The 69942-nt window shown below is 33.0% G+C and overlaps 10 protein-coding genes across 14 annotated transcripts; 3 read left to right on the top strand and 7 right to left on the bottom strand.

Moving 5' to 3' along the window:
• Positions 1-22806: 22806 nt before the first annotated feature.
• LOC126674593 (transcription factor bHLH162-like) lies at positions 22807-23885 on the top strand. Its single transcript, XM_050369068.2, has 3 exons — positions 22807-23056; positions 23206-23553; positions 23665-23885. The coding sequence occupies exons 1-3, from the start codon at positions 22907-22909 to the stop codon at positions 23743-23745; spliced, it is 579 nt and encodes a 192-aa protein (XP_050225025.1). The 5' UTR covers positions 22807-22906; the 3' UTR covers positions 23746-23885.
• A 9801-nt stretch (positions 23886-33686) lies between these two features.
• LOC126673942 (serine/threonine-protein kinase STY13-like) lies at positions 33687-37699 on the top strand. The gene is made up of 6 exons (XM_050368277.2): positions 33687-34252; positions 34810-34931; positions 36078-36274; positions 36387-36561; positions 36784-36918; positions 37040-37699. The coding sequence occupies exons 1-6, from the start codon at positions 33898-33900 to the stop codon at positions 37244-37246; spliced, it is 1191 nt and encodes a 396-aa protein (XP_050224234.1). The 5' UTR covers positions 33687-33897; the 3' UTR covers positions 37247-37699.
• A 334-nt stretch (positions 37700-38033) lies between these two features.
• On the bottom strand, positions 38034-39720 carry LOC126674474 (bidirectional sugar transporter SWEET5). The gene is made up of 6 exons (XM_050368920.2): positions 39586-39720; positions 39451-39487; positions 38968-39184; positions 38722-38883; positions 38356-38475; positions 38034-38264 (listed from the first exon to the last, which is right to left on the bottom strand). The coding sequence occupies exons 1-6, from the start codon at positions 39629-39631 to the stop codon at positions 38130-38132; spliced, it is 717 nt and encodes a 238-aa protein (XP_050224877.1). The 5' UTR covers positions 39632-39720; the 3' UTR covers positions 38034-38129.
• Positions 39721-42180: 2460 nt separating this feature from the next.
• LOC126674044 (RING-H2 finger protein ATL57-like) lies at positions 42181-43038 on the top strand. The gene has a single exon (XM_050368412.2). It carries the CDS (start codon positions 42447-42449, stop codon positions 42900-42902), a length of 456 nt encoding a protein of 151 aa, XP_050224369.1. The 5' UTR covers positions 42181-42446; the 3' UTR covers positions 42903-43038.
• A 570-nt stretch (positions 43039-43608) lies between these two features.
• LOC126671446 (protein DELETION OF SUV3 SUPPRESSOR 1(I)-like) lies at positions 43609-44921 on the bottom strand. The gene is made up of 3 exons (XM_050365219.2): positions 44786-44921; positions 44550-44652; positions 43609-43965 (listed from the first exon to the last, which is right to left on the bottom strand). The coding sequence occupies exons 2-3, from the start codon at positions 44641-44643 to the stop codon at positions 43829-43831; spliced, it is 231 nt and encodes a 76-aa protein (XP_050221176.1). The 5' UTR covers positions 44644-44652; positions 44786-44921; the 3' UTR covers positions 43609-43828.
• An 899-nt stretch (positions 44922-45820) lies between these two features.
• On the bottom strand, positions 45821-48494 carry LOC126671643 (probable cyclic nucleotide-gated ion channel 16). Its single transcript, XM_050365428.2, has 6 exons — positions 48020-48494; positions 47730-47942; positions 47313-47623; positions 47119-47230; positions 46782-47018; positions 45821-46702 (listed from the first exon to the last, which is right to left on the bottom strand). Exons 1-6 carry the CDS (start codon positions 48455-48457, stop codon positions 45956-45958), a joined length of 2058 nt encoding a protein of 685 aa, XP_050221385.1. The 5' UTR covers positions 48458-48494; the 3' UTR covers positions 45821-45955.
• Positions 48495-49175: 681 nt separating this feature from the next.
• Positions 49176-51496, bottom strand: LOC126670999 (U-box domain-containing protein 19-like). Its single transcript, XM_050364688.2, has one exon. The coding sequence runs from the start codon at positions 51428-51430 to the stop codon at positions 49382-49384; it is 2049 nt and encodes a 682-aa protein (XP_050220645.1). The 5' UTR covers positions 51431-51496; the 3' UTR covers positions 49176-49381.
• Positions 51497-57961: 6465 nt separating this feature from the next.
• On the bottom strand, positions 57962-61453 carry LOC130014452 (aldehyde dehydrogenase family 2 member B4, mitochondrial-like). The gene is made up of 11 exons (XM_050366026.2): positions 61023-61453; positions 60808-60942; positions 60571-60713; positions 60348-60501; positions 59886-60115; positions 59697-59786; positions 59439-59612; positions 59206-59343; positions 58977-59114; positions 58839-58900; positions 57962-58522 (listed from the first exon to the last, which is right to left on the bottom strand). The coding sequence occupies exons 1-11, from the start codon at positions 61096-61098 to the stop codon at positions 58249-58251; spliced, it is 1614 nt and encodes a 537-aa protein (XP_050221983.1). The 5' UTR covers positions 61099-61453; the 3' UTR covers positions 57962-58248.
• A 99-nt stretch (positions 61454-61552) lies between these two features.
• Positions 61553-65218, bottom strand: LOC126672105 (aldehyde dehydrogenase family 2 member B4, mitochondrial-like). Of its 4 annotated transcripts, XM_050366028.2 has the most exons (12): positions 65200-65218; positions 64926-65002; positions 64491-64625; positions 64252-64394; positions 63990-64143; positions 63672-63901; positions 63476-63565; positions 63175-63348; positions 62950-63087; positions 62719-62856; positions 62406-62467; positions 61553-62090 (listed from the first exon to the last, which is right to left on the bottom strand). In XM_050366028.2, the coding sequence occupies exons 2-12, from the start codon at positions 64978-64980 to the stop codon at positions 61817-61819; spliced, it is 1593 nt and encodes a 530-aa protein (XP_050221985.1). In that variant the 5' UTR covers positions 64981-65002; positions 65200-65218; the 3' UTR covers positions 61553-61816. The 4 variants fall into 4 exon arrangements, with proteins under 4 accessions (XP_050221985.1, XP_050221984.1, XP_050221990.1 ...); XM_050366027.2 differs by lacking the exon at positions 65200-65218 and having other exon boundaries at positions 64926-65174; XM_050366031.2 differs by lacking the exon at positions 65200-65218 and having other exon boundaries at positions 62079-62169; positions 64926-65177.
• Positions 65219-66900: 1682 nt separating this feature from the next.
• Positions 66901-69308, bottom strand: LOC126672106 (uncharacterized). Of its 2 annotated transcripts, XM_050366035.2 has the most exons (4): positions 68903-69307; positions 68405-68485; positions 67469-67608; positions 66901-67350 (listed from the first exon to the last, which is right to left on the bottom strand). In XM_050366035.2, the coding sequence occupies exons 1-4, from the start codon at positions 69218-69220 to the stop codon at positions 67101-67103; spliced, it is 789 nt and encodes a 262-aa protein (XP_050221992.1). In that variant the 5' UTR covers positions 69221-69307; the 3' UTR covers positions 66901-67100. The 2 variants fall into 2 exon arrangements, with proteins under 2 accessions (XP_050221992.1, XP_050221993.1); XM_050366036.2 differs by lacking the exon at positions 68405-68485 and having other exon boundaries at positions 68903-69308.
• Positions 69309-69942: the final 634 nt, after the last annotated feature.

Here is a 69942-nt window from a genome sequence, read left to right on the forward strand (position 1 = left end):
TGAATCTGAGATAGCGGCACCTCGAAATAATTGCTTAAACGCTTGTATTGCTCCGAGATAGGGAAGCGGATCCCGGACTGGAGATGCTCCAGGGTCAGCATAATGGTGCCCTTCGGAGGCGCGTCATTCAGTTTTTTCCCCTCCGGGATCACGGACAGCTGGAACTCCACCGGGATACCAAAAGTGGCCCTCACGGCCTCCAAAAACTCAGTCGTGCACCGAGACACTTTGATATCACGATCATCAGGTCGGCCACTAGCATCCACGGTTGCGCTTTTCCCCTTTACTTTCTTCGGGACTTGAGGTTGGGAAGTCCCCACCTCCTCTGGTTCCGAGAAATTAGCTCGACCAGAGCGAATAACGTGAAATTCAACAGACGCCTCAGCTGTCCCTTGATCATTATCATCATAACCCACCCCTTCTTCGCGATCTGATGGGTCACCCGACATACCTAAAGACATAGAAACCAGCTCGGATGAGACAAGCTTCACTAACAAAAATAAACTAGCTAAGACTCAAAAGTACGAATCAAAAGACAATTTTAGAGGGTGACACCATCAGAAACACGAAGACAACGAACGTGAATTTCCAGATTTCTGGAAATCCACACCCCAAGCAAGAACATGAAAAACACGCATGAACCTCCAGATTTCTGGAAATCCATGTCTCATAACAAAATCACAGAGAAACAAAGGCATGAAACATGAAAATCCTAAACAGCGAACGACCAAAAATTAATTCAAAACAGAGCCAAACGCAAAACAAGTCAAACAAGGAATCATAAAACTCAGTAAAAACGCAAGAATACACATTCAAACCAGAAAAATAAAATCAATAGACAAAGTCAGGAACACTCACTTGTAAACAAGGCGAAGAAATCTCTTGAAGAAAATGGAAAAGATGATTCAGCAGGCGAAGAACAGCAGCAAAGTCCCAGCAACTCCCAAAACCAGAACCAGCGAAGCCTTCAATGATACACAGAGAAACAAGAGCTTCCAACGGCGAGAGGTATGGGCAGATCAGAGAGTGACAAAGGCAGAAAAGAAAGGAAAACTGGAGAAGACGAAGAACTCAGAGAAACAGAGAAACGAAAAAGTCTCTAAGTTTTTGAAAAATGCATTTTATAACTGAAAAGAGAGGGAAAATGAAAGGACACGCCTTTAATTTTTCTCTCTCTTTCCACTCATAACGTCTCCTAGAAAATTGCACTAGCAATAACTGTTAAACACGTGGCTGAGACGTGCGTTGAAGCACAACCGCCATTTAAGATACCCACCCAAACAGCTGTCAGGCACGCCAACTCGAAAGGACAGGTCTTTTCACATAGCCGTTTCAGCTCACCCATCTTCCTGACAAGCGGCTCGGTGTCAGAGATCACCCAAAAACAAAGTAAGCACGCCCAGAATCACGTGACCTAATAATCCGGATAAAATCACCATCTCGGACATAAATATCCGACGCACTGGGGGGGGACTAGTGATAACGTAGCACATCTAGTTGGGGCGAAGCAACCTCGCCAGGAACGAACATCGCTAAGTCAAGCATTTCACCGACCTGGTAACAATTTCCGACCTTCTTGAAACCATAGAACGCATGACTTGGGGGGTCACCGGATCGATGGGAATTCAAACATCATCCGAGACAATCATGCTTGATAAGGTCGGACCAAGAATCTTACCCGAGCTCTGAAGTATGTCCATTTCAGACCTAAGTCGAGCTCCGAGCTCCTGAGCCCGAAAGACTGGACCATCTGGTCCGAGATCTGAGCTGCTCCCAGATACAGGAACCATGATAACTTGACTCCCAAGTTATCCGGGCTCCGAGGTCCTGACCGAGAGCGCTCACCCGTGTACCAGATCCTGGGACCACAGAAGATCTTCTGACAGGTACGTGAGGAATGTTCCCTCTGACACACCTAACAACCCGTGCCACCCGCAGGGATATTCTACCACGTCAGCATAACTGATTCTTGGGACCACTGGGCTCACAGCCTGCCAGCAAGGCAGGTTTGTCCTTAAACCCTAACTATAAATAGAGGGTTTAAGGACAAACCCTAGGTAATTCTCTTTTTCTCAACTGAAAACTCACTCTTTTCTCTTCTTCTTCTTCCTCTACTTCAATACCTTACTTGAGCGTCGGAGTGAACGTCCGGTGACCCCCACCGGAGTTCCTTCTGACCTCTGTTTGCTTGTGGTGTGCAGGTCGGAAAAGCTTGGATCCTGTTTGGTGATTTATCACTAACAATTTATTTTTTACACATTTTTTTAATTTACATCTTGTTTAATTATTTATGTTGATGCTACTGGTGTATTTACACAAAAAAACTATAAATACAACCAATGAGATTTAACTCAAATGGTATAAGCGCTAAACAGAAAACTGTTAGGTTGTAGTTCGATTCCTCCCACAAACGCTCCCCCTTTCTAAATTATCTAAAAAAAACTATAAATACACCATAAATATATTATAAAAACAATTATAAGTACACTTTAAGAAAAAACTATAAAACATCAAAAAGAAATAGTAAAAAAAACTATACAAAATTTATAATGATACTAGAGATCATATGTGGACAAAAATGATAAAATTAATGAAAGAGATCAAATGCCGACTAAATTGTAAACAAATGTACTTTTGAAATTAAAAAACTTATACAGATCATTTCGAAAAATTAAAAAGAAATGAGATGAAAAAATGTTAAAAAAACTAGATATTGTGATAAATAAAGTCTGAAAGAAGAAAATTTTGAGAGATGTCCTCATTTTATTTGAATAATAGGTCAACAATTTAGATATACACTTTAATAATTGTTTTTATATTAATGTAGCACCGATGAAAGGACAATAATTTGAGAGAAATATGTTGATGACCACAATCAGAAAGCGAAAATAATTTTATGTAGAGTTAGCTGCCAATCACACTCATTTTCTCCTTAGTCAATATACCTTAATTACAAATTTCAACGGTAAATTGTGAGAGGGAGCCTTTAAACGAAGTCTTTCCAGAGATTAGAAGCTTTGATTATGAATCCAATTCACAAAAATGCTTCAATTTCAGCCAATAATATAACTGGTTTTCATCTACATAGTAAAGATTATGCCCAATTTATTATATCCCATGTTATTAATTAAAGCATCTTAATATTAATCCACTTCAAATTTCTTTCGTTTTTTCTTAAACATATCTGTGTGCATATTAATAATAGATGTATTAGCTATAAAACTAATATATGTTGAAAGGTTATTTAAATTAATTTTTAAATAATTAATCCGTCAAAAAATTTAAAGTGTTAATGAGCTCTCAAGAATAGCTTTATTATTTTTAACACACTCTCATGCAAATGTCTATTAGCTTTAAAGCATAAACATATACAACGTTATTTAAATTTGTATAATTAATTAATTACTAATTATCAAATTCTAAATATTTTTATTATAAATATTTTGATATTTATTTACATCGATCCAAAAAAGTTTCAATAGACCAACCTATTGTTTGAGGCAAAAAAATCTTTTATATTTTATATTTTGTTCATTTATGATTTATCTAATTTATTGTAGTGTATATTCAAATAAGAAATTGAACTTATGTTAGATTTTTTGCGATGATTTATTCCCTATAAATAATTAGCTTCAACCAATGGGGGTTGGTTCAAGTGGTAAACGGCTTGATATCGCTTAAGCAAGGTCTCGGGTTCGAATCTTGTGAATGCAGAAAATTCCCACTGGAAGACTCATTCACCATACCAGGTGCGCGACGCGGGTCGGATCCGGATTAGTCAGGGCGAAGCCTTGGAAACCGGATGGGCTTACCAAAAAAAAAAATAGCTTCACACATTAATTAATGAATAAAAACCAATTTCAATTTCAGGTTTTTTTTTATCTCATCAATCCATATAATTAGCTCATTTAGGACTATTTTTGTATTAATGTCACTTAAATTTCATAAGCTTCATATTAATTTAGTTTAAATTATATTAATTTATTATAATCAATCCGTGGTCATATACAGTTTTAAAGTATCATATTGTAATAAATTCATTATGAATTTAAAAATGTGCACATTTAAGATATTTTAACGCAACTAATACTATTATTGTTATATTCAAAAGTAAAATGAATAAAGAATCATTCGACTTCTCAACTTGACATTAATTTATGCACAAACTCGTGAAATAGGGTCACGCATTTGGCAAAATGGATTAAAAATATTCAAAAAGAGTGGGATATTATCCCCCTCTACTATGAAAAATAGGATCAATTTGCCGTCCATTCCGACTTTCGTCTCTAGTCTATTCCAACTTTCCGACCGCTGCACACCCTCCGAAAATCGACACTGATTCCGATACCCACCAAAAATGAAAAGGAAGAGCACAACTCCTTCTCGGACAATGGTGGCGGTAATCTGTAGGTGTCGGAGTCGGCGATGTTTAATAGGGGGAGGGATGAAAAAAGTACATTAAATTTTTTACTTTTTAAAAAAATTATTTAATATATGAATTTTTTAAATTGTAATTTTTCTAAAAAAAATCTACTAATTTGAAGAATTCAAAAAATATTAAGAATTGTTTTAGATATTTTTTTCATTTTTTTATGAAGAGTGTGTTTCAAACGCGGCGTGAGAGTGGATGTCGGTGGAGGAAGGGTATATTTAATCCGGTTTGGCATATTAGTGGATTTGTTTGATCCGATTTCGCGAACTTGGGCCTTTTTGATATTTTGTGCCAAGTTGAGGGGGTCGAATGATTCTTTATTCAAAGTAAATTATTGAATGAGAATTCAACCATATTTAGGTTTGTCTTTTCCTGAGAAGACGATGGGTTCGTCGGAGGACGACCCGGTTCGTCCTTCGACGAACAACTCCAAAACTAGACGAACAACTTGGTCTGAAGGTGGCGCCGTGGTTGGAGGATGGCGGCAGGTGAAATCTTAGGATGAATATGAAATTTCAAAATGAATATGACGGTTTTTATTATTTATTTTTTTAATCAAATTTAAATTAATTATATATCTATCAAATATATTATAAAATAAATTTATTAGATTAATTAGGTTTGATTAGAATATTAAGTTAGTTTTAATTAGTGTTAAATAAAAATCTTAAATATTTTTGATATATATGAATATTATAAAAAATATAATTGATTAAGTAATAATTCAAAAATTAGATTTGATTTTGGTTAGATTATCATGTGGTTTGATTGGGTTAAGGTGTTACCATTATCTATTCGCCGAGTTGGCGGTAACGTGCAAGACATGGTGACCGAAAAACCGTTTCGATTCAAATATGACTACAAAAGAAATTTAATTTGTCAAAATTGGTTAATTTTGCTGAGTAATAAATATTTATCTACGATTGACAAAACATGCAAATGTTTAGTATTTTATGCTGATAGACCTATAATTGACTATTTAAATTTTACATTAAAAATAATATTATTTGCACATACAATTATTTTTTTTCTAACATGGCAACAAAACTTCAATATTAATATAGTTTAGTTTTATCTTTTATTTCTTTCGGATAGTATTAGTCATTCTAAAAAAAAAATTGATCCATAAAATTTATTATCTTAGAATATTACTCCCTCCGTTCCAATAGAGTTGTCCACTTTACCTTTATCACACAGTTTAAGAAAAATAATTATTGTTTATGGATTTTGTAAAATTTTCCCTACTTTTCTTATCATACCCCTATTTAATATAGGGTCCACATTCATTAGTGGAATTTAAATAGGGGTAATATAGATGTCACGACCCAAATTATTGAGCCGAGACCGGCGCTAGGGAATGGGAGTGGTAGCTCCGAAACCCGTAGCAAGCCTAAAACCACTCTAACTTTTTCGCGGAAACGCAAACACAACTATCCTATAAACATGTAATAAGAAGACACGTTTACAATCATAACGTACATCATATATATCACACCATCGATACAACCATAGTGGGTATCTCACTTCCGTAACTTGTACGTACTAGCCCGTCTATCGATCAATACAAAACTGACAACCAAAAGACATCACATCAAACAAACATTAAATACGTACACAACCTATAAGACCTAACTATACTAGGCTAAGACTCGTCACACGTATACTACTGCAGCACCAAGGGGTCTTGTACCCAGCACACCAAAAATGGTCTGTCTGATCTGACTCTAAACACCTGAAAAACATCAATGTGAGGGGTCAGTATTTGGGGAAATACTGAGTGAGATAACACATTACTAAGGTATTATAGAAAATAACATCGCATTTAAAACAAAACACATATATACAAACATATTATACTTCGAGCATTTGATCCGATCGAAACCCTAATACCTTAGTATGCATAATGAACATTATCACAACATCTAACGATCGATCGATATGAGTCCGGGATAGTTCAACCAGCCGACTCGCAGATACAGGCCCCGGGATAGTTCAACCAGATAGGCTCTGTATCGCATGCACAAACAAGTATGATATACGACCCATGAAATCTCTATCTATGACTTACCCGGACGCTGGTGATCACACAGCCTATTGACACCCAATAGGTAGCTTGTTTCCCCCGGATCATATACTAGTTTTCACAATCTATATATATTCGATAATACGATGTACAAATTCATTTCTATCGATAAAATACTATAGCATGCGATGTAGTTTAATATTATATTTATAATATAAAAACTATCTATTGCGTAATAATACTCAAAGTAAAGTTTAACTCACAACGATCGCTATTCCTTATATCCAAACGTAAGCTCCACACGTCATTCACTCTTTTAACTATTCCAGCTCGTCGATCTCGTACCTCGTCGATGTATCCACTTCCTATTCAAATCATACGTACGTTTAATTCATAAACGTAGGCTTAATATCAAAACTCTAAGTTATAAACTTAGGTTAATATAATCGTAGTTCAAATACGACTTTTAACTTTAGTAATCTCTTAATCATATTTCTCTTTTAAACGTCCTAGTTTACGTTTTGATATTCAATCGAATCACGATTGATTACACGACTTGAAATTGTCTGAAATCGAGTTTCTGCGTCGCGTCAGGGCTCTGGAAGCCAAAATCGTCGATTCCCGCTAACGAGGGACTGCACGTTCGTGCAGCAGTGTACTGCACGTTCGTGCAGTACGCTGCACGATCGTGCAGTTGCTGTGCTGCACGATCGTGTAGCACTAGCTACACGTTCGTGCAGCAGTCTGCACGAACGTGCAGTCTGCTGCACGTTCGTGCAGCCTTTAGCTGCACGATGTGCAGCCCCGGGGTTCATTCCCCGGGCCATTTCCGACATGCTACGACATGCTAAATCGTTCCGTAACGCTTAATAACATCTAAAACTCAAGATTCAAGCTTAAAACGTCGAATTCAAACTCAAAATCATTAAAACGGTAAAACCGCTCGAAATCCTAAACCAAAACGTCAAGCTTACCTCGTTTTGAAGCTTAAAGATGATAGGGAATCGAATTCTGAACGAATCGATATAAAGAACTCGTGATTTGGGCGAGAAACGGCGAAACGGCGGCGGATCGACGATAATCGTCGTTTTCCTTTTCTCTGGATCATCTGATCCTTCTCCCCTTTCCTTATTCTTAAGGAAACATATATAGTTTGGAAAATTTGCCACTTTAATCCTTCATTTCTTTAACTTAAATCATTTCTCTTTTAAACTTTCAATTTTAACCGAACGATTAATTATTCACTTAAACTCGAATATCTACGTATTATTTATATCCAGATAAATAATACTACTCCAAATATAACTATTCTCGTCGATAATCTTCCGATTGCTATTCTCGAGGCTAAATTGGCTAATTTGCACTTTGGTCCTTGAACTCTTCAAAATTGACAATTTAGCCCAAAATGAATCCGCGTCCAAATTTTAAAAGGTCTCCGATTGACCTGAAACTTTTACCACCAATACTATAAAACATTTCGCGGACCTTGGCGAAATAATTCTATTTTCGGACTTAACTGGTTAAATTACCACTTTAGTCCCTGAACTCTAGTTTGTAACTTTTCTTGATATTTTTCCTTATTTTCTTATTCTAATCTTCAAACATATACGTCTTACTCCATATTATCCTTTTCTTTAATATCCCATATCTTTATCTTTGCAACTCCGGTCCTTTTCTGCCGGACACGTTGCACTAAACGGCACCTGAACTTACGGGGTATTACATTCTTCCCCCCTTATAAAAATTCGTCCTCGAATTTTCATACAACCTTTTTACTTATCTTAAACCCTTGACCCTTTTCATTTGTTCCTTGTTTAACATTCAATACTATGTACTTTGTATTCCATCACACGCTTTCTTGACTCGTCGCTCCTATCCTTGTACATCTATCGCCGATATCCTTATTAAATCCGACGTCTTTCTAATATCACACAATATCCACCTCATCTTATCATAAGGGCAATCTTCTATCTTCAAAGCATAAACTATAAATCGATTCCTATACTCAACTATCCTCTTTTCATACTCCTATCATACAATATGAACGTCCTAGTTCACCATCCAATCATTTTCATTCCGCTATTCACGTACATCTATCATTTACTTCTCTTATACAAACTTCATCCTTCATATCCACTTCTTCTCTTATATCCTTGTTTAAGATCTTTGACATCCCGTCAAAGAAATACTTACTTTCTAACACATCACTAATCAGGTACATATCACTGTCCAACGTATTCACGATCTTAACTATATACTAGCTCGTTAACTCGAAACTAAGTTCATATCCTAGAAGCATAACGTCTATATTTTCGCAACGATACGTATTCATTCGCTTCTTGGTCTTGATCGCAGCTGGCTCGCGAGCACTTCACTTCCGTCACAGAGTTCTGGTCTAGGTATACTTACATGAAAACAAAACTCTTTCAAAACTCTTTCGATAAAACGATTCATTTTGAACTTTAAATCAAATTTCATTTTCATTTTAACAAAATTGTGCACTAGGGTGATGACGTCTCTCATCCCCAAAGAGTTGCCACATCTCACCTTTTCGTCCGAACATAATGCATATGATGCATGTCCTATTGATGTATGTACAGATATATGTAGTGATGCACTTCTATCAATGTCGTGGCACTTATCGATGACTATCGCGGGTCTAGGCACAACTATGTTTTCAAAATCGTTTACACAAACAACTTTCAAAAAGTTTTAAACTTCGAGTTTTGTAAGTTCTCTAGACATTTAAACTCTGTACACGGTAGGTTCTTCCACTTCTGTAACTTCATACTTCTTCTTCATGCACATCTCGACATTTCGATAATTCAATTTCGATACCATCTATACATCGTATACGTATTTCGCAAAGAAACAAACAAAGGTTTCACAATCCATCGATCATACTTGTCATAATGAAACAAACAAGAATTTCACAATCCATCGATCATACTTATCATAATGAAACAAACAAGAATTCTCAATCAATCAAAAATTCACAATCAATCAGCTCGATCTTAAAACAAATAATACAAACAACTTGGATCAGACATGGCTCAATTCTATAGCTGCAGTAGTTCCTAGCTTAGTCTAATGACCTAATACCTAGGAACAAACAAACATCAATCACAGACTTGCAGTGGTATCATGGACCAACTGCACTCAAATCACATATTAGCAGAGGTAACTGGACCAACTGCTCTGATACCAACTTTGTCACGACCCAAATTATTGAGCCGAGACCGGCGCTAGGGAATGGGAGTGGTAGCTCCGAAACCCGTAGCAAGCCTAAAACCACTCTAACTTTTTCGCGGAAACGCAAACACAACTATCCTATAAACATGTAATAAGAAGACACGTTTACAATCATAACGTACATCATATATATCACACCATCGATACAACCATAGTGGGTATCTCACTTCCGTAACTTGTACGTACTAGCCCGTCTATCGATCAATACAAAACTGACAACCAAAAGACATCACATCAAACAAACATTAAATACGTACACAACCTATAAGACCTAACTATACTAGGCTAAGACTCGTCACACGTATACTACTGCAGCACCAAGGGGTCTTGTACCCAGCACACCAAAAATGGTCTGTCTGATCTGACTCTAAACACCTGAAAAACATCAATGTGAGGGGTCAGTATTTGGGGAAATACTGAGTGAGATAACACATTACTAAGGTATTATAGAAAATAACATCGCATTTAAAACAAAACACATATATACAAACATATTATACTTCGAGCATTTGATCCGATCGAAACCCTAATACCTTAGTATGCATAATGAACATTATCACAACATCTAACGATCGATCGATATGAGTCCGGGATAGTTCAACCAGCCGACTCGCAGATACAGGCCCCGGGATAGTTCAACCAGATAGGCTCTGTATCGCATGCACAAACAAGTATGATATACGACCCATGAAATCTCTATCTATGACTTACCCGGACGCTGGTGATCACACAGCCTATTGACACCCAATAGGTAGCTTGTTTCCCCCGGATCATATACTAGTTTTCACAATCTATATATATTCGATAATACGATGTACAAATTCATTTCTATCGATAAAATACTATAGCATGCGATGTAGTTTAATATTATATTTATAATATAAAAACTATCTATTGCGTAATAATACTCAAAGTAAAGTTTAACTCACAACGATCGCTATTCCTTATATCCAAACGTAAGCTCCACACGTCATTCACTCTTTTAACTATTCCAGCTCGTCGATCTCGTACCTCGTCGATGTATCCACTTCCTATTCAAATCATACGTACGTTTAATTCATAAACGTAGGCTTAATATCAAAACTCTAAGTTATAAACTTAGGTTAATATAATCGTAGTTCAAATACGACTTTTAACTTTAGTAATCTCTTAATCATATTTCTCTTTTAAACGTCCTAGTTTACGTTTTGATATTCAATCGAATCACGATTGATTACACGACTTGAAATTGTCTGAAATCGAGTTTCTGCGTCGCGTCAGGGCTCTGGAAGCCAAAATCGTCGATTCCCGCTAACGAGGGACTGCACGTTCGTGCAGCAGTGTACTGCACGTTCGTGCAGTACGCTGCACGATCGTGCAGTTGCTGTGCTGCACGATCGTGTAGCACTAGCTACACGTTCGTGCAGCAGTCTGCACGAACGTGCAGTCTGCTGCACGTTCGTGCAGCCTTTAGCTGCACGATGTGCAGCCCCGGGGTTCATTCCCCGGGCCATTTCCGACATGCTACGACATGCTAAATCGTTCCGTAACGCTTAATAACATCTAAAACTCAAGATTCAAGCTTAAAACGTCGAATTCAAACTCAAAATCATTAAAACGGTAAAACCGCTCGAAATCCTAAACCAAAACGTCAAGCTTACCTCGTTTTGAAGCTTAAAGATGATAGGGAATCGAATTCTGAACGAATCGATATAAAGAACTCGTGATTTGGGCGAGAAACGGCGAAACGGCGGCGGATCGACGATAATCGTCGTTTTCCTTTTCTCTGGATCATCTGATCCTTCTCCCCTTTCCTTATTCTTAAGGAAACATATATAGTTTGGAAAATTTGCCACTTTAATCCTTCATTTCTTTAACTTAAATCATTTCTCTTTTAAACTTTCAATTTTAACCGAACGATTAATTATTCACTTAAACTCGAATATCTACGTATTATTTATATCCAGATAAATAATACTACTCCAAATATAACTATTCTCGTCGATAATCTTCCGATTGCTATTCTCGAGGCTAAATTGGCTAATTTGCACTTTGGTCCTTGAACTCTTCAAAATTGACAATTTAGCCCAAAATGAATCCGCGTCCAAATTTTAAAAGGTCTCCGATTGACCTGAAACTTTTACCACCAATACTATAAAACATTTCGCGGACCTTGGCGAAATAATTCTATTTTCGGACTTAACTGGTTAAATTACCACTTTAGTCCCTGAACTCTAGTTTGTAACTTTTCTTGATATTTTTCCTTATTTTCTTATTCTAATCTTCAAACATATACGTCTTACTCCATATTATCCTTTTCTTTAATATCCCATATCTTTATCTTTGCAACTCCGGTCCTTTTCTGCCGGACACGTTGCACTAAACGGCACCTGAACTTACGGGGTATTACAATAGAAAAATGAGTGTAAAAATTAGTTACTTTTTGAAAGTAGACAAGAGTTTTGGGACAAAAAAAATTCTCAAAATAGACAACTCTAGGGAGGGAGTACTATAAAATATGTATTATTGTTTTTTAAAAATATTCTCTATCAATAAGTAATTAAATGAATATAAAAAGGTTAAATATAAAAATATTAATAAAAATATACACAAATTAGAATATTATTACTATATGCAAAAGTTTAAGGCCTAATCACTCAAAAACCCCTCACCTTTAAACTTTTTTTCAATTCCACCCCGACGCTGAAAATTTGTCAATTCTACCCACTTTTGAATTTTCCGTTTTCAATTGTACCCCAATATTTTAATTTTTGTTAATTTTTTTACTTAAATGATGAAATCATTCAATTAATTAAGTATAAACATAAAATTAAATTCTTTTTTATTCAAAAAAGTACAAATAAGTTCTTTATTTTTAAAAACTAACTAAAAACCATAATCAAATTAACACTAATTTAAATTCTTAATTAATTTAACTAAATTTAAATAAATTTTAAAAATATGCAATTAATATATGCGAGACATGGAGAATGTTTTAAACAAATTTCCAAACGCAAAAGACGTTAATTTAATTTTTCAGGGTACAATTAAAACACAAAAATGCAAAATAGGGTAAAATTGACAAATTTTCAACGTCAGAGTATGATTGAAAAGGGGCTAAAAGGTCGGGGGTTTTTAAGACATTATGTCAAAGTTTAAAGCGACATCTATTATAAAGAAGGGAGTAGTACATAGTATATTGTTTGGAGTTAGAATACGAAATTGGAAAATATAACACTTTGAAAGATTTTAATGCCACTTTGTAATGAGAGATTTTTAAGTAAATTCAGTACACCATGTTATCCGTGTAAGCCTACCACATAATGACACGTTATTAAAATAATGGCAATCTTATAAATTTGTTTATCACTTATTTACACATTTGAATAATAATATTACAAAATTGTCATCATTTTAATGACGTGTTATTATGTGATATGCTTAGTTTACGGATAACGTGGTGTACTGAATTTACCTAAAAATTTCTCCTTTTTATAATCCCATATTGCTGGCCGCTGGGGAAGTAAAGTAGAGATGGTCCAAATTTGTCCTACACATTGACTTTTTTTTCTCTTCATTTAATATTTAAATTATTTTAAAATAAATTACTTACGTGTACTTATAGGTATATTCCACAAGCTAAATTTCATTTTTCATCAAAATTCATTAAATAGCAGAATTCTATTATTATCAAATAATCATTATTACATTTTATCAATCACGTCGTCATCCATTTATAATATTAATAAAAGCATTTATTAAAAGATAATAATATTTTAATAAATAATTTATAATTTTATTGACGTCAGGATGGACGTGATGAGTATGATATATTTAAAAAATTAATCTTCAGAAATGTTGAGATCCAAAAATATTGTTGAGAGTTAATTAGATGTGGTATTGAATTGATGGTGAAGGTAGTGGCCGGTGGTGCAAGAATAGATCCTTTCACACGCACGCATGCTTCGTAAACAGTTTGACGTTACTAACATCAAAAAAGACTTTGGACCAGATGATTATATAGACAATTTATGTTTTATATCTAAATTAACACAACTAACGGAGACTTTTTTATTAACTTTTAGTAAGTAAAATTTCTCATTTAATTCTAACCAAATGGAGTATTCTCATGAATTTTTATTTTTTAAAATCACTTATTTAAATTATATTTATTTTAATGGGTATTTTAATCTATATTAACTTCTAGTTTCTACACTATATAGTGTTCAATATATATCAATATATATTAACTTTTAATTTCTACAAATTATTTATTTATTAAATATTATTTTTAAAAAAATAAAATAATCTAAAAATTTGACAAACTCACTTATTATAAAAATATTTTTTTATTTTTTTATTTTTTTAATATTATATTTTATTGATTTTTACCTAATATAAAATTATTATTAAAAAAGTATCAATATTAGATATTATCAGTATTTTCAAATAATTTATTATTAATATTAAAATAAATTTTTATTTTACTAGTCTGCATATTATAAATTTTTCTGACATCTTTTATATATATTATTATTAATTTGCTTCTGCGTAAATACGCGGGAGTTACGTCTAGTACTTATATAATTAAGAGGACCAACAAAACTCTCTCATTAATTCTTACTAAATAGAGTATTCTGATACTTTTCAATTTTGTTTAAATTATTTATTTTGTTTTAGTTGATTTAATTAGTTTTTAATTAAAAAAAAGTCTCCAGCTTTTTTGAAATTTAATATTTAATATTTAATATCCAATTTATTTAATAAATAATAAATTAGAGATTATATTCATCTCAAAAACTTAATTTTATATACGAACTCTTATTTCTACTTATACATGGATGTGTCTTAGGTTTTCGGCAACATATTTTGTAAACAATGAATTGGTATTGGAAGAAAAGATGAAAAGTGATGGATGTGCTAGGCAACAAATCATTTACTTTTCTCACGTTAATCATGTAATTTGCTAGGGTAAGAATTTGAAATTTGTAAAGGTGAACATTTCTTCACTTACAAATCCAATTTGAATTGGTTTGTATGATCGAATTCAATCTATATTTTTACTTTTAGTAACCATTTATTTTAAGTGTTCCATCGTGGATTGTTTATTCATTATTGAGTGAAATTGCTTTTAATTTTAAAAATCGACAAGTGAGATTACTATATGCTTTTTTATTTGTATTTTATTCATAATATTTATTTCCCACGTTGTTACTAATTTTCCCATCTCTATATATAACTTTAATTTCACCAAGAGATAACAAAAAAACTCAATCTTTCTTGAGTATTTGTTGTTATATTAGATTGATTGGTATTGGATATTTATTAATTGATTAAATTAGCCGATACTAATATTTACACAATAGAAATTAGCTTATATTTGGTTATGCAGTCTATTTCATTTAAATAATCAGAGGATTATATTTGATGATGTGTTTTCTAGCTAGGATTAATAATTATGTCGGTATTATATGTGTGAATATTAACATATCATAAATTCGATTAAAAATTATAACTTTCATTCTTATATTTTATTACAGGATATATTTTTATGATTTGGACTATTTTTTACTCGACATATTTTATGATGTCTATTTAAACAATGACATCTAATATATTTTTTCTCTTCAATGTTTATATTATGCTATAGATTATATTTTAGTTTTAGTTTTTTATTTGTTTCCAAGTTTTTTTTCAAATGGACTTTATATATTTAAATAGATATATAAATGACTTCCTATTAGGGGAAAAATATTCTATATAATACAGTTTTACTTATGTTAATATTTTTGAATCTTGCATTTTATTTTACTCTTTCTCATTGATAACTTTATTAGATATATATATTTCGGGTAAATAATATGATACTAATATTAGCCAAAAAAAAGTAGTACATTTAGGAAGAATAATGCACATTTTTAAGTGATGTGATGCATGATTGCATTTTTAATCTAATATCAAGTTGGGTATTTAGCCAAATTTCTAATTTAACAAAGTTTTTTTTATTAGAAATCAAGAAGAAAAACCAATAACAATTAAAAAACCAAACTTCTCCAAATGCATTGTATACAAGTATAAAAAATTGATATTAAAAATCTCCAAATGTTGTGATTGTTGCCTCACAATTATTCTACTACGTTTAATCAAACTAACTAATCAAAATCAGTTATTTATTTTCAATATGGCTTAATTATTTAAAAATCACCCACTTTAATTTTTTTTTTCGTTTATACCCTGATCTAGGAAAAATTCATTTTTACCCTGACGTATGTGTTTATGTTTCACCTTTATCCCGAGGCACTAAATTAACCTCTTTTTATTTAGAAAAAATTTTTAAATAATCCTTACTTTTGAACATTTTTAAGATGAAGTATTTTTTTGTATTTTTTTAATAGAAAAAAGTATAAAATAATCCTTATATTTAGCATTTTTCAATAAATCTTCTTTTTAAATTTGGGGTAGAGGTGAAACATAAACACATACGTCAGGGTATAAATGAACTTTTTTCTAGGTCAGGGTATAAACGAAAAAAAAATTCAAGGTGTGTGATTTTTAAGTAATTAAGCCTTTCAATAATGTGTAGCAACAAGGTTGGGCATCGGTTATAGAAACTAGGCCAGAAATTGCCTACGATCAATTATAAAAAAAATCAAAATTAGATTCTAAACCATAAAAAGATAATTAGAAGAAAATAAAATCAGGAAATTGCCTATATAATCAATTGATAGCTTTTATTAACAAGACAAATTAAATTCGTAATGAGTACAATTCATTTATAGAATGATGATATTTTGAGCTGCAATTTTACTCAATTTTCTTAAAAAAAAACATAGAAACGTACCTCGCAAATCAATTTGAACTATATTCCTTCGTTGGTGTAAAAATTAAGAAAATGAAAGAATGAGGAAGACAATGAACAATGAACGGCGGCTGTAAGTATCAGAGACGTGAAACAATGGAAATAATTTTCTTTCAAAAAGGAGTTTTAATTATGAATTACTTAAATGAAAATAATTAATGATTATTTAAATGATGTGGCATAATTTATTGGCTCGGTTCATGGATGATGTGTTAGACCGAGTGTACCTAAGAATTTCTCTTTTTTTTTTGAGAATAATGAAAATTTCATTAATAGAGAAATAAAAATACAACTTGATCAAATATTAAATAAATCAATACATTCAAGAAGTACAATAATAGAACATCAGTAAAATAACAGAAAATTATATCTAATTTCTTCAATCGCATTGACGGAGCTCTTTGAATATGCAATTCGGCGATCCGTCCGCTCCACTCGAAGGTTATTTTAAACCACAAATCGACTCTTTGGTCTTTGAATGTGTCCGATTGAGAGAATATTAAAAATAAGATTTTTACTGATAGCACTTCAGATCTACGCTCCGTAGATAATTCCATCAAGAAAATAGCAAAACTCATAAAGGGTAAGAGCCAGAACTCCACAAAGGAAGAGAAAACATCCATAAAGGAAGAAAAAAAATACCAACAGATCTCAGATCTGTGATTATTGACGCAAAATAAATTAAATACGAGATTTGAATAGAAAACGAGAAGGTAGGGAGGTGATTTTGAACCAAAAAATGGCCAAAATCACCTTCCTCTTGTTGCGGCTAGGATTTCTGAAAAAAAGAGAGAGTTTAGAGGATTTTTTGAAAACTCTTGACGCTAAGAATTTCTCTTCAAGTTGGGTATATAGCCATATTTCTAATTTAACAAAGTTTTTTTATTAGAAAGCAAGAAGAAAAACCAATAAAAATTAAAAAACCAAACTTTTCTCTCGCTTTCCGTCTCAAGAAAAAATCCTAACCGTCAATAATTTATTTTTTTATTTCTTTTCCGGCTGCCATTAATGATTTAATTTTACTATTGGCGATTACCATCTCTTTTTCTATTTTGCTTTAATTTAATAAAATTTAATAAATAGCCAACTTTTATTTTTATTTTTATTATTGATAGGTTAATATTTATTGTCGAAAAGCGAGTCAAAGATAAATTGAAGACCTTTCAACAATAAAAATGGAACCGTTTATGTGTTTTATTAGTTTTTTTATTATTTTTTTCTCCTTTCTATGGAAATTTTTTTGTCCTTTCTTTATGAAATGTTTGTTGTCTCTTTTTAAAGGGGTTTGGTCGGGTGGTGGTTGATCAGAAATTATAACTGTAGTTTCTGATATCGAAAATCAGTTAGTGGACGTTGAAGAAGTTTAATCGAGGACTGCACTTAATTAACAAAACAATAGTAATTTAGTTTTTGTTTTCATAAGTAGATCTGCGAATCAGACAACGCGTGTTAGCGTAAATAGTCTGTTTCATCTCAGTATATCTGACTCCGTTATTTTCCCCATTTTCAGGTTTATGATTTTTGAGCGTGTTGGTGACCTCCACTTTTATTGCTTTTCCTCCGAGGTTTACATTTTTGTTTTAAATGAAGATGTTGAACTTATTTAAAACTCTTAAACCACAGTAGTACTAGTATGTCTTTATCTTTTTAGATTGTTGTTGTTAGATCTGTCTGACTATTGTTATGCACGTTGGTATGTATTACTTTGGATATTGGAATTATATATATAAGCATGTTATTGGAGTCTCGGATTTGTGTCGAACATTTTGTTTATATGTTGTTATATAAACTGCTAGACTTAGGTTGAAGTCTCAGTTGCCCCGAGAGTTGGTTTCTTTACAGGTTTTGTATGTTTATCCGCGAGGCTAGCTACGGGCTGTGACACTTAGTATGCTTGTAGTGGTCTTGGCATGTATATCGGTCAGATATCTGTTTAGGAACTCATTTGACAAAGTAGTGTAATTTTTTGGGAACTTGTTGAACCATCTTTGGGCAGTTCCCATGAGTGCTTGGAAGACTCGACACATGATGGCGTGGGTCACGTTGAGCAATCTCATCATTATTCCGAGCTGCGTTTTTTCAAATTTCTAGAGTTCTTCCTTCTCCGTTATTTCCAGCTGTGTTTCCTTGATATTTTGGGTTTCTTCCTTCATTTCTTTCTTGGGTATACACGCTTTATGTCACGGTTGGAGGGAGGAGTCACGAACTCAATCCTTTGAAGATTGATACTTTTTATGTGCGCCTTTGTTGCGTTTCTTGTTTCCTCTACTATCTTATCTAGATGGACTAGAATTTTTCTAGCATCTTTGCCAACATCTAAGGCCGAGAAAGTAAAATAGTTTGATCCCTTTATCTATTAAGTTTGATATATAGGTGTTAGATTCAAGAGGGTTCAAGCCTGATCTGCCTATTGCCAAGGCAAGTCGTGTGATATTTGAGGTTTTTTCTCCGGTAGGTAGCGCATATGGGGTGATTTTTTGGATCCATTGATTGTTTATTTTTGAAGTCAGTCCCATTGGAATTCATCCTTCAATAAAAAATTATTTGTTTCAGAATAGCTTCTTTGATTTGAAGTTTGTCAAGCTTTTCCCACAAACAGTGCCAATTGACGGATTTTGTCTTCTAAACGGATTAAACCTATAAAATAAAGGTTAGACTACTGATCTGACGTTGGTTGTCCGATGAACACTCTAATACTTAAGTATTGTCACGACCCAATCTCAGAGCCGAGACCGGCGCTAGGGAATGTGAGTGGTTGCTCCGAAACCCGTAGCAAGCCTAAAAACGTAAAATAATTTTTCGCGAAACATAAACGTCATGCATGACATAAGCAAACACGTGTCATGCAGAAGCACACATGCCAGGCACACATATCCTTTGGCAGTCACAATATATATAACGCAGCAAGCGTAAAACGTTTAAAACTTTAAAACGTTAAAGTTATATTTACAGAAAACTACACATACAAGCTGACTTACAAAAACACTTATCTACTGCAGCTCTAAGAGTAAAGTACTGTTTCTTTACATACTAAAAAATACAGACTTCTGGAAGTAGGATAGAAGTCCGTTGCTTCAAAGCGTCTTTATCCTGAAAGGAAATCTGTGAGGGGTCTGTATACTGGGATATACTGAGTGAGTTCATATATTTACTAATAAGTATTCAAATAAAATCATAAACGATACTTAATCGTATGCAGCCAAGTACAGGATCCGAATGAAACCTTAATCCTCAAACATACTAATAATCAATCGATCAACCCAATCATAACATCAATTGCGAGTCCAACTCGCTGGTGGCCCAGCCACTAGATACGGGGACTCCAGACTACACCGTAGCCGAGTACTCTCTCGTATCAAAATCATAAACCCAATCGTAAATGTCATATTCATCATCAGCTCCCAGCTGAGTTATATCAAAAACTGGTGATCACACAGTCCTATTGTCGCTCAATAGGTAACACGTTCCATCGGATCAATACTGGTTTCAAATCAAGCATATGCGCAATTCATATAAAAGTTTCGCATATAAAAGATGCAGTTCAAATATAAAGCAATATAAAATATTTGCTTAAGTAAATACTTTAAAAGCAAATCGTATAAACTCACAGAAAACGCTTATCCAAAAATACGTCGGGGCTTTAGAACGTCAAGCTTCCCGAACTACTGGTCCAGCTGCTTCTTGCCTCGCCGGATCTAAAACAATTTTAAAACATTTGACTTGTATTAGAATCCTATTCTAAGATTGACTCTAGACTCAAGACTCGACACGTTTCACTTTCATTAGTCGTCGTGCTTCTCACGTATACTCCGATAAACGGTATCAACCTCGTTTATGGATCGCAAAATACTTCTAATTCAATCTTCTTATAACCTCATTAGGTTAACTACTATTCGATTTCCGATTCAATACGTGAATTCCATTAATTCAATCGAGGTACGAAGATTCAGGGTGCGAGAATCGGAGGGTGCACGTTCGTGCAGGGAGGTACACGTTCGTGTACCTTAGTACACGTTCGTGTACCATTGATGGTACACGTTCGTGTACCACAAGTACACGTTCGTGTACTGTCGTGCACGATCCCCCGGAATCGATTTCCGAGGTTTCCGACCTGCTATATACGTAAAAACGCTCCAAACTCAACCAAAACGCGTATTCTAAGCTCAAAACGCTATATATCAATCCTAAACTCGATAAAACGATAAAATCGTTTCGTGGCCTAAAATTTTGAATCGATATAACTCAAAATATATTTGTTTAAACGATAAAACGTCAAGCTTACCGTGATTACCCGTCGAAATACGATCGTTTGGAGTTATAGAACGTCAGAAACGGACGAAAAACGGAAACCGCGCGACGAACCGATCGGAAACGAGGCGAGAGAAAGAAAATGAGCTGATGAAGTTTTAAGGTTCTGGACCATTCCTTCATCATGAAGGTTTTATGTATATTCTGGCCAATTTGCACTTTGATCCTTGAAACTTTTCAAAAATTTCAATTTAATCCAAAACCTATTCAATTAATCTTTCTATTAATTCATATACGTATTATTTATATCCGAATAAATAATACTAACTTAAAATATAGATTTCCATCGAAAATCCTCAAATTTCTATTTTCGGGGCTTAATTGGCTAATTTGCACTTTAGCCCCTAAGCTTTTCAAAATTTACAATTTAGCCCCAAAATATCTCCACATCCAACTTTTCAAATTTAATTCCTTAAATCCCGCTAATTGACTCATTAAATTTTATCCTGAATTTCCGATATAATTAAATTAAATTCTCCTTAATTTAATTTATCGAAAATCTCGACACGTGGCACGACTTAATTACCTTAAAATATTTTGGGGTATTACAAGTATTGAGTTTAAGAAAGTATTATTTGTAATTGTAATTCATCTGTATATAAAAATACCTCAATTCCTTTTATAATGAGCAGGTAGGAATATCTTGTAAAATTCAAATAGGAAATGTATTCCTATTTAGCAGGCAAGTCCAAATAAGAAAGCAATTCTTATTTGGCATGAGCAATATTTAGGGATAAGTCTGCTAAATAGAATTATACTCTTGAATATAAATATGATTCTGAATAGGAAAATATCTTTCGTTTTTCTAGAAGATCTTAGTCTTCTAGAACTTCCTTTATTATCGGTATTGTAATTGAATCGTATCTTGATTTTAGATCTTCAAATATCCGTATTAGATCTGATTACCGAACCCTGTGGGATTCGTTCATTGCTCGTTAAGCAAATTCGAATGGATTCTATTCTAAGTGTTCGAGCCTTGTAGGACTTAGTCTTTCTTAGCCTAAACTTGGTTCTCTTCGAATTATCATTGTTCGGTGAGTTCTGAGGTCCGTCTCGGGAGCGAATGTCACAGAAATCAGTTCATAATGCTATTATGTGGAATTGAGTTTCCATCAGTAATATTCAATCAATCTTTGAAAATAACTATTAAAATATATCATCATTAACTAATATTTTTTATATTTCACATTATTAATAAGTTGAATTATACTAAATAAAATATATTTAAAACTATTTTATATAACATAAAAAAAATTAAATTTAAAAAATAAAAAGAATAATTTTTATTTTATGAATCAAATTTGTACCAAAAAACCATAAACGTGGCAAGATAAATACTCCACCATTTAAAGAGCTTACACACACTTACAACTACGACTCTGAATAAGGAGAATTACGTACAAACAATAGAAGAAAATACAATTAAGATTTCTGAAAGAAAAAAGAAACCAATATTCGGATAAGGAAAAGAAGAGCTATAACATTTAAAATTAATAAAATTATAACTAATTTAATAAAATAATTCTTTTTTTTAGACAGTATACAAATAATTAGATAAATTTGAATAATTAAAATAAGGTATACATTACAAAAACTTACGAAATTTTAGCATGTGTTGTTTTATCTAAATAATTAATAATATTAAATTAACCATTAGACTATGGAAAAGAATATTCAAATGGAAACTTTATTGTGTTAGCAGTTGCTGGAGACTTAAAAAAGCGAACATCTATTGACTAAAATAACAAAAAGTACACGTTAAATAGTTTTTTTTTTGTCAAAAAAGTACACGTTAAATAGTTACTGTGTTAAATAACAACAGTAGCACTTATCATACCCAAAATCTATGACCATCAATAACTCGTCAAGAAATTTAATGGTTCCAATTTTTTGCGTCTTTAAATTAGCAATGGACCACATATGTTTCCTCATTTAGTATCGTGACTGGACTGACTGCAATGGCATCCACACTTACAACCTGCATTTTCCTCCCTCTTTCCTTCTCTATTTATACTCTCCGCACCCTTTTCAAATTTTAACTCGCACTCTCATTATGACAAAAATAATGAAGAAAATAAACAAAACTGAATCAGCCAAACTTGACCGAAAAATAGTTGAGAGAAATCGAAGAATTCATATGAAGGGTTTATGTTTCAAGCTTGCTGCTCTTATTCCGGCTCATCACTTCAAACATTATTCTAAGGTAAAAAAACTGCTTTACATGCAGCGTTTGTGGAAGGAATTGAATATACGACCTTAGCAGAATGCTGACGTATACCATTCGAACTATAATTCATTGGTTCAGTATAATTTATATTTTTAATGTTTGATTGGTTTTAATTTTGCATGCAGGACATGTTATCACAGCATGATAAACTAGACCATGCTGCAGAATACATTAAGCAGTTGAAAAACAGAATAGAGAAGTTAAAGAAAATTAAGGAAGAAACAATGAGATCATTAAGGCCGACTGATACTAATAAAAATGATATAATTGATGAAATGATAATGGGTTTGATACTGCCGATGGTTGAGCTAAAAGAGTCGGGTTCGAGCATCGAAGTGATTTTGATTAGCGGGTTGGAGAAAAAATTCATGTTATATCAAGTTATTACCATTCTTGAAGAAGAAGGAGCTGAAGTTGTTAGTGCCAGTTTTTCCACTGTGGGTGATAAGGTTTTTCACACAGTTCATGCTCAGGTGCTTATATATTATTGCATAATAATTAACTCAATTCAATTCCTCCTCAATTACTTGGAATGATAATCAAACAATTTGCTGACTGGATTTTGTCTGATAATTTGTTTTTAGGTCAAGATTTTGAGAGTTGGTGTGGAGACTTCAAGAGTAAGCCAGAGACTGCAGGAACTTATTTACTGGGGTTGCATGTGAATTCAGCAGCTGTTGTTTAAAGATCGATGCAGCTTTATTTACAGACAATGATTAATTAGATTGTACTTTAAATACATATATATATGTAAAATTAAAAGCCCAATTCATGTCAATAAATATAAAACTTATTTTTGGCCTTATTAGCAGTCTAATGATAAAAAAATAAACAAAATACTGATTGAATATATGTCTAGAAAGTTAGAATGCCAATTTAAAATAAAAATATAAACATATTAAATACGATAATAGCATATTATGAAAAGTGCAAATCGTAGCTGTACAATTCTTTCAATGAAATCCATCCAACTTTCTAAATTTCATATATTATGTGTTTAAACTGATAAATATTTAATTAAAATATTAAATATACTTAAGTTTTTTTTTAAAATATCATATAAACACGAGAATAAATCTAGAGATTGCATTTTTTTTTCAATTTCTAAATATGAAGTGATTACTTGTTTTAAAATTTAAACGTGTTTCCAATGCCAAAATCTTGAGAATTTCGAGTTTGAATTTCCACGCCGCCAGATCCATCTTTTATATTATGTGATGAGGAAAAAAACTCAAATGCTTATAAACAATTATTGAATCCTGACATATCGTATAGTTATGTGATAAGGAACAAAATTTGAAGTGCTTATAAGAAAATAAGGTTGATGTTATTGGAAGGGACATATGTTAATGCATGCAGGGGACAAAAGGGACCGAGCTATGTGGGAATCCAACATAACCTATATATACATAACCTATGACATAACAAATATCTTAACCAATCCTTTCATTTTGGAGGAGTTGTTTTAGTGAAATGTTGAAATTTAAAAATTACTCCCAAAATGAAAGGTTTGGTTGATAATTTTTTAACTAGATTGATAATTTTTTTAGTATGTCCGAATATTTTAACTAGATTGATAATTTTTTTAGCCTTAGCATCATGCTTTTAATAACCCAAAATAATATAAATAAAAATAAAAATATTTGCTTAAAGAATAAAATCAAAACTAACCGATAAAATTCAAATTTGAACGATAAAATTAACAGCATATAACTCAGTTTTTATAAAGATGTATTTTTTTGACCTAGTTTTTTTTTACATCGCATTTTAAAATTATATCTACACTTACCATTTAATACTCCCTCCGTCCCACAAAGATAGGCCGTTTGGACAAACACGGGAATTAAGAAAAAAGTAGTTAGATTAGTTAAAATTGGTTTATTTGTGTATTTTTCCATTTTTAGCTTTTAATATTTTTTAAATAAATAAATAATATAATGATGATTAATTTTTGTATTGGTGTATTTTGCATTGATAATAAAAAATGACATTTATTCCATATTGAAACATGGAGCAATTAATTAAGTTGAAGATAACCATGTACATTTATTAAGGGTAAGTAAGATTTTTAGGTTTAAAATTATTAACTAAAAATAGAAGGTGTCCTATAATTTGAGACGCCCAAAATAAAAAGATGGCTTATTTTTGTGGGACGGAAGGAGTATCAATCTGCAATCAGACTTGAGTTGATGTGAATTTAAATAGCAGACATGTCCAAGTTCTATGTCAAAAACGATGTTTAACAAAACTGATTTTTAATACGTGTGCATTTCAAACCGGAAACTGGAAAGAGATTCATGCACCACCCCCACATCATAAATGCACAGAATCAAATACAAATATTATCGGTCAAACTTTTTGTTTGTTCCCTTTTTTCTTAGATTTATATGGGAACAGTGGATCAATTTACCGCCAAACTTGGCATAAAATATTAAAAAATTATTTTTTAAAAGGTCATATAATTTCAAAAGTTTATTTTTTATAAAAAAGGTTCTTTAACCTTTCCGGTCACACCTCTTTATATACACTCTCCTCTAAAAAATAAAATTTAAAATTTAGAAAATTAATATTTTATTTATTTCTCAAATAGATATTAATAATATTTTTAAATTTTTTAAAAAATTTAAAATCATATTAATTCTCCAATAAAAATTTAAAAACTTGACTTCTTCTCTAAGAGTCTCAATGTAATTTACATTAAATTGAATTTATCCTAAATTAATTTAAATTTACCTTAATTTACTACTCCATCCGTTTCTTTAAATTGTTTATAAAGCTACAATTGCACATATTTTATAATTTAGCATGCCTCGCCTATATTAGACTCCCACGCCAGTCCCGGAAAACTATACCCACTCTTATTCCCTCATTGCCGGAGTAAACCGTCATATGCACATTTGATTAAGTTAACCTATTTTTGGAGACAACCACCGTATTCCGCCATCTTTCTTCAGCATCCCCACCCTCTTTAGTTGTCCTACCGAATCATAACGATGCTTTTCGGTTCAAAAATCCACCGCAAACCATCCTTTAAATTCTAATTACCAATAGAAATTCTGAAAATGGTATCCATGTCGTTATTATTAAACACATCTCTCACCAAACTTACATCCCACGAGTTCCCCTTCACATCCAACTAACTACTCACTTTTGTATAAACTAAATAAACCGGTCTAGGAGTAGTGATAAAGCCATCACTGCCATTCAATGAAGGGCAGCCCCAAACAGCCATTACTTTTTTCATTCTAATTCTAACCCTAACCCTTTTTAACATAATCAGTATAGTCTCGAAAATACTCCACCAAACATAGGTAGGAATTGATCCCAAGTTCAATTCTAAAAAACGTTTTCAAAAAATACATAGTTGTAAATATTTTTACCATCAAATTATTTCCTACACTAATAAATATTCAAATTTGCGTAGCTTTAGCCAAAAAAAATCTTGAATTCTATTAAAGTCTATATCTCCAAACTTCTCCGGAATGCACAATTTCTCCCATCTCGCTAAACTAATGTTCTTTTTTTTTATAAATTTGGTCTTTACCCCACCAAAACGAGTTAAGCATCTTTTAATTCCTCACAAAGTCTAAAGGAAATCAAAAAGACTTCATCGCATAATTAGACCGGAAATGTGATTCTTATTCCAACTAATGTTCTTTTTTGGGTTAATGTCATAAAAATTCACGAACTTTACATATTTTTTCATTTTAATCACATAGTTTAAATTTTCTCATTTTCATGCACGAACTATCATTTTTTTCTCAAATTCATGCACGGTGCTGAGGTGTCACGGCTCCATTGGTGTAATTCGCTGAGGTACTTGGTTGCTAGCATGAACGTTGGTGCGGGAGACTTCGGAAGTGCTAGTAAGGCTTTTGAGGACATTTTACACTAATGAATGAGTGCCACCTCAGCACCGTGTATGAGTTTGAGAAAAAATGGTAGTTCGTGCATGAAAATGAGAAAATTTAAACTGCGTGATTAAAATGAGAAAACATGTAAAGTTCGTGATTTTTTTGACATTAACCCTTCTTTTTTTTTTTAACTTCGTCTCACCCCACCAAAACGAGTCAAGCATCTTTTAATTCCTCACAAAGTCTAAGGGAAATAAAAAAGACTTTCATCGCATTAATCAAAATCACTTTGCCATCGAACCCCAAGACGTAGATGAGTAGGTAAGGCGCTCTTTTAGTTTAAGTGAGATCGCGGGTTCGAACCGTACTCATGTATGCAGCCGTTTAAAACTTGGAACCAGAGCTTTACCTCCAGCAAGAGACCTACCCGGCTCGAGTGGGGATTAGTCTGAATGTGGAAGGCTTAAAGGTGCCGTTTCATAGTTGGAACCCGTTCAGGACACCTCATGATCAAATAAAAAAAATCACTTTGCCATCTCTAGATAATAATTTGGAATTCCAACTTTTAATTTTCGTTCAAATTTTATTTTTATTAAACCGGAAATATGATTCTTATTCCTTCCCACCAACAATGGAGGCCTCTAATTCCTATCATTATTGCCCCTTTCTACCTCATTCATCACTAACTGAATACTCGGCCTAGCTTTACTAGGAAAATTTGTGCTAAAAAAATATTGGATTTATTGAAGTTTACCTTTTGACTCGACCACTTTTCATACTCGCTAAGAACCCTTTTGACAACATTTATCTCCTCCATTGAAGCTTGAAAGAATAAAAAACAGGGGGCGGAGATTTTTGCACTCCAACAGTTGATTTTCACACTCCAAATTGTTTTCTATTGACTATATTATCCTTTTTTGATTTTCATTAATTTGTCTTTACCCCTATTTACTGGTACCATCAAAAATTCAAAATCATATATGTAGGACTTGAGTTTATATTATTTGAAATGGCTGAGATGCCGTCTATTTATTTTTTAATTATTAAAAAATAAAACATTGGCTCAAAATATAATTTCTGTCAAATTTTATTCGGATAATTTTATTTTGGAGTTTCTTTAAATTATAATTGGTGAATTAAATTTTAGTATTCTCATTTGAAAGATTGAAAGATAACGGTTAAATTTTTATATTTCTTATATTTTTGTTATTCTTAATTAATTAAATGCTAATAACTAAAAAAATTAAATTCTCTATTTTACTGTTTTAATTTTATATCATATATTTACTATAAATATTTAAAATATAATTTAAAGTTGATATTTGATAGACAATTTATCTACATACAATTCCATGATATATTCATATTTAAAATATAAACTATTTTATAGCAGAAAATTAATAATTCTAAATTTAGTTAAAATAAATACACTCGTAGCAATGAACTAACATATTAATGCAATTTAAATTAACTCTTTTTAAAATCTCATTTTAATAAAAACGCAACATTTTGTTTTTGACAAATAAAAGTACATAAATTTAAAAATTTCAATAAAAAATTTATAATTTTTAGTCTCTCTATTGAATTTAATCAAAATAAAAACAATTATGAATAAAAATATATTTATGTGAATTAGCAAAGTTGGTGATGAATTCATCCAATAAAGAAAAAAATTAAAAATTGGTGGGTCGGGGATGAACAGTAGAAACAAAAGGATAAAACAAAGAGAGGGTAATACAGTTAATAAAATGGAGTGCGGATATAAATGAAAGGAGTGCGAAAATCCTCACCCAAAACAGGTATCCACTATCCACAAAAAATACATGACTGATGAATAGAGCCCCCCTTGTAAATGACCGCCCCATGAATCCTCCCCGCATTTTCATCTTGAGCGAGTAAAAGACTAAACCTTTCTGTACAAATAATGAATAAATATGAAAAAAGGGATCTCCTTACCTCACACCCTATTTGGAATTGTGGATCCCATATTCACACAATCACCTATACTCGTATATTAACAGATGAAATACAATACATAATCAAGTTAATCCAAGTATTGCAAAAATCTAATTTTTGAAGCATAAGTTAAACAATATCCCATCTCACCCTTTTTGCTCATATCAATCTTTAGCGCTGTCATGTTAAACTTTTCTCTCTTCTTATATCTCAAATAATGGCCGATCTCTTAAGCAATAAAAAAAAATTGTAATCAACTAATTTTCAACAATCTCACTTTGATTCTTAAAAATAATCCTAGGCATCAATTTCTTTCATTTTTTTTTATGGAAGATATAGATATGTGAAATATATTTTTATTATTTTCCAGCTTATATTTTTTGACTACATCAAATTAGCCGTTGAATTACAAAATATAAAGAGAAATAAAAAAACATTATCGTGTAGCATTTGTATGATACAATAAAATCAGTAAGGTTGGAATGAAAAGACAATACCTCCTTTTTCTTTATCTGATTTGCATGAGAAGGCTTTGTCGTGCTAACGAGATCTATTCAGCTCAGTTCGAATTAATCAAAATACTGATTTCGGACATAGAGCTCAGTTTAAAATTTATATAATATTATCATTTTGCTGAATATTTTGGATTTCACTAGCGGTTACTCACTGTCGATTTTAAAACCAAAATACTCATGTCACTTAATAATTGTTTCGGTTTCAATTAAGCTAGGATTATACAAAATTTAAACTATGTCATAGTAAACTTATTTTTGCTAATTTTAAAATAAATCACAAGTAAATTGAAAGTTATAAATCGAAAATAAATTAAAAATAAAAATCATTTTCGCTGCGTGTTACACTCTATGGCCATGACGCATATCCACTATCGTGGTATTTCACCACGACCAATACCATAGCTTCGGTAAAGCACGAAAAACAGTCTCACTGTTTTTTTAATTTTGGATACAGTTTGGTGTTAGGTTGTTGTAAAGCACGAAAATTTAGTTCTGAACAACATATTTTTGTAATTATTTTCACTTTTTAGGTATTCTTATAGATATTTTAGTTGATTTTTTTCATTATTTTGCAAATATTTTCAAAATTTAAATAATTTTATAAATATTATTAAATTAACTTGCGTGAAACAAAGAGATCTACTATCAATGGGCTGTTTTCCCACTATCCTTGTATTTATTTATAAACTATTATGTTAATTTTATATAAAAGTTATAGATATCAATTTTATTCTCACCAACTATTTATAGTTTAATTAGACAATAATATAAAATGTATATTAGTATAAGAAAATTCGTGTGAATTACCAACGAGAAGCAATCTGCTAAATCGTGAGTCCCAATAGTGCTTTTCCTTTTCAATTATTGAAAAAAATTCATGTGAATACACTTTCTGATAAATAAGAAATTCTTAATTAAGTTTTTATTTGTTTATATTTTTGAAATCAATTTTTCATTAAACTAAAATCTGAATTTATCATTTCAAAGGCTGAAAAATAGTTCATTTGATATCTGGCAGGGAAATTGTTCCAATCCAGTCTTTAGACCTTGGATATTGATCGTGGCCCAATCTTCAGCCTATGTTTGTCTATAAGCTTAGAATTGCAGCAGCTTAGCTCCATGAAGCCCAATAACATTTTATTTTGGTTACGCTTAAGTACTTTTTAAGCTCAGTTTTTTTTTTTAGAAAAACTGATTCTATTAAATCAAATCGGAAACAGTTATTTTAGTGAGATATTCAGGAAAGTTATAAAACCACTCCTGATGACCTGACAAGGAACTAGCGTGTTGCGCTAAAGTATGCGCCGCTTGATTCGCAGATTGCCTCACAAACAAAAAAGAAATATTATCAAACTGCTTCGCCATATTCAAACAATCTTCAATAAACATCTCGGAATTGTTCACACTATTTTATTTTTAATACTGACGTCAAAACTATATACTAAAAATTGATCACTGCAGCAATAATTTGGTGATTTATCGGATGATTTGGTTTGCAAAAAGCTAGTTGTGTTTTGGAGGTGCTTGTGATGAAATTTTGGTAGATGCATAGCAAACCTTATTCGACTATGGGACATTATATGGGTTGAGCCGTTGAGGGCAAGCTGCAGCGTACAATTTTTGATAAAATAATATTTATATTCTAAAGATTTTACTCGATAAATCTCGCTTTTTAAATTTATAAAGTCGATGCAGATTAACTCCTTTTATAATGGAGAAGTGGGCTTAATATCCTAAACATCACCGATCTTTAATTTTTTTTTAATTGCACCCTGACATTGAAAAATAGTCAATTTTATTCTATTTTATATTTTCGACTTTCAATTGCATCCTAAATTGAAAATTTTAGAGATGAAAACATTTAAAACAAATAAACTTAGAAGTCATATCGTATTTTTTTACTTGAACAAATTCAAACAAATTCTTTATCAAAAAAATTCAAATAAGTCATAAATGAGAATTTAATTAGATATGCAATTAATTAATTTCTTAAATTTCTTTAAAAATTAAATAAATAAAAAACCGACATGTGTCAACGCCTCCAATTCTGAATCTGTCACTGTCTTCCTCGGATCCGCTGCTGCTTGTCCTCCATGGAAGATGGTGGCAGGTCCGAGGGCGGACAGTGGCGGGTTTGAGGAAGGCGGTAGCAGATCCAGAAGTGTTTATTCAAAAAAATATCAATGTATACTAAATAATTTAAATTATTTTTTTTATTATTATTTTTTTAAATTTGTGGAGAAGAAGAGTTTTTTTGTTGTATTTGTAGCATCAACGAAAATTTAGAATATGTGCTAAATATAAATATTTTATTTTAAATGTTATTCAAATAACAAGAGGTCAATTTGATGTTTCAGAATGCAATTAAAAGTCACACATACAAAATAGAATAAAATTAATAATTTTTCAATGTTAAAATATAATTAAAAAAATTAAAAAAATTGGTTGTTTTTAAGGCATAAGGCAGGAAAAGTATGAGTTTATATTCTAAAGGAATGTGACATAATTCCCGTCAATAACTGATATAGTTAGTCAGAAGGTTTAACTTTCACGAATTTGATAATTTAATGATTTAGTTACACTAATTTTTTTTGTCAAAGAGTTACACTAAATTTGAGGAAATCAATATTATTGGATAAAAATAAATTAAAATTGCAAATTTTACTTAATTAAACTACATCATAAATATTATATTACAATAATTTTTATTGGCTCTAATGTAATAAACTGAATCTAAGTAAGTAATTTTTTAAAAATTAATATTGCCAATTTTTTTGAAATGATCACTTTTAGTGGGTGTACATATTAATTTTTAGTTTATGATTCACCTATAAAAAAGATTATAATTTACCTTTTGAAAAAAAAATCCCCACTTAATTTAAATAAGAAAAATTAAATACATCGTTCTACGATTGAAATACGTTAAGAACACTTCTTGTACTAAAAAAAAATGAAGCGTACGGTTTTTGGTATGCAAGTGGAAGCAAAAGGGGGCAAAAGGGGCAGATGGATAGATCTAGAAATAGTAGGGTTTATAATAATGACAAAATCAAATTTGACCATCAACCAATCAAAATCAGTTCCTCTATTAGAAATCAAGTTTCTTCTTATTTTTTTATTATTTTAAAAGAGAACAATTGTCCTTTCTATCCTCCAACTCCCTTTGAATGTTTAATTAACTAATTTTGAGAGAATTCTACTTCTTTTTCTTTATTGAGACTCGCCTACAAATTGAACAATTTCCCCAAAATAAATGGTTAGCCAAAATTTATAAATCGATATCGTCTAGTCAGTATTAGGGTTGCGTAAATATATAATCGAAATAAATAACCAAACTAAACCGTTATAAATTCAGCTAGATAAAAAAATCAATTATAAACATAAATTTGATTTAATTTAAAAAATTAATGTTATTATAAGTTTATATGGTTTCAATTTTTTAAAAATATGGATTCTATTCGAACACTCCCTAACCTACATAATACCTATACTGAAATTCTTCACTTCGTGTACAACTTTGTCATATATGATCTCCACTTGATATTGATATTCTTTCCCAACTGGACCTCCACTCATTTAAACACATATTTTCAATTAGTAATTAACAATATATTAGTCTAATTCTATAGTTTAGTTAAGAGTCAAATAGCAATAGCCATTGAGCTATTGCCAAACAAATTCAAATCGCTATCTCCCAGATCATCGTAATGACCGGTAATCAAAATATTAAAGAAAAGGTTAGTCAAAGTAACCAACAATAAGCATAAATGATCACAAGTGCACACTCTTTTTATTTTCTTTAGTGAAACAATTGCATAATCTTACAAATATGATTCATGCTACTACAAATCTTAAAAACTTATAAACATGCATACTACTAAAAATATGATTCCCTATGTGTAAACAGGTCAAAAAAACCATTTATCTTTTTTTTTTACTTAAATGCACCAAAAATCACCAATTTTTGGGTGTTTTTGATATTTAATATAATATTTTAATTTTGGAATATATAATTGAACTGTCCAATATTTTACAATTAAGACCACGTGTGTTTTCCTTTGAAAAATAATGTTATTTTACATCCAAAACGACGTCGTTTTAATGTAAATTACGACAAACATGAGGGGCTTTAGAGTAATTTGCTCTAAAATAAAACACATCCCAAAAAGAGGGAGGTGAGTGAAATTCGAGTAGATCTCAAGGATCCAAATGGCACTTTTCAAAATAAACATGAATATTCTCATAAAAAAAATATATAAAAAGAGAGTTGAATAGTAGTAGTAGTAAAGAAAGAAAACAAAAAGAAGTAAACTAAAGTTTGAAGAAGAAGAAGAAGAGATTAAAAGTGGGACAGAAAACAGAAACAGCAACACGTTCTCAAGACCAGACCAGGCAATTGCATGTGCCCACATGCCCTTCACTTCATCTTCTTCACCACTCCTCCACTTTTCACAGCTTCTGATAATCAAAAATACCCAAACTTTCTTCCAAAATGAAGGAAAAAAGTGATGGGTTCGTGAGAGCGGATCAGATTGATCTCAAAAGCTTGGACGAGCAATTAGAGAGACATCTCAACAAAGTCCGAACTATGGATAAGAATAAAAAATCTGATCTTCTTCATAGTAACAGTAATCTCTCACCAACCCCACTTTATGCCACCGATGACTTCGCCATCTCCGCCGCCGCCACCACCGCCACCCCGGCCTTCAGCAAGATCAGCACCTTCAAGAAAAAAGAGAGACAGGAGTGGGAGATCGACCCTTGTAAGCTGATTATCAAGACTGTCATTGCTCGTGGTACTTTTGGTACTGTTCATCGTGGCATCTATGACGGTCTGGATGTTGCTGGTCAGTTTAACACTAATTTATTCATTTAAATTATTGGATTTATTGATTCCCCATAAGAAAAAATTGTATTTTTCTTGCAAATTCAACAGTTTTATGATCATTACTATGATTATAATGTTCTTATTCTTTTGCCGAAAATGGTCAATTTTTATGTCCAAAATTTACAGCTTTGAACTTGTTTTGTGAAACTTTTTATAATTATTATTACAGTTAAGTATTTTGAGGATGCTGGTTGTCTTAAGGAGTCCGTGATTCCTACACGGGTCTTGATTGAAATTTTTGATTTCACCTCTAACATGAATGCTGCTGAACTTTCACGTGATTCCAACTGTTACTACATGTCAAGTCAATGAAGAAAAAGATAGATCTTGGAGCGGGGAATTATGATCTTAATTTGTATATTTGATGAAATTATTTGCATTTAATTTCACCCCGTTTTCGCTTTTCGATTGCTTCATTTCGAAGAGTCAACAGTAGGTTGTTTCTGATATAAGTGATGTAACTTGTTTCCTTGATCCTGGTTTACAAACTATAGTTTTGTAATTGTTGATTCTCAGTTAAGCTGCTCGACTGGGGCGAAGAGGGCCATAGGACGGACGCTGAAATTGCCTCTTTAAGGTCTGCTTTCACTCAAGAAGTTGCTGTTTGGCATAAACTTAATCATCCTAATGTTACTAAGGTATTCTTTTTTCTCATTTTTTCTTATCCCTTGTGTTTATTTTAGTTTAAGCGCTCACGCGTTTAGCTGTATTGTTCCTCTCCTCCTATTGTTGTGCGGAGGAGGTGGGAAGTCGGTTAGTGGCCCATAAGTTAGTTAGTGCAGTCTGCTATACCTTCTATGTAATTTTAAATATGATTTTTCTCTTTAAATCAACTTTCGTTGCATGTACTATTGTGATTAAATTTTCATTCTGTTTTCTTGAATAGTTTATCTTTTAGTTCACCGATATGTATTTAGTGGTCATTCGATTAATTTGTAAAGGATCAATCATTCTATCGTTTTCATCTTCACATACCCATTATTCAGAAACTTACATTTGCATGTGCCCCTCAATAATTTTTTGTCGGTTACTGAGTAGAGGTTGATGCCTATTGCCTACTGCTTATAGCATAAACGGTGGTGCTTAATTAGCTGAGTATCTAGCTACTTCCTAGTCTCTCGAGAAAAAAATATTCGCTAATGGTAGTAGTGAAACTGAATCTAATTCTGATAGTCTCTCTTGGAACTATAAAGTTTTGTGGATAGTGTTTGGCGTGTTAAACCAGCGACTCATTCCATTGTTTCAGCAGCATCAATAAGTTTACTTCTGTTAGTCAGCTCAACTCATCTGCGGCATTGCTGCTGAAAGAAAAATTTAAGAAAGAACCAAATCAATAATTTATTGTTCATCATACTAATCCAAAGCAATAATTTAATGTTCATCATACTTATGTTACTTTAGTTCTATGCCTCTATCCATAATTGTCAGGCTACTTTTCTCCTGTGTGCTATGTCCACCTCTATAATTATTAGGCTCCTGTGGCGATTTATGATGCCATTGCTCTTTTAGTGCTTGACAAGTTCTTTTAAAAATCTACATATTATCTTTATTTAATTTCTTAAATTGACAATCTCATTTGCACATTGCAAGTGTTTGAAATTTAATCAAGAGATTATGAAAACTTGCAATCTAGAGGAGATATACACGACACTTTATGATTGTTGCTACTTGCTATGCGTAACTTTCTTTTTAACATAATAGCAATAATTTATTTTACTCGACTTAGTAAAATTATTTGCTAGTCACTTATTTCGTTAGTACTGATTTTGGCCTCTCGCTTCCAGTTTATAGGGGCGACGATGGGCTCATCAGAGCTGCAAATACAAACTGAAACTGGTCATATTGGCATGCCAAGTAATATATGCTGTGTTGTTGTGGAATATCTTCCTGGAGGTGCCCTAAAGTCTTACCTAATAAAAAACAGAAGAAGGAAACTGGCTTTCAAAGTTGTCGTTGAGTTGGCACTTGACCTTGCCAGAGGGTATGCAACATGTCCTTCGGTTTGCTCTTTGTTTATCGCTGGTTAATAGTCATTCGTAGCTTGTTTAGCTGGTTAGTAAGTAACTTGAAATACACATTGACTGTGTTTATAGGTTGAGTTACCTTCACTCGGAGAAGATTGTTCACAGAGATGTAAAGACAGAAAACATGTTATTGGACAAAACACGCACAGTAAAAATTGCTGATTTTGGAGTTGCTCGAGTTGAGGCTTCAAATCCTAATGATATGACTGGGGAGACAGGAACCCTTGGTTATATGGCTCCTGAGGTATAAAAATTACTCATGATTTTGTTTTTTCGTTTTTCCTTCTGAGATGACTTAGCATAAATTCCTAATTTATGTTAGTTCCATTTACGTTATAAAATCTACATGAGCATTTTCCATGCATGAAATGATATATCTCTTCATAATTCATCAAAGATCCCATTTGAATAAGAAATTCTGCATTTATCGAGTGAAGTATTCGTGACTCATAATGTTGGGTTGCAGGTTTTGAATGGCAATCCTTATAATAGGAAATGTGATGTGTACAGTTTTGGAATCTGTTTGTGGGAGATTTATTGCTGTGACATGCCATATCCCGACCTTAGTTTCTCAGAAGTGACTTCTGCTGTGGTTCGTCAGGTATATTACATTTGAGCATCCCAACATTTCTCCAATGCAAAACATTGAGATTTCGTTCAGAAAATAGAAAGAGCAAAACATTAACTTCAATATTGGCTAATAATTCTTGTAAATACTGCAGAATTTGAGACCAGAGATACCGAGGTGTTGTCCGAGCTCTTTAGCAAATGTAATGAAGCGGTGCTGGGATGCAAACCCTGACAAGCGCCCTGAAATGGATGAGGCGGTCTCCATGTTGGAGGCTATTGACGTGTCAAAAGGCGGTGGCATGATTCCTCCTGATCAACAGGGTGGTTGTCTCTGCTTTCGCAGGACTCGAGGTCCGTAAACCAAATTAAATTACTTCCTTTGGGCATAACAACTACTAAAATATGATTGTCTTGAGCTATGGTGGTTGATTTTGCATCTAAGAGAGAGTAAATATTGATTTGGGATATAACATAGTGAAGAATGGATGGTGTTGGATATAGGATTTGGAGCTTGACGATGTAAATCTTTTTTGTTGATCTATTTCCGATACTAAGTAGCTGTAAAAAAAAATTATATCCATTTTTCGTGATACTATGCACGGATGAGATATATTATGTCAAATTCTTCAGAAAAAAAATTGTGTATTTATTTGGGTTGCCAGCTTGAACAACTGGCATGACCTATTCATGTTTAATTAAGGTCACCCATTATATATAGTGAATATTAATTATTGTTAACATTATTGAGGACAATTGGTACCTTGTAATTCTAATATTGTAAGTTGTAATGAAATTATATACACTTCTTTAAATTTCTTTTATTATCTGAAATATGTATAGCTTGCTTGTTTAGTGCTGCCTCTGTTTTTTACTTGAATATATTTGTCTATAATTACTAGTTTTTTTAGAATTTCAAAATAATTTTAAACATTATTTTTCAAATTTACTCTTTTTTGTAAATGACTATGATAGTAATGAGTCGAAACATTCACTAATTGATGATTTAAGACAAAAAAATCAATATATATATATATATATATAATTTTAACTAGATGAACAAGTAAAAAATGGAAATATTTATGAACTCATTTTGTTATTTTCTTGATTTTGATCAACAATTATTAAAGTGATAATTGATTTCTTAACTAAAAAAAAACAAACAAACTGTCATTTACACTAATTAGATTGATAATACAATAAAAGTTGCACAAAAACTAGATTAAAAAATTACAGAATTTGAGATTAAACATTAGAAGCAGGTAGTTGAACTTCAGCTCTGTTCTGTGTGGAGTCTTCATCCCAATTAGTAGTTTTGTAGTATGTTGCATATAGTATTATCTGTACTATTCCAGCCAATGCTCCCAAACCATTAGGAATCTATAGGAGATTATGAAATGCCAGAAAATTAATTATATTTTATTTGATTTTATTATTAAGCAAAAATAAAAAAAATAGTGTAAATTCTTACCACAATGTTGATATCAAATCTAAGGAGCGAATAAGCCACCCAAATCACACCGTTGGCTAAGCTAGCCAAGGATAGATAAATCGGCATGTACTTGACGCTCTTTGTTCTAATCACCATCCTCTACGATAAAAACATAAATTATTAGATCTAATCAATGATACGTCATCTTAATAGAAAAAGCTCTGCCCCGCTATATGGTTCATCGGGAGGAGAGATCAAGCTTCAAGAAATGGTGAATGACTTTATCAATTTACAAATATACAACTCCCAAGTTTATCAATTTTTATGTTCTTTTTACTGTAACAATCTAACAAACAAAGTTAAGCGAATGCAAACATTGACTCAGTAGCGCGTAAAAATACGTACCATGACGGTCAATGGAGAAGAGTACATAATTACATTGAGAATGATACATAATATTCCAACAAACAATGATCTTGTCTTGTTGGTGTGCATTAACCCCATAGCAATGAGGACGACAGCAACCATCGCGACCAACTCAAGAGCAAGTACTATGCCGATCTTCCTCTGAAAATATGCATGGAATCGATGAAAACAACATTATAATTATTACAAACATAAAATTAAGCTAAACACAGCGAAGATGAATACTCGTTTATGGGAAGTTGCAAAGTAGAAGAAGATGGCGACATAAACGAACTCGATGACCAAACCAACGGAGTTAATTGTAACGACTAAAAGGCTGTCTTCTTTGACGAAAGGCAGGCCATAGAATGTCCACATTGCACAGTTAAAAACTGTCGCCAAATAAGGATCCGGTTTGAATTCTTGTACCGCCTTTTGCTTTACTATCTTGCGGAATGTCGGACTGCAAAATGCAAGTACTCATACTCGTCGCATTAAAATAAATTTAGACAAAAGAAATTTCGCAAACCAAATATTTAATTTCGAGATAGCTAGAAGGATAGTATGTAATAAGTCGATAGTAACTTCGTAATAGTAGAAGAAATAGCTATGCTCGTCTCATTAAAATATGCTTCGATTAAAGAAATTTAGTAATTTATATATTATTTTTGAAAAGTCGGATCATAAGTGGATAGTAACATAGTATATAGAAGAAATAAAAGAACTTACATAGGAGAAAGAAATAAAACCAAGGAGACGACATTCCCTATAATAATAATAATAATAAAATTAGAATAGACATGTAAATAACAAACAATTAAAAGAAAATAGAAATTAGTGTATTAATTAGTAGATAGAACTAACCAATGATTCCTACAACAGTTCTTGCAGTTTCATCCTCAAAGAACATCTTTAAAATTTATTACTAAATTCGTGAGAAATAAGAATATTGAAAAGTAATTGATTAAAATCTGCTTAATTTTTACTACAACATTTATCCGTTTACACTTAATTATAAGGTTTTAACTACTGGATAAACGTAATTAGCGATGATTAATCTGGTTTTGTTCTTCCACATGTACACAAAATATGGATTTGTAGTAGTGTGTACTTTTCTTGCAGTGAAATTATTGTACTTAGATCCATAATTATCGATCTAATTTTAATTAGTGGATAAGAAGTGGATAAGCTGTTGAATTAATTGCAAAATTATAGTATTGGATTGGCTAGTAAGTAAGTGGACAATTTTGTTTGAAGATGAGTTGGATAAATATAGCCGCAATAAAAATGCATGTTATGGGTCAATTAATTTCATTTGAATTAATGTATGTTGGTGTCAGGATTTAATCATTTTATGGTAAGACATTGATTAAGATAATGATTTGGGGGATTGGTGGCATGTGAATCATTGGATGCTATTTTATTCATTATTTTTATTATTGGGATAATGATACAAATGCATAAATTATACTCCCTCCGTCTTAATAGAATTCCACTTTGGAAAAAAAAAATTGTTCCAAAACTGTTGTCCACTTTCAAAAAGTAACTTATTTTCACACATAATTTTTTTCTATTACCCCTATTTAAAATCCACTAATAAATAAATTAAAAATAAATTGTAAATAGACCGTATATTAAGTAGGGTTAAGATAAGAAAAGTAAAAAAATGCTATAAAAACCATAAACAATAATCGTTTTTATTAAACTATGTGATAAAAGTAAAGTGGACAACTCTATCGGGACGGAGGGAGTACATGTTTTTTCAATTTAATCACGAAATTTAAAATGTCTCAATTGTATTCAGGAAGTTTTATTTTTTCTCAATTCGATACACGAGATCCCAATTTGATGATGTGGCTGCTAAAAATGATATCCACCTCAGCATAATTATGTCAATAAATGAGCGTCACGTCAGCATATGTATCGAATTGAAGAAATAAAACTTTTTGTATATAATTGAGACGTTTTAAAGTTCATGATTAAATTGAGAAAACATGTATAGTTTATAAATTTATTTAACATTATCCGTTTATTTTTTTATATCTACAGTTTGGAAAATTTATTAAATCGTTAGTAAACATATTTTTTTTATTAAAGACCAAGTCAGTTAAGGAAACAATTTTTTCCGTATTGGTAGGCGTCGGACGATATATTTAAATTTTTAATATTTATATTAATTTCACTCAAGCCGGATAATTCTTTTACGGAAATAAAATTCTAGCGCTAGACTATATGTATGAGTGCAGCTTTAGTCCGTAATTTCATTTAAATTAGAAAAACGCCTTATCATTGGAAAGTTCAATGATCTTGGCCACCCAAGTTATCATCTAATCAATATGATTTTATGGTCCGGATCATTTGGAGCTGTAAGATTCATCTTGACAAAGGACATCTTTAATGAGATTCCTTCCTGCAACATTTGTTTACATAAAGAATATTACAAAATTAAGGGGGAAGTTGATATATATGTTTTTTTTTATAGAAGATAAAGAAAACAATGAATGATGTTGACTTACCACCTCTCTCTACTAATCAAATTATAAAATTTATCTTGCGCCAGATCAAATATGAGTTAGTAAAATATTTGGTTTTGTACCAATTGAATTGGTTCAAGTGGTAAGCGGTTTGGTATCGTTTAAGCAAGATCTCGGGTTCGAGTTTTTGTGAATGCGGAAAATTCTCACTGGCAGACTCACCCACCATGCCAGGTGCGTGACGCGGATAGGATCCGGATTAGTCAGGACGAAATTTTGAAAACCGGATGAGCTTAAAAAAAAAAATATTTGGCTTTGTAATCAACAAATTCACTCAAAAACTTAATTTGTTAGGTGAAACTCCAATTATAATATCACCTCAGACGTTTTCTGCACGGGTATATTCATTGGAGAATAAATACAAATTCACTTCACCTTATATATTACATATGGTGATTACTAAGTATCAAACTCTGCACTTTTCAATCATAGCAGTATTTTAAAAATCAAACTGGTGCAGCCGCTGGTTTCCGTTCAACCGGTTGAAAAAATTATGGATATGGTTTATAGTCTAACTAATTGAACCACTAAGCCGACCACTAATTCAATTGTCGGTCTAATCCTTCCAACCCGTTTGAACCGGATTTCCAATTATTATGTTGAGATGGGCAAGACAGTTGACCGGTTCTCGGTTCAACCAGTTGGTCCAGTCTGGTCCGGTTTTTTAATCCCTGGATAATAATAGCTCTAATACCATATTAAATAACTAAGCGTCCAATAATAGTGTTATATATCTCCAACAAATCACTTAAGAAAATATTAATTTTTATAGCTCTCATCTCATGTATGAGCTCTCATTTTCCTAGTAGCCTGTTAAAGTAAGAAATTAAATTTTTACCATAATAAGAATAAAGGATGGTAAAAAGTAGTTGATTCTTGTCTAGTATGATATGGCAGTCTAAAAAGATGAGCTATAATACAAGACAATCTTTTTTCCACAAACAAAATGATTAATGGCTTATCAATATTAAAACCCTCCCTTTTTATATAAATACTCAACTTTTCTTACAATACTTATAATTCAGACACATAAAAAAACAGCACTAGCCCATGTTGTTGCAATCAAACTTACAATTCCTTCTTAAAGAATGCTTCTGTTCCAACCGTTTCTTGGCAGTTGAAATCAGAGATTTTTGCACAAAGGCTCCATCTTTTGAGTCTTGAACTTATTTTCTTGGTTTTAGTTTTCAGATGGTAATGGAGATTGTAATTTCAGTGATACTTTTGTTTGTGGGCATTGCTGTTTTGGTAGTGATTCATGTTTGTATAGTCGGGAGAGCGTTCGGAGGAGGATATGAGACCGGTGAGGACATGGTTCCAGCAAGTTTGAGCATCAACAGAAGATATGGAGTTAAGAGAATTTCAAATGAAGACTTGAAGAATCTTCCTTGCTTTGATTACAAGTTAGCTGAAAAACAAGGGATTACGTCTTTAGACTGCGTAATTTGCTTAGACAGCTTCAATTTGGGTGATACTTGCAAGTTATTGCCAAATTGTAACCATGTTTTTCATTCTCATTGCATAGATTCTTGGTTGGTGAAGACTTCTGTGTGTCCAATCTGTCGAACAATTGTTAATCCTTCAAAGGTTGGTGTAAAATTGAGGCAAGATAGCATTTCTGTTGATGTTGGAGCTGATTTAACATAGCAGGAGTTGGTTTTGAATTTAGAAATTTTTAGTTTCTTCATCTTCAATTTGTATATTTCTTTGAAACTATCTTCAATTTGTATATGGTTAAGCTTTAATTGATCTTTGTTGTTTTTAGTGGTTCAGCTTGATGTCATCATCTCTGTCCATAAATTATTTTCTTCCATTTTTCCACATTACATCATTGAATAATCATGTCATCATAGATTGTAAACAATGTTTCAATCAAACTTCTCTACTTCCATATTTTGTCAAACTTCTCGACTTCCACGTTTCGCCTATAACTTATTGCTGTAAAAATGTAGTCCAATTTTAAATTTCGAAAACTTTTCTAAAACTGAAAAAAATTATCTTTATAAATTACTTTTACAAAAAACATCGTTTAAGACTTAAGTCCATTTTCTGTTTTGATTTCAGGATTTTCGTTTACGTGCTATAAAGATTGTAAAGTTAAAACAATTTGCAGTTTCAGTTGCTATTCAGATAGGGCAGTAAATTTTCATATGTATTATTATGCAGTTGGAACATTGTGTTTTCTTGTCTTGTACAATTTATGCATACAATTTAGGTTGAGTTGTCAAATTTTGTGAACAGATTTTAGGGATATAATTGCGACTAAACCTAAGATTTCTCACAATGTAAGACAAACTATGTGTGTTGTCATTGTTGTTGATGCTGCTCTTATTTATTCCTTGAAAGCTTCCCGTAAATTTTCTAATTTTTCAATTTTCAATTTCCTTAAATTTGTGATGTCTCCAACAAGCTCAGAACATCAAAACCCAAAACTCTAACTTCCCAAACAGAAATGTTTTAGGAACCTTCAATTTAACTGGTTCGTATATTCTTCTTCATGTTAGACATGGAAAATTCGTCTAGAGCTCTGAAACTACAGATAATGAAAACGAAGAGACAAACAAGCTAAAAGTTTAGTTCTTCTCGGCGGCGTTGTTGTTCTCCAATTCCCTCCTCAGCTGAAGAGAGAAATCGTCATTGACATCATCATCATCCCAATCGTCTTCCCACTGTTGGGTCACTTCTTTCCCTTCCTCCTTAGCCTCCCATTCTGCCATTGTTACTTACATTAGAAACGGTAAGAGATGACACACAAACAAGCCATAACCGATGCAACACATAGTAAACACCAAACCATTGTGATAGCAATAAAAAGAACAGAGATCAACGACCTACTACGGAATGAAAGAGCACTTAGCAACGATTGGTGTTTGATCGAGTACAGAAAAAGAAAAAGTGTTTTCTCATTTTTAAAAACATAATCCAAGCTTTTGCTGCATAAAATTTCTATAAAACATAATAGGCGAAAAATCTCAAATCCGTAATGCCTCAACTCCAAACAAATCTACATAGCTTATTTTCTTAAGTTCCACCAAGGTTGGGGGTGAAATAACTTGCAAATATGTCTGTTATCTCATTCAGTTTCTATAAACTTCACCTAAAATTTTATATGAAATGTAGTTATGAGTTAATAAAACCATAATATATAATTATTGATTTAATCTTATTAAAAGCTCAAAAGATCACTGGTTAAGAGCATCCACAAAATCGATAAGCATAAACCTAAAAATTTTAAGTTTTAAATTACAAAATTGAAGTAGATTATCTTGAGAAATAATAATGAGAGTAGAATACCTTGATTGATGTCAAATTCCTCAAATTCATCGTCGTCCTCAAAGAGATCCATCTTGATGTCCTCAGTAGCAGCAGCTTTTGGTTCAGTCGCCATTTTTTCAGTCTACAATATTCAAACAAACACACACACACAAATTACATCAATCGATTCTATTAGTAGAAAGAAATAAATAAATGATAAGATAGCTAATAAGGTGGAGAATTAATAGACAGCTTCAAAGAGATTAGAGCCAAACCCTAATAAATCGCAAGATTTGGGGTTTCTTGTTCTCTCTTTCAAATCAACAAACAGATTTTTCCAGTTTGGCCTAATTATTTTAAAAAAAAATCCACCTTATAATTTTTTTGCATTTTTACTATTGACTTAGAAAAACATTTAATTGTACCCTATTTTAAATTTTCATGGTTCGTCTTACTTAAAGAGTTATTTGAAAAAATATCTAAAATGATTCTTTATATTTAGTCTATATTTTAATTAAATATTAATGTTATTAATTGTAAAAAAAGATTCTTTCTTCAAAAGATTCAATAAAAAATAATTTTTTTAATTAATTTATATTAATTTTTAATAATTTTTAAAATTAGAACACGTAAAAAAAATACCATTTAAAATAAAAAATCAATTTAAATTTTTAATTCTTTTTATTTTTTTTCCGATTTTCAAGCAAGGACGCCTGAGAAGAAGAGTTGCTGCTCCTCTTTTCAGGGGAGGTCTGCTCTTCAGACAAAACGAAGAGCATCTGCTCCTCATTTTTTCGAGAAACAGTCAGGCGGGAGCAAACTGTTCTCGCTTATCTGCTCCTCGAAAAAACAAGGAGCAGATGCTCCTCTTCTCAGGCGAGGAGGAGGATCCTCCTTGTGTGAAAACCGAAGAAAAATTAAAAATTGAATTATTTTGCAAAAAAATTATCGATTTTTGATAGCGAGTTCGTAAATCAGAGGAATACCGTGGTGGATTTTGATTTATTTAAATTTTAAAAACAATTAATTTTTAGAATTTATTTAAAAAACGAGCTAATTACCTTATATTACATGCTCTAATTCAATCTATATATGGTAATGTATACATTTACATAAGCAAATATAACAATTGTGATACAGAGATAAAGGGATAAACGGTGAGATTTTTTAGACAGAGGTACAAGACAATCAAACTGCTGCAATTCTTTGTCTGCGCCTTCCAAAGTCACGGATTCAAGAAAATCTATGTACAAACAAGTATGAATATCTCATCAGAAATTAATTCCAATGATTATCTTGTAGACACTTGCTTGTAATTTATCAGCTGCATTGTATCAATTATCTGATATTTTTCGACATTTATGTTTTTACACAAAATACACATAGACCAAGGAAACATACAAAGTTAATTAGAAGGTTCAATTTACACTAGCTAGAAAAAAAGTTCAACTATCTTCATGTTCTTCAAAGAAATTAGGCTCTTCTGGCTTAAAAAACTTGGGCATTTTTAAAGTAGAATCATCATGATGCTTTGGAGTAAGCATTCCTCTTCTTGTATTTGCAGCAAATTTAGAAGCAAGTATTGTCACGCCGAGATTCTGCGTATTGCTTCCATGAAAGTCTGATGATGATCTATCACCCTCATTACCATCTCCACCACCTTCGCCATCCGCGCCTGCATCGTAAAATAAGCTCTCTTGCCTTGCCAATTCCATTTGCAGCTGCCTTCTCATATGCCGCCTCCACGCAGTTTGTATATAGCAAGCTCCCCATGTTCTCCATTGATGCGAGTAATACCTGAAAGCGTGTTGCAATCTCTTGCTGTGTAAACGTTTGAATTGTTTCGCCACGAATTTGAGGTCTTCTGCTCTTAGAGCAAAGGCCTCAACTTCGGATAAGGCCTTCACAGTTCTGGTTGATGAAGGTCGGTTTAAGCGAGAAGTTGGGATCAATGCCCATGTCAACAATTCCTCCCCACAGAAATCGCCTGCTCTTAGCGTAATTGAATTGAAAAAACCTGTCCTTCCACCGTTTGTTGTTGTGCTTTCTAGTTGTCCTCTGATTATAAAGAGCATCTCGTTCACTGGATCGCCTTCTCTAACAATGAACGTGTCTCTAGTGTTCAACGACGAAACAAGACGTTCGCATATTGCATCCAGCAATTGATCATCCATTTGTGCAAAGAAAGGAACCTGCATACATATCATCAGTTAAAAATTAAGCATATAGAGTGATAAAATTAACAAATGCAGCTAGCAGCTTTTTACTCACACGTCTAACAAGAGCTAAACAAAGATGCCTTCGAATTTGCCGCCGTATGTCTAAAGGCAAAGCTTTCAAGATACTTTCTTCATCTACACCTCTCGTAGCGAGCCATTTATATTGAACGAAACGACGAACACGTTCTTGCAATTCTAGAGGTAATTGACGATGCCTCATCCACTCCTCTGTATCTCTTCGCCGAATCCTCCATTCTTCTAATCTAGCTGTTGTGGATTGCATATACGTCTTGAGGCAAATAATTAAACTATTCAATAATCAAACGGAACTTACATATATATGTTAAACAACACAACTCTCTATGTATGACAAAGCAATATATAGTTACCTGCATGTTGCCTATCAAATGCGCAAATAGTACTAAACCCATTATGCAGATTCCAATACTAAATAGCAGTTCACCTTCATATGTAGTTGTCATCAAATTTTGTCCATAAGAACTGCAAGTCAATGAACCAATATCTATAAATTCTTGTCACGGATCTTACGAAAAACGAATCAAACACAGTAACTAAAACATACCTTAAATTTCTTAACCCCCACCAAAGACAGTAGAAATACTTATTAACGAAATGTGCCTCAGCAACATGATTAGTGAAGGCATCAGCAAATATTCCAAACGCAAAACTCGTATCGTTTTTGGCATCACAATTAGTAAGCAAACTAGTGGTTCTAAACCAAGCAATGCGTGCAGGGTTATTCTTTGAATTACAGTCAAGAAATACATTGCTGCAAGATGGGGAATGCGTGTGGTTTCTTTCACGATAACATTGTTTCGTCCAACACTTAAATTGTCTCTGAATGGACGCGACATACCATGATGCTCCTAAAATCTGCACTATCAATCACAGTAATTACAACTCAATAAGTACTAATTGCAGGATATATATCATATATTTCTGTGGCTGTACAACTTTACATAGGGAGTTGAGTACTTACATGGCTAGCAAGAACATAGAGAAGGAGATTATAAGCTGCACCAGACCAAGCAGTCTTGGCTACCATTCCGGTGGATTTAACTATCCGACGATTCAAAGGAAGCATAACGAAAAATCGAGGAATATACTGAATGAGAACTATGAGAGAAACTGAGTGATTGGCATGATTAGCAGTTGGAGTTCTCTTTCCTGGAATTGTCATCCATGTTATAGTCTGCAATACATAACCTTAGCTTTAATTATCATTAACATAGAATCACAATTCAATAAATTAATGAAATGAAGACAAACCTGAGGGAGAGGCAGAGCAGCAAAAAGATCAAGAGCAAACTGAGATTTCAAGTAACGAACAGCAATGGCTTTAGGGTCCATAACAAGCTCACCTCTACCGAAAACTCGAGAACTTGGTGCAACAAAAGCAGTCCTAAACTTAATAACGACGTGAATCAGAAAAAACATGTCAGTGACTGTTCGAGCCAATGTGACATAAATGCCGAGCTTATAGTCAATTTCCATGCATGCATCACCGCCGATGATTGGCAGGAAAAAATACAGAGGATCAAGAAATAATGCGATCATGCACGTTACAAGGAAAATGTAGTTCCAACTGTTGATGAAATTGCTGCGCGGGTCCAAGATTTGATCCCACCATCGGACTTTTTTTGTGAGTGAAAATTTTGATGGGAAGCGACCGAAGCGAGCCGATGTATATGAATGCAGATTGTTCATTTTTTTTTCTTTATTTCATTAGAGAGAAAATAAAAATTTGACAGGAAAATTTTAATGAAGAGAATTAAGGAATTGTTAGAGGGAGTAAGAGAGGCAGGAAGTTGATAAATTTGTGGAGAAGCCGCAAAATTGGCTTACTAATTTTATTTTTAGTTATAATATAATGGATTTTTTTTACTATTAAAATTTGCACTTTCTAATTTTCTGTTAATTTAATTTCATGGAAAAAAATTTATTTTTTGCATTAATGAAAATGTATGGTCCAAATATCTGATTAACAAGAGGAATGAGATTCTATTAAAAAAATTGATCAAATAGTCTGTAATTATGGCACTCTGCTCTGCCGAAATTTGACTTACACAGAAGTCATAAATTCATCATTATATAATAGTATAACATATGAAAAATAAGAATATTAAAAATAATTGATTGAAATCTGTTTGATTTTCAAAACAACATTTATCAGTTTACACTTAATTTTAACTACTGGATAAACGTAATTAGCTATGAATAATCTGGTTTTGTTCTTCCACATGTACACAAAATATGGATTTGTAGTAGTGTGTACTTTTGTTGCAGTGAAATTATTTTACTTAGATCCATAATTATCGATCTAAATTTAGTTAGTGGATAAGAAGTTGAATTAAGAGCAAAATAATAGAATTGGATTGCCTAGTATAAGTAAGTAGCACAATTTTGAACCGAAAGCAACCATATATATTTGTAAATACAGCAACTTGTTTTATTTAATATTACAAAAAAAATATGAAAATTACAGTATAAATTGTGTTCCACAAATCTATCCGTAGTTGTATTAGCTCTTATAAAAACCGAGCTAATTACCCTTTACTACATGCTGTAATTAAATCTATATATGGTAATGTGTACATCTACATAAACAAATGTAAGAGCAGAACAAAACATTCACCTCACATGAACCGGTCGTTCACAAGGAGCTGAAGCCATTGATTGAGAAGAGCTTGTCTCACGATATTTATGAAGAATCTTCATCAGATTACGAGCCTTACTGCCGGCATGACATGTTCCATCTGTTAAAAGTGAATATAATGTGCTCATAAGAACACGATCCATTGCTAATATCTCGATTACTTGATCACCTCCATGTTTACTTAGGGAAACCAATATCGAAACACAATACTCTTTCCCGGATCTTGATGGAAAAGATTGCAGCATTCTTGTGATTACTGATAATGCTGAAGTTTTCAGGATGGCTAATGCTCCGTCCAGATTCTCAGCTAGGGCTGAGAGAACTGCTAGCGAATCGGCTACGAGTTCATCCTTATCCGATGAAACTAAAATGTCGAGCAGCAATGGAACAGTACCGGACGAAAGCACCCTCTGGTGGTTCGCTGGGTATAAAAGAAGAGCGAAAATTGCTGCGACTGCATTCTTTTTGCCGCAAGTTGTCCTACTCTTGATCAATTCCACAAGTGCTGGAACTGTTTCGGGCATTTCACCGATCAATTTTCGGTACCCTTTCACTGAAGCTAGGTAAAATATTGTAGCAGCTGCTGTTTGCTTCGCTTCGAAACTCAATCCGCTCTTCAGGATTCCAAGAATTGGTTTCAGTCCACCATTTTCGACAATAACCGCCTTCCCAGTAGTATGCTTTGAAAGCTTCAATAAAGCTCCAATGGCATTCTCTTGTGTAGACCCCTCTGAAGAGGACAAAAGGTTTATCAGAGGTAGGATTGTGCCTGCTTCAATCAAACAAGCTCTATTAAATATGTTTGACTTGGCAAGCAATCGAATTTCATAAGCAGCCTTGTTTTTCCTTTCGCAGGATCCGAAAACCAGCCTTCTCGCAAGAAATCTCGAAAGCAACTTCATAGCTTCTCCAGCTGCAGAACTACCTGGGACGATAGTTCTCGATATATTTCGACTTATATTCCCCGTTTTCGATAGAGAAATTCCATTATCAGAACAAAACTGTTGAATCAACTTTCGAAGAGTAGCATTAGGAACCAACTCTTTGCTTCTCAGCTTTTCTCCTGTTTTCGGACAGATCAAATTCCCAGCTTTGAGCCATTTCTCAATAGAAGAACGATCATAAGTCTGTCCTGTGAATACGGTCACCGGATCAGTCATTAGCTCGAGTGAAATCGGACACCGAAAATCCTCAGGATTTAAGCAGGTAGGTGTCTCCATGCTGCATCTTATATCACTTGGATCATTAACTTGATGATCCAGTGTTTCGAAAATCACTCCTCTGCAGTAGCTCATAAACCCTAATAAACCACTCAGAAATGGAACTTCCCTCTCATCACAATTTGAGCATTGAAAACTAATTTCATCTTCCAAGAACTTCATCTCCTTAGCACAAACACTCCACCTTTTAATCTCCAAATAATCAACAACCTGTTTGATTACACTCAACTCAGGCTCGATTCCTTTCTCGAAATAATTCAATATCAAATAAACTTGTTTCGACACCCATTCATCTTCACGATCAAGCTCGAACTTCGCTTTCCGAGCTTGCCTTGCTACTAATTCAACAAGCTCCCTCACTTCACTACAAACACCTATCGCATTCAACGGAAGAATATCGAGAGCCGTAGCGACCGATCGAGTTAGAGCACGAAACTGAGCTGCAACAGACTGAGACTTCATCAGAATCCATAAGCTAGCACCTTCACGTGTACAATCTTGCAACAAGAACTGAATCTTTTGAAACGTAAGGTGTAGCTCCGAGAGCGAAAGAACAACTGATTCCGATAGAATTAGTCTCCGGTCCCGAATTTCGTCGAAGAAAATACGGAGAATTCCGATTTGGCGAATGGCTTCTCGAGCATTTTTTTTCTGAGTAGGGAAGAAATTAGACTGATAACTACAAATGTTTTGTGAGAGAGTAATTAAAGAATCTAACAGGATGGCCGGAGAAATACCCTCGCAGGGATGAACTGCCGGAAATGTAAGAATCCGGCGATCGGTTCGATCAAATCTTTGAATCATTTAAAGAATGAAAACAGAGGAGCTCTGTTTTATTACTCTGTTTGGATGTTTGAAAGTTGAAAGTGTTTGATTTCAGTTGAGTACAATTATAGGAAGGGAGTTAACTAGAAAACAGTTGAGTACACGTGGCGGACGATCACGCGTTTAAGGATGCTGCGTTGATGGCTAGATTTAGCAGTAAGATAGTTGCGGTAACACGTGTACCATGACACGTGGAATGATTGCTGTGGCGGGAGGCTGCTTCTTGGATCCTGGTATTGGTTTTAACTTTTATTAAGGTGTACGGATAGTGTTTTAGTGTAGGACCTACAAGCCGACGTGCCACGTGGGTTAATATGGGGATGACATGTTGCTTCGGAAATTGGACATCGATTTATTCAAAGCTGCTGAGGATGTAGGTGAGGACTAAGATATTTTATTTAGGAAAAATATTTGTTTTTTATTAGACTACTATAAAATGTGTAGTCATTTGATTTATATACTTGAATGCAAAATAAAATATTTGAACTAGCTAATAGTAACTCAATGAGCAACACAACACACTGTTTAAAATTAGGCCAAACGCATATTTGGATTCCTGCATTATAACTTTTTTTCCAGAATAGGTCCCTACACTAAAAAAGTGTAAAAAATTTCCTTACATTATAAGAAAGATATATTTTAAGTCCCTCAGTCATGACGAGTTAACGGAATGCAAACTCCGTTAAAAATAAAACAAAACACTGACTTATAATAGCTTATGTGGCAAGTAATACATAACTATTAAATAAAAATGTATTAAGTGGACCCGGTTTTGTTACACATCACTCATTCCATATATTTTCTTCTTTTGTACGAGATATCTTCTTCTTCTTCATTAAAATTTTCTTGACCGATGTTGGAAATTACGTCGTCGTTTGGTTCAACTTCTAGCTCGCCTTCATTTGCTAATTTGGCTCCGATAAGAGATCATGTCATGGAGGATCTGAATAAGGTTGTGGGTATTGAGGATCAGTTTGCTCAGATAAGTGTTGCCGATGGCAGTGGTGGACAGAAATCTGGTTAGGGTTTTCTGGTAACTTTGTCATCTCCGCCATCATCACCTGTTTCTTTGAGGATTTTTAGCGGTGGTGGTGGAGGTGGTGTGCGTGTGAGCACTCTGGTGCCACCTGATCACTCTCCATTTTCTCTTCTCTCCGCCTTATCTATCACTGTCTAACCACTACTGCCCCTCATTACCCAGCCATAACCACTACTACTCCTCTAATCTTTTTTTTGGGAAGTGTTAAAATAGCGATAGACCGTGAATAGAGAAGAAATTAGAAAGTGGGTATTGATTATATGATTTATATGAGTAATAATAGTCAATCTGGGAAACGCGAGTGCATATTTATTAGATGGGAGAATATATGATTGTATGAATGCAGCTGCTTTTGCTTTTGCGAATGGAATTGATTTGTTCTGTAATTTCTACTTTTTCTGGTTGCATATGCTTATCTTCTAATTCATATGCTTATTGTAATTACATGTTTATGGCTAAGATTTGGTGTGATTTTTGCTGGGTAATTAAATTTGTGTATTTGTGAAATGGGTTCTTTAGTATGATTGGAAGTTTGGCAGCGTAGTGGAGGAAATAAAGTTATCTGGTTTATGGTGTTTGAAGGAAGGAGATGAGATTTCAAAAAAAAAAGGATGGAGATGAAATTACGCCAGAAAAGGGTTGAATAATGGAAAAAGGTAGAAAACAATCCTTAAAGTTATTTTGGATATTTTTAAGTACTAATGAGGTGGCGTCTATTTAACAATTCACCAAACAATTAAATAAGACCAATCTCATAGTAAATCACGTGTATTTCACTTTCTGACGGGTGTTAACAGAAGGACCTAAATTAAAGGTTCATGATAGTGTAGGGAAAAAATTTATACTTTTTTAATGTAAGGACTTATTTTGGAAAAACATTATAGTGCAGGGACCTATATATGTGTTTGGCCTTAAAATTATGACTTATTTCATTTGAATTTTTGTTAAAGTCGATATAAATAGGAGTATTTAGAAACCAAAAAATCCATGTTTTATATTTATAGTGATATAAGCACCATTTTCTAAAAAAATTACTCCACCAAATGATATCGTCTTAAGCAATTTTGAAAAATAAAATATACCGGATAATGATGTTGAACTCAGTGTTTTAAAAACCGAACCGATGGCCGAACCGGTAAAGCCACCGGTTTCCGGTTCAACCGGTTTAACCGGTTCAATAACCGGTTCAACTGGTTTTATAAATTTAAAAAAATTTGAAAAAAATTCTGTTTGGCCGGTTTTTTACCGGTCCAATCCGGTTCAACACCCGGTTTTTTATCGGTTCATACCGGTCCAATCCGGTTCAACCCGGTCCAATCCGGTCCAACCAAAAGATCTGGTTTTTTGCCTTTTCAGACCGGACCACTGGCCGGTTCGCGGTTCAACCGGTCCGACCGGCCGGTCCGGTCCGATTTTTAAAACACTGGTTGAACTATAAAATATAAAAAACTGAAATGTTATGTTGTTTTGTATCAAATTTTAAATTGACAATTCAAATTAAAATAGCAACTTTGCCTATATTATGTAACGTCCAAAATAGAAACTTTGCCTATCTTTGTGGGACGGAGAAAGTAATTTTGCTCATGTGGCGTCTACGTGGCGCTAATGTGGCATTACTACACATTAGCGCCACATAAGTGAAATTGTGTGGTTGGATAAAATTGAAACGAAATCATGCGTTTCAGGATAAATTTGATAAAATTGAAAGGTTTGCACTTTTTGTAAATTTTTTATGAAAGGTTTGGCCTTTTTTGGTTATTTGGTCTAAAATAAATCATTATTAATATTTTTATTAAATAGTACATAATATAGTATATTTATAATTTAACAAATAAAAATAAAAATTATACCCTTTACGGTTATTTTATATATAAATAGTAACAACTAATCAAATCTCACCAAACACATATGATCTATCAACAGCTAACAGTTACCAGTTATAAGAAAAAGCTGAACCAAATAAACTCACAGTCTTTTATTATTTTAAAATTTCATGCATGATCTTTTGATTTTGTAATTGCATATATAATCTTTTAGTTCTTTAGAATTAATTTCATACAACACGGTCATTTAAAATTATATAGTTGGTTCAGAAACTGGTTATAAATAGTACATAGCGATTACTCATATTAAATTTAGATGACCTGACTATATAAATTATGAAAAAAAAATAAAAAAAGATTATGATATTATAAAAAATATAAAAATTAATTAAAATAAAAAAAGCCATTAATATCAATAATAATTTAATAATTAACTCTAAAAATAATTCATAACCGATATGTCAGAAACGGCCGTGTATGTTAACTGTTAGTTTCGCCCAGTATATGGTTATGAGTAATGTTTATAGTTTTTGATATGAGGATAAATACCCATATAACTGTTGCGCCACATTATTTTTACAATAAGTCAATGAGTATTACCGGTAGAAAATCTTTTAATTATTTTTTTTATTATTTAATTTTTCACATGACTAATAAACTATTGGTTTGTTGTACAAATAACATGATGCAATGACTGTGTTGTATTAATGGAAATGAAGTGGAATGTGCATCTTGATAAAGCAATCATTGGCATGATGAATTATTTGAAGTTTGAACCGTTCAAAAACTCTCATTTATAGTCTAACTAACTAGTTTCCAAATATTTAGGATATTTCAAGTGTCGGCACATTTGAATTTGCAACTGTGTCCTTTGCATGGGACAGCTTCTTCTTCTTTTTTTAACTTCGACTACAAGTTAGCGTCTTCAAAATTTCATAACATAATGCATGAACATTACTATAATTCTCTTCATAAAATTATTCTAAATTTCATCCCAGATGTTATGGTTCAAATAACTCCAAATAGATAGCATAACTGAAGACAAAGAAATTGATGTTGACATGAAACTAAATAAAATTAAATTATATTATCTAGAAAGTTCTAACTGGGCCAACTTTGAACCTCTCCAAGTTACTCGTTTTCATACATGGATGCATCAATAATCAATTACTCTAATCTGTGGCCACAAAACTCTCATATTAGCCCTAATCATGAAATATCTTCTTAATTAAAACAAATGAATGATATGGACTAATGGTGGTATAATGACTTTATTTAAAACGTGGACCAATCATTTATAAACAAATAGTACGCGTTTGTTATCTCTAGCTATACGTACATAATAATTTAATGATGATTTTAAAGACTTGTTTTTACGTTAGTAATTAGTTTTAGTTTTGTTTTGATTATGATTTGCGATTTTATATATGAATGTTTATGAGTTTATTAGATACTGATAAAGCAATATGAATTGGGAAAGAAGGCAATACTCACTTGTACGTTGTGAGAGCCATTTATATATTAATAACCAAGTATAAGAGATTACACAGTATAAGAACTCTATAACAAGTAAACTACTTGATACAATTAGTTACACAAATAACAAACTAAACGTTATACTTATCATCCTCCCTCAAGTTGAGCAAGAGTAGAATGAATGTTCAACTTGTCTCTTAGTAGTAGAAATTTTGGCTTCGGTAATGGTTTTGTAAAGATATCCGCAACCTGCTCCTCTGTAGAAAGATAACGAACAAGCAACTCTCCTTTGCTTACCTTGTCACGGACATAATGAAAATCAATCTCCGAATGCTTAGAACGCGAATGGAAAATAGGAGTATTGGTGAGATACGTAGCACTCAAAAATATATTTTTGTATTATACGATTTGGGAAGATAAACTGATCTGTCAACCTCTAGTTGCATAGGTGCCTGTGAATTTCCTACACTTGTTATATATACTAAGTACGAAACCCTCGCTTCGTTTCGGAAAAATAATTAATAAAAATAACTTAATTTTTATTATATTATATAAAAATTATTTTACAAATATTTAATTAGAAATATGTTTATTTATTTAACAAAAAAAATATTTTTATTATTATTTTAATCTATTGATTTTTTTTTTATTTAATGGGTGGTCTTTCTACATGAAAGTAAGCTTATTTTCATTAATGAAATTTAAAAAAAAGGGTTTGAATGTATTATTATAAACCATAATCATACATTTAATTTCAAAATTTATTCAACAATCAGCAAAGAATGTTCAATATATTTTTCTCTAAATATTACGTTTTATGTCAAGTTAATTTTTTTTAATTTTTTTTTATTATAATATGTTTGCATATTAAAAACAATTATAGTTGAATTTAGTGGTAGATTCAAATTTCAGTAGCAATGTTTACTGAATGATTAATATAAGGAATTGCTATGTTTTGGATGCCTGCTAATGTGCAAGTGTTTTTTCTTTTTCAATAGGGGTAGGCAAATTTTTATATGTTATGAAGAAGAGATAGGGATATAACAGGAATGAGAAAATAATTAATGTGTGAGACCAACATTTATTTTTACAGTAAGGGTAAGGCTGTGTGCTTCAAATAGAAAACACATTAAGGGATAAAAAGGTAAAATCAACCGAAACAACCACGTAGCATTGAAGTTTTCCATAAAGGGCATGTCCAATTTAAAGCTATCTTGTAAAACGACAAAAACATATCAGGAATATAAAAAAAATAATCGAGCACTGTTCATTTCAGGGTTCAGTTTTATACTATAGATATAGTAATTGCCATGCAAAGAGAAATATTGACCGACTATATGTTAATAATTTTGAAAAAAAAGAAGTCATTGGAGAGACTATTAATGTGCTTCTAGAATTGTATTTTAGTAATTTTTAAACGTTTTTTTTTCTATTTTTTTAATTAATTTTGTATATTTTTTATAAAATATATTTATTTTGTCATTTTTTTTCCCCAAGCTAGAATCAATTATGAAGATTAAAAATTACATCAAGTGAAAGTCATATAACAAAAGTTATCTATATGATCTTTCCAAAATATGAGATATTAAATAATAAGCAACAATTCAAATACAAGCTATAAAAAATCGAAAAATAGAGAACAATTTAGACTTATGATCCCGAAACTTAAATACAACGATTATGTTGAGCGGGTGTTTAGATAGTTTCTTTTCCGATTTGCTCGACGAAACGCTTGAATCCGTTGAAGCCTCCTATTCGGATCTCCATTTTCATTTATACCCTAAAAAGATAGCTCCACATCCTCACTATTTCTTAGATCTACAAATTTTTTGATCTAAAACTCCAACAATCACTATGTTCTTGGAGATCTAAGAAATATAAACAAAAAGAGGGACATAAAAGACCACATTATTTAATCAATAGCAACAAGACAAAGATCCAAATCAAAACTAAAATTTTAATAAGAATATATTGAATGGAATAGTAGATGTACAAAAGTTATTAAAGTGGGCGGAGAGAAGATGATTTTCCGGTTAACCGGAGAAATCATCTTCTCCCACCCTTTAGAACAATGAAGAAAAGAGAAGTTTTTTCTAGAGAGAAGGGAGAGAACAAATTTAGAGAGAGAGAGAGTCTTTTTTATGAAAAAAAATTATTGTAACCCTGGAGAAGGGAGAGAACAAATTTTGTCATTGATTTCTCACAGAAATGCAAATTGTAACCCTGGAGAAGTCTGCAGGTCCAAACATTTACATATAGAGCCATAGACAATAACGTGATTATAATTCAACAACTAAATACATCCAAAAAGTCATTACATCTAATTACAAGGGTATACAACAAACACTTCTGCACTGCCTCATCTTCTTTCTCCGGATAGCCAATGTAGGTTATTCAAATCCCACGTGGCAGCCATGTGCTCGATTTGGGTCGAGACGGGATTTTGCTTGGAAAAGAAGTTATAACCAGGCAGGATTGTTTAAAGGAGTAACAACTGCTTTGACTTGCAAGTAATTGTTAAGGCTGTAGATACCCTTCTCCCTGCCTATGCCACTCATCTTATATCCACCAAAAGGAATTGCTGCATCAGACACACCAAAGCAGTTCACCCACACTGTTCCTACTTTCAGTCCCCTTGACATTGTGTTCGCTGTATCAATCTTCTTCGTGAACACTCCGGCAGCTAAACCGTAGCGGGTAGTATTCGCCCTTCGTATTACTTCATCGACTTCCCTGGAAGAGATAAAAGTCCGTTATTTCTCATTCACTGTATAGTTTTTGCCTACGTAGCACATAAACGAAAACAGAACGTTGAAACTTGGCAAAACAATATTGTTTTACAAGAATATACTACAAATATAGAGTTTCTATTTTGCAGTTTCGTAAACTTTTCCGGAAATGAAAAACAAAAAAATCCAAAATGTTATACTGAAGAAATTTCCGTGCAACATAGGTTTCTACAACCAATTACTCTATGCAACCAATTTGCAAGTTTAATACTATAGATTTCGAATCCAGTTTGTTTTTTGTAACTTTCATATATACTTACTTGAACTTTAAGATTGATTGCACTGGACCAAAGATCTCATCCTGCGCTATCGGCATATCATCCTGTTTTGACAGAATGTTAATAAAAAAAATTCTATACATGTAATGGGAGTAAAGCGGAAGCTGGGTAGATTAGGACCTGAACATTTGAGAAAACAGTGGGCTGGATAAAGTAGCCCCTTGAGCCAAACCTTTCACCCCCACATTCCAGAGTAGCATTGCCTTCAATACCAGATTTTATATACCTAAGGACTTTCTGAAACTGCTCCGAGTCAATCTGAAAAGTTTACGAACGCTAACAAGTCAATACCCATAATTTTCCTTCAACCAGATAAGTGCTAGATTTCTAAGCTCTACATTCCAATTACCTGAGGACCCTGTTCCACACCATTTTTAAAAGGATCGCCAACAACTCGCCTCATGGCGCGGGCCTTTGCTTTCTCACGAAACTCATCATATACACGCTCGTGTACATAGGTCCGAGACCCAGCGCTGCAGCACTGACCCTGTAGACGAGGAGCACACATATCTAACTGATGCTTTGATATCCACTGAAACCACATTCTATTTGTGGGTAAAATTTTGCTGGCCATTGGCAAACCTGATTAAAGAATAAAGCAAAGTGTGCAAGCTCCACAGCCTTATCAATGTCAGCATCCTCGCAGACAATAAAGGGTGATTTTCCTCCAAGCTCTAATGTAACTGGCTTGAGATTACTTTTTGCAGCCAACTCAAGTACTATTTTACCAGTTTGTGTTGATCCTGTGAACGCAAGCTATACACCACAAGTGGCATGCACAGGTGGTATTCCATAAGCATGCGTATATATGCTAACCAAGACATAAGACTTGAAAAGTACCTTGTCTACATCCATGTGACTCGCAAGGGCTGTCCCAGCAGTAGGACCATATCCTGAAACCACATTCAGAACACCCGAAGGAAGACCAGCCTATCAAGAATGATTAAAAAATTTAGATTTTGTGAAAAAAAAGTTGCAATCTTCGTCATTTAAATTAAAGAATCAAGTTGTGAATCTTTCAAATCCTACCTCAAGGAAAAGCTTTGCTGCATAAAGTGCAGTAAGAGGTGTCTGTTCTGCTGACTTAAGAACAACAGTATTACCACAAGCTAATGCAGGACCGACTTTCCAAGCGAACAAGATTAGAGGAAAGTTCCACGGAATTATCTGTCCTGCGACTCCAATAGGCTCGTGCAATGTTTGTACGTGGTAATTACCATCTGCTGGAACTGTTAGCCCATGAATCTTGTCTGCCCAGCCTGGATAAATTAAATTCAATATCATTTTTTTTTTTTGAAAATCAAAGTAAATTCAGTATCATTTTTTTTTTTTGAAAATCAAAGTAAATTCAATATCATTTTTTTTTTGAAAATCAAAGTAAATTCAATATCATTTTTTTTTTGAAAATCAAAGTAAATTCAGTATCATTACAATCTGCAATTGCACAATAAGAAATATAGTTGCTACTGCATGCAAACTTATGAATCTTACCAGCATAGTAGCGAAATAGACGTGACAGCATCGGTACCTCAGATTTGACAGATTGTTCGTAAGGCTTCCCACTATTCCATGTCTCCAAAGCTGCAAGCTCATCATTGTGCTTGTCAACTAAATCAGCAAAACGCAAGAGTATCCTCGATCTTTCCTGAAACAAAAGCACATCACATATGCAATTATAATGCACTATAAAAGTTAACATGTTAGAACTTCTTACATAAGGGATCATTTTAGGCCATGGTCCTTCATCGAATGCTTTGCGAGCAGCAGCTACTGCCCTGTTTATATCTTCGGCGTCACCTTCAGCCACATGAGCAATTACCTCTCCAGTTCGAGGGTCGTATGCAGGAAATGTTTTCCCTGCAATCAATTGATGCAATTATATATCAATCAAAAATTTCCAAAAGAACCGAAGCACTTGTAATGTCGGTTCAGTGAACAAAGGATCAATTACCAGATGCTGCATCGACAAATTGACCGTTGATCAAATGTTGTGTGTAGGATATCTGAACAGGTGGTGTGATTAGTTCCTCAGCTACTGCTGCAGTACTAAACCTGTATATGCTTCTTCCCCTGCTAGGATTCCTTCCTGTGATTACGTTCCGAACACAATCATCAATTTTTACACAAATTCTAGACTTGGTTTCCTCTAAATATAAAATTCCTCACCTAGAGATAGAAGAAGAGGCGCATAACTAGCAGAGAAAGAGCGCATGATTAGAGAAGATATCCTTTGAGCTGCCATGGCTTAACAATGTTTATGATAATTCTTCTTTCTTCATACTTTTCCTTTCTTCTTATAAAGAGAAAGTGATAAACGGTGAGATTTATCTTTATGCAGTAGTAGATGACAATAAAACTGATGCAACTCTTTGTCTGCGCCTTCTGAAGTCATAGATTCAAGAAAATCTATGTACAAACAAACAAATATTACAATCAATATTCACTATCTAACTAAACAACTGAGATGTCAAATGAATCTTTCTCATGTTAATAAAGAAGGGTAAAATTTCCTGGAGAAGTCTGCAGGACCAACCAAACAAGCATATTTGGCCCAGAAATTTCTCTCTTTCTTTAGAAGTGAACAGTTCATGGAGATGTATTTATTAAAAAATTTACATGAGTGTGAATTTGTCACAATCCGAAACGAGTATATGACCTGCGCCTGAGACTTGAGAGTATAACTTCCAAATCAAACGTAAACTTAAAGTAAATACTTTTAAATAGACGATAACATTATTGTTATTCAACAACTTCTATTTACACGACTATAAATACATCCAAAAAGTCATTACGTCTAATTTACAAGGATACACTATGAACAAGTTACCACCTTCTCAAAGTTGACTTCTTTTGCACTGCCTAGTCTTTAATCTATGGGAAGCAAATGTTAGTTATTCAAATTTCAGGTGTCCGTCACGTGCTCGATTTGGATCCTGGCATGATTTAGCTTGGAAATGAAGTTACAACCAGGCAGGATTATTTAAAGGAGTAACAACTGCTTTTACTTGCAAGTAATTGTTAAGGCTGTAGATACCCTTCTCCCTGCCTATACCACTCATCTTATATCCACCGAAAGGAATCGCGGCATCAAACACATCAAAGCAGTTCACCCACACTGTTCCTGCTCTCAGTCCTCTTGACACTGTGTTGGCCGTATCGATGTTCTTCGTGAACACACCGGCAGCTAAACCGTATCTTGTAGTATTCGCCCTTCTTATTACTTCATCAACTTCCCTGAAAGAGAGAACCATCCGTTCAATTCTCATTCCAAATAAAGTTTTCACCTATGTAGCACGGACACGAAAACAAAAATCTGCAGAAACACAAACACTTAAACGGAAGGATATTTTTTACAAGAATATAATGTAACTATAGAATTTTGCAGTTTCAAAAACTTTTCTGGAAACAGAAACTAAAACGAAATGTCGGAAATATAATACTGAGAAATTCTCGTGCAAGATAGGTTTATACAATCAATTATTTTATCTGTAAGTTTACCACAACAGTTTTCAATTAATCCAATTTTGTTTTGGTAAGTTCCTGACTTACTTGAACTTTAAGATTGATTGCACTGGGCCAAAGATCTCATCCTGCGCTATCGGCATATTATCCTGTTCTGACACAATGTTATTACAAAAAATCCTGTACTTGTGAACAGAACTACGTTGCACGGAAACTTGACGAATCCTACGACGTTTAAGTTTATGTCTCCGAAAACATTTTTGAAACTCTGAAACCTCAAATATATGGCATATTTTTGTAAAATAATGTCGTCTCCACATTTCAGCTTTTTCCATTTTAACGTTTCTATTTCCGTGCAACATAGGATGACAATAATGGCAGAAGTTGAGTATATTAGGACCTGAACATTTGAGAAAACAGTGGGCTGGATGAAGTATCCCTTGGAGCCAAACCTTTCACCCCCACATTCCAGAGTAGCATTGCCTTCAATGCCAGATTTTATATACCTAAGGACCTTCTGAAACTGCTCCGAGTCGATCTGGAAAGTATACGAACTCTTACACGTCAATATACACATAACTATCTTCCAACCAGATAAGTGCTAGATTTCTTAGCTCTACACTCCAATTACCTGAGGTCCCTGTTCAACACCCTTCTTAAAAGGATCGCCAACAACTCGTCTCATGGCACGGGCCTTGGCTTTCTCTAGAAATTCATCATATACACGCTCGTGTACATATGTCCGAGACCCAGCGCAGCAGCACTGACCCTGTAAATGATGAGCACATAATTCTAACTGATGCTTTGGTATCCACTGAATTCAGATTGTATTTGTGGGTAAAATTTTGCAGGCAACCTGATTAAAGAATAAAGCAAAGTGTGCAAGCTCCACAGCCTTATCAATGTCGGCATCCTCGCAGACAATAAAAGGTGATTTTCCTCCAAGCTCTAATGTAACTGGCTTGAGATTGCTTTTTGCAGCCAATTCAAGCACTATCTTACCAGTTTCAGTTGATCCTGTGAACGCAAGCTACACAGCACAAGATGCATACACAGGTGGTATTCCATAAGCATAACTAAATATGTCTCTATAACGGACCCTATCTACTGGTCCTACAAGAGAAACATTTGAGCAGGACGTAAGACTCGTAAAATACCTTGTCTACATCCATGTGACTCGCAAGGGCTGTCCCAGCAGTCGGACCATACCCTGAAACAACATTCAAAACACCCGGAGGAAGACCAGCCTGTCAAGAATGATAAAATAAATTAGATTCTGTGACAAAAAAAAAAGGTTGCAATCTTCATCATCTAAATAAAAGAATCAAGCTGTAAAAGAATTCCAAATCCTACCTCAAGAAATAGCTTTGCAGCATAGAGTGCAGTAAGAGGTGTCTGTTCTGCTGACTTAAGAACAACAGTATTACCACAAGCTAATGCAGGACCAACTTTCCAAGCAAACAGGATAAGAGGAAAGTTCCACGGAATTATCTGCCCTGCAACTCCAATAGGCTCGTGCAACGTTTGTACATGGTAATTACCATCTGCAGGAACTGTTAGCCCATGGATCTTGTCTGCCCAGCCTGGATATATTAAATTCAATACCATTACATTCTGCAATTGCACAATAAGAAATATGGTTGCTACTGCATGCAAACTTATGAATCTTACCGGCATAGTAGCGAAATAGACGTGACAGCATCGGTACCTCAGATTTGGCAGACTGTTGATAAGGCTTCCCATTATTCCATGTCTCTAAAGCTGCAAGCTCGTCATTGTGCTTATCAACTAAATCAGCAAAACGCAAGAGTATCCTCGATCTTTCCTGAAACAAAAACACGTCACATGTGTTAGAAATAATAACAAAAAACAAAAACTCACTGACAGTGCAATTATGATGCACTATAGAAATTAGCAAGTTAAAGCTTCATACATAAGGGATCATTTTAGGCCATGGTCCTTCATCAAATGCTTTGCGAGCAGCAGCTACTGCCCTGTTTATATCTTCGGCATCACCTTCAGCCACATGAGCAATTACCTCTCCAGTTCGAGGGTCATATGCTGGAAATGTTTTCCCTGCAATCAATTTACGCAGATTTATATATCAACCGAAAATTGCCAAAAGAGTAAGAGGACTTGTAATGTCAGTTCAGTGAACAAAAGATGTATTACCAGATGCTGCATCAACAAATTGACCATTGATCAAATGTTGTGTGTAGGATATCTGAACAGGTGGTGTGATTAGTTCCTCAGCAACTGTTGCAGTACTAAACCTGTATATGCTTCTTCCCCTGCTAGGATTCCTTCCTGCGATTACGTATTGAACACAATCATCAATTTTTACACAAATTGCGGTCTCAGTTCCCTCTAAATCCAGGAAAGAAAATGTTCAAAAATCTACAAAGTTCATCTAAGATTAAATTGTAAATTTTTTCAAGGTTCAAAACAGTAATTGAAGAAAAACCCTAACTTTCTTCTTTCTGATGCTAATTTGCAAAGTTGGTGGAAAAAGAGATGGAAGTGAATCTTAAAATTGTTCAAGAATATAGAAAAAGAAACCTACTTTATCACCCAACAACATTCAAAAGATGAGAAATTGCAATTCACCTGTAGAGAGAAGAAGAGAAGCAGAGATTAGAGAAGATATCCGGCGAGCTGCCATGGATTAAAGAAGAAAACCAATTCTGATACAGAAATAAAGTGATAAACGGTGAGATTTATCTTGAGACAGAAGCACAAGACAATAAAACTGTTGCAAGTTGCAACTCTTTGTCTGCGCCTTCCAAAGTCATGGATTCAAAGAAAATATATTTACAAACAAACAAACATCTATACGTAAATATCTCATCAGCAATTAATGAATTATCTTGTAGACACTTGCTTGTAATTTATCAGCTTCACTGAATCAATATTTTTTTGGCATGTCCTCTTGAGGCTGGCGTTTTCATATCTGTAATTGCATTTAAATTTAGGTTCATCTACATTAAGAAATAATAAGCATCAGTTCATATAATTGGTTAATTACACAAGATATTACCTGAAACTCCATGTATTAAAGTGAGACATGCAACTAAAATTCTCAGACATTTCCGTCATAGTTATCATTCTGCACATAATCAAAAACGAATAAGATCCCACCATCGAACTTTTTTTTGTGAGTGAAATTTTTGATGGGAAGTACTCCCTCCGTCCCACTCTAATTGACAAAATATGGAGTTTTTGATGTTCCATTCTAATTGACAAACCTAAGATAACTATAATTTTTTTCTTTAATTTTCCATCTTTACCCTCATTTAAAGTCATGTCTCTGTGCATTTTTTTCCTTTTATTTCATTAGAGAGAAAAATAAAATTTGACAGGAAAAATAATAATTAAGAGTATTAAGAAATTGTAGAGGGAAAAGAAAGTACTGAAATAATTCGGGTAAAATTTTAAAAACTCTAGCCGTCTCTCTCTTTTGAAAAACCTCTCAAACCCTAATAAGTTTCCTTTTTTTTTGTTCATTTGGAAATGGCCAAAAATCACCTCACCAATCTCTCAAATTTAGTTACTCCCTCCGTCCCAATAGAGTTGTCCACTTTGCCTTTATCACACAGTTTAAGAAAAGTAATTATTGCTTATGGGTGTTATAAAATATTCCTTACTTTTCTTATCATACCCCTATTTAATATAGAGTCCACTTGCAATTTACTTTCTATTTACTTATTAGTGGATTTTAAATAGGGGTAATAAAGAAAAATTGAGTGTAAAGGTTACTTACTTTTTGAAAGTGGACAATAGTTTTGGGACAAATTTTTTTCTCAAAGTGGACAACTCTATTGGGACGGAGAGAGTATTTCATAGTTTTTATCTTTAGTTTATGAATAAGTTTCTTTCTTGGCCAATTTTGGTATAGATCTAGAAATTATTTTCTATCATAGTATTTTAATTGAGATTAGATTTAATATAATCGAAATTAAAAGTAGTTTTTTTTATCTTTGGAGATGAAATTGTTTTTTGCGGTGCAAACGACTTGGATCTTTGAAACAATTATAGGCAGCATCTTATAACGGATTTCATCAAGTACATGTATGTTTTGCGTCAATATCGATATTGTTTTTAATCTTCAAGAGAACAGATGTATCACAGAAGATGTGATCAGTCGTGCATTCGAAGTTAGACTTCCTTAGAACATTCAATAAATCTAGATTTTATTATTAGATCTAGTTTTAGTCTATAATTTTGGGTGACCCTTGGTGTTTAGTTTAGCCTTAGTCGATGACTGTATTTTTACAGCTCTCATCATTTTTTATAGAATAGTTGACTCAGTATGTTGAGAAGCCGTTCATGTAATTTTCGTTATTATTAATGAAAATTTTAGCTTTTGTTAAAAAAAAAATTGTAGAGGGAGTCAGAGAGGCAAGAAGTTGATAAATTTGTCGAGAGGCTGCAAAAATTTATTTTTAGTTATAGTATATTGGATTTTTTTTCAATATTAAAATCTAAACTTTCTAATTATCAGTTAATTTAATTTCATGAAAAAAAATTATCTTTTGCATTGATGATATATGGTTCAAATATCTGATTAACAAGAGGAATGAGATTCTGAAAAAAAAATTGATCAACTAGTCTGCAATTCTGGTACTTTGCTCAACCAAAATTTGACTTACACAGAAGTCATAAATTTATCGGTATATACAGATAATATAGCATGTGATACAAGTGGAATAAAGAAATGATTGTGGAAATTACATAAGAATCGTGGAACCGGACAAAATTCTTTCTTGTTCTCAATGTGATTCCTTATACCGGAAGTTGCTCTGCGTCGTGTTCTTTTGCATTCATCGACATGACACAGAAGGAGTGAGGGAGAAACAAGTAAATAGCTAAAAACACAAGCACTCCGAGATCAGCTTCTTCGCCAACGGCTGGCCGTCGGGGATTTACCAAGTATATCTGGCTTGCACACCACAAGCAATAGAGGGTTGCGGTGAAGAGAATAAGTTTAAATGATTGGTGTGATTGTTTTCTAATCAACTTCAAAGGTTTTACTCTGCATGTTAAAACATTTTGAAATGTGCATTATATATGTTAAGAAGCAGCACATTCATGCATATAATAAATCTTAATAAAGATATATATTCAAGAATTCAAAGGGAGCAAAAATTAACCTGTTAATGTAAATAAAGCCACCAATTAACAATTTGCATAAGATGCCAACCACTATAACAGCATCTGGATTTACAGGCGCCCGATTCTTCCACCAACCGGTGCTTAATATCCAGGTATACACCGATGAATGTCCATTTTCCTGTACATTTTGATGACAAAAATACGCTTCATCAAATTCAGGGTGCAAATATTTCCAAAAAGGATAAAAAAAAATTATGGCATATTATGCTGGTGCCTTGGGAATGCTGACTTGAGTATGCTAGGTTTTGAAGCTAATTCAACTAGGACCTCTGATCCCGGCCATGGCTGCTTTTTAAGTACCCGTTAGAGTGAAGCTATTTCATTTCTGAACTTGAAGTTTGGGTCAAACTACTTATCCGCCGGTGCCTCCATTTACATTGGACTAAATTTACACTGGAATTGTTCTTTTTTAAGACACCATCCAACTCAGTCATGTCATATTCAAGCTGACAACAGAGACATGACAAAGAAATCAACTGTTTATGAGTAGCAAACTAATGATCATCATCATATTGATCTTAACCAACTCCAACTGTACAGATGTATCTCAATGAAGCCTAACTATGTAGCAACAGATATACATCGATATCTATAGCCTACTCCAAAGGGTCAGGTCCTATGCTAGAAATGCTTTAATTCTAAGCTGACATGACTAAATTTAATGCAAGATAAATGCAAAATATGCTTGGCTCAAACATTTTTGTGAATATCCTGAAGTCAATTGCGTCAAAATATTAAAATTGCTACCAAAACACAACAGCCCAAGCTGTAAATCAAAAAATAACAATTAACGCTTCAAATCCTTCTCAATACTCTCAGACAAAAACGGTGTATAAATTCATCAAACCTGCGAATGGATGACAAGTATGCCCGATACAATCGGAAACATAACAAATAGTAAATCTGTGTTTTACCTCAAACAAGTGATCTAGAAAAAAGTGTGATAAACATCCAGCAGACACCAACAACAAGCATTGCTTCCTTGAAAGTGGAATCTATACAACAAAATAAGCAAAAGGATTCAAAAATCCACCTTAGCAAGGGTAGACTATTAGCCTATCACACAGCAATAGTTTAACTGTATTGCTTATTAAGCTATAAGCTAGGTAGCACGGACACGGACACACAGGGAAACGGAACACTCAGACACGGCGAAACAGTATTATTTTAAGATTTCCTTGTAAAAATGAAGTTTTGCATCCGAATCGTGAGTATCTGAAACGGAACACTCGGACACCAATCCGAATTTGCATAATCATAGGTAACAACTCAAATTACAAGAGAGTAATAAAAATAGAAAGCTATAAACATATTCAATCAGCTAAAAGAATCATAAAATCAAGATCACAAAACAATTAATAACATTCCATATCAAGCTAAGCATAAAATTAAAAATAACATAATTAACCTACCCCAGATACAGAATCAAGAATCTTCCTTTGAATCAAAACTTTAGAAACCCAAGAATAAAAAACACAAAGAGGAAACCCCAGAATGAAGATATAGAAAAAAGGGTGATGGATATAGTCAGTTATAGCAGATCCTAGCTGCTCTGCTGATGGACCAATGATTGAGCCGGCCCACTCGGAGAATGAACCAATGTCCGGTCCGAAAAATGCGTTGATGGTGTAGATGAGAGTGTGGTGAGGGGTGAACCGGCCATTGGTGATGGTGGTTAAAGCTACACCTGAAGACATGGCGTACATCAGGTGAGGCCCTGGTCCTGGCATTTTTGTTAAGTGTAAATTAAAGCTCAGTTGAACTGTTTTCTGTGTTGTTAACTTAATTGAATTTGAGTTGCATTAAAGTAAGCCAAATTTACATTTGGATTTGGTAAATATGAAAACTTTACCAATTTATTTCTCACGAACTCTAAACTAATTTTATACTCCATTGAACCTCATAATTATTATTTTTATTCTATTTAACCACTCAAAATATACTATTTATTCTATTTAACTCTGTAACTATTTTTTTTTGCCTATTGTACATTTAAACTTTAATTTTTTATCCATTTAACCATCTCAAAAATGCAATTATTTAATTTTCAATCATATTATGTCTAGCATGAATGCTTAATTGTTTAAAAAAAATCATAAATTTTAGCGTGTTTCGTAAATTTAACTCGAATTTTTAATTTTAAAAATTTTAAGATACCAATTTTTATTTTTTGCAATTTCAAAATTTTCAAATCAATTACGAATCTTTCAAGTTTGTATTTAAATTGTAAAACACGCTAAAATTCATAATTTTTAAAGCAATTAATCCTTAAATATATTTTTAAATAATATATAAATACATTTTAAACATAAAAATATATTTATATCTTTTTTTAAATTAATACATTGTGTGAGAGGTTAAAAGGGTAATAAAAAGTTGTTTAGATGTTCAATAGGAAAAACATTTAGGTAGGGGGTTAAATAGAACAAACAGTATAGTTTGAGGGGTTAAA

The sequence above is a fragment of the Mercurialis annua genome, linkage group LG3, assembly GCF_937616625.2.
Source record: "Mercurialis annua linkage group LG3, ddMerAnnu1.2, whole genome shotgun sequence".
Taxonomy (NCBI): domain Eukaryota; kingdom Viridiplantae; phylum Streptophyta; class Magnoliopsida; order Malpighiales; family Euphorbiaceae; genus Mercurialis; species Mercurialis annua.

Coding starts and splice junctions, on each gene's coding strand:
- LOC126671643 (XM_050365428.2), bottom strand. CDS start 48,457: ATGAACAATCTGCATTCATATACATCGGCTCGCTTCGGTCGCTTCCCA. Junction 47,019..47,118: donor ATTTGATAGGCAACATGCAG/GTAACTATATAT, acceptor ATTTGCCTCAAG/ACGTATATGCAATCCACAAC. Junction 46,703..46,781: donor GTTTAGCTCTTGTTAGACGT/GTGAGTAAAAAG, acceptor ATATGTATGCAG/GTTCCTTTCTTTGCACAAAT.
- LOC126672105 (XM_050366028.2), bottom strand. CDS start 64,980: ATGGCAGCTCGCCGGATATCTTCTCTAATCTCTGCTTCTCTTCTTCTC. Junction 62,857..62,949: donor GTGTTGAACAGGGACCTCAG/GTAATTGGAGTG, acceptor TATACTTTCCAG/ATCGACTCGGAGCAGTTTCA. Junction 62,091..62,405: donor CAATCAATCTTAAAGTTCAA/GTAAGTCAGGAA, acceptor TCTCTCTTTCAG/GGAAGTTGATGAAGTAATAA.
- LOC126674044 (XM_050368412.2), top strand. CDS start 42,447: ATGGTAATGGAGATTGTAATTTCAGTGATACTTTTGTTTGTGGGCATT.
- LOC126672106 (XM_050366035.2), bottom strand. CDS start 69,220: ATGCCAGGACCAGGGCCTCACCTGATGTACGCCATGTCTTCAGGTGTA. Junction 68,486..68,902: donor TTCTTGATTCTGTATCTGGG/GTAGGTTAATTA, acceptor TTTGTTGTATAG/ATTCCACTTTCAAGGAAGCA. Junction 67,351..67,468: donor GGCTTTATTTACATTAACAG/GTTAATTTTTGC, acceptor TTTAACATGCAG/AGTAAAACCTTTGAAGTTGA.
- LOC126673942 (XM_050368277.2), top strand. CDS start 33,898: ATGAAGGAAAAAAGTGATGGGTTCGTGAGAGCGGATCAGATTGATCTC. Junction 36,275..36,386: donor GCACTTGACCTTGCCAGAGG/GTATGCAACATG, acceptor CTGTGTTTATAG/GTTGAGTTACCTTCACTCGG. Junction 36,919..37,039: donor CTTCTGCTGTGGTTCGTCAG/GTATATTACATT, acceptor TAAATACTGCAG/AATTTGAGACCAGAGATACC.
- LOC126670999 (XM_050364688.2), bottom strand. CDS start 51,430: ATGATTCAAAGATTTGATCGAACCGATCGCCGGATTCTTACATTTCCG.
- LOC130014452 (XM_050366026.2), bottom strand. CDS start 61,098: ATGGCAGCTCAAAGGATATCTTCTCTAATCATGCGCTCTTTCTCTGCT. Junction 59,344..59,438: donor TTGCTTTATTCTTTAATCAG/GTTTGCCAATGG, acceptor CCTCGTCTACAG/GGTCAGTGCTGCAGCGCTGG. Junction 59,115..59,205: donor GTGTGGAACAGGGTCCTCAG/GTAATTGGAATG, acceptor TAAACTTTTCAG/ATTGACTCGGAGCAGTTTCA.
- LOC126674474 (XM_050368920.2), bottom strand. CDS start 39,631: ATGTTCTTTGAGGATGAAACTGCAAGAACTGTTGTAGGAATCATTG. Junction 39,488..39,585: donor AACTGTTGTAGGAATCATTG/GTTAGTTCTATC, acceptor TTATTATTATAG/GGAATGTCGTCTCCTTGGTT. Junction 38,265..38,355: donor GATTTGATATCAACATTGTG/GTAAGAATTTAC, acceptor AATCTCCTATAG/ATTCCTAATGGTTTGGGAGC.
- LOC126674593 (XM_050369068.2), top strand. CDS start 22,907: ATGACAAAAATAATGAAGAAAATAAACAAAACTGAATCAGCCAAACTT. Junction 23,057..23,205: donor ACTTCAAACATTATTCTAAG/GTAAAAAAACTG, acceptor TTTTGCATGCAG/GACATGTTATCACAGCATGA. Junction 23,554..23,664: donor TTCACACAGTTCATGCTCAG/GTGCTTATATAT, acceptor ATTTGTTTTTAG/GTCAAGATTTTGAGAGTTGG.
- LOC126671446 (XM_050365219.2), bottom strand. CDS start 44,643: ATGGCGACTGAACCAAAAGCTGCTGCTACTGAGGACATCAAGATGGAT. Junction 43,966..44,549: donor GGAATTTGACATCAATCAAG/GTATTCTACTCT, acceptor TAACAATGGCAG/AATGGGAGGCTAAGGAGGAA.